At 43.1% G+C, this 72,089-nt stretch overlaps 1 protein-coding gene, 1 long non-coding RNA gene and 2 other non-coding genes across 15 annotated transcripts; 1 reads left to right on the top strand and 3 right to left on the bottom strand.

Moving 5' to 3' along the window:
* Positions 1-507: 507 nt before the first annotated feature.
* On the bottom strand, positions 508-614 carry LOC120671678. The gene has a single exon (XR_005673777.1). It is a non-coding gene; the product is annotated as a small nucleolar RNA R71 (small nucleolar RNA).
* A 17,520-nt stretch (positions 615-18,134) lies between these two features.
* Positions 18,135-41,129, top strand: LOC120669935 (achilleol B synthase-like). 12 transcript variants are annotated; one of them, XM_039949853.1, is made up of 20 exons: positions 18,136-18,401; positions 18,781-18,969; positions 19,060-19,149; positions 19,313-19,507; positions 19,890-19,974; positions 23,592-23,758; positions 24,887-25,075; positions 27,556-27,669; positions 28,618-28,740; positions 28,815-28,937; positions 29,027-29,122; positions 29,435-29,491; positions 29,754-29,800; positions 29,890-30,033; positions 30,130-30,307; positions 30,792-30,866; positions 31,174-31,257; positions 31,538-31,596; positions 32,625-32,918; positions 33,009-33,544. In XM_039949853.1, exons 1-19 carry the CDS (start codon positions 18,204-18,206, stop codon positions 32,632-32,634), a joined length of 2,223 nt encoding a protein of 740 aa, XP_039805787.1. In that variant the 5' UTR covers positions 18,136-18,203; the 3' UTR covers positions 32,635-32,918; positions 33,009-33,544. The 12 variants fall into 12 exon arrangements, with proteins under 12 accessions (XP_039805785.1, XP_039805788.1, XP_039805787.1 ...); XM_039949852.1 differs by having other exon boundaries at positions 18,157-18,401; positions 33,005-33,544; XM_039949849.1 differs by lacking the exon at positions 33,009-33,544 and adding an exon at positions 41,096-41,129 and having other exon boundaries at positions 29,890-30,307; positions 32,688-32,693.
* Positions 36,862-36,968, bottom strand: LOC120671748. Its single transcript, XR_005673838.1, has one exon. It is a non-coding gene; the product is annotated as a small nucleolar RNA R71 (small nucleolar RNA).
* A 7,764-nt stretch (positions 41,130-48,893) lies between the features above and the next one.
* LOC120670281 lies at positions 48,894-49,920 on the bottom strand. The gene is made up of 2 exons (XR_005673181.1): positions 49,301-49,920; positions 48,894-49,172 (listed from the first exon to the last, which is right to left on the bottom strand). It is a non-coding gene; the product is annotated as an uncharacterized LOC120670281 (long non-coding RNA).
* Between the last annotated feature and the right edge of the window lie 22,169 nt (positions 49,921-72,089).

Below are 72,089 nucleotides of genomic sequence, written 5' to 3'. Positions count from 1 at the left end.
GCAGTGCAGGACCAAATTCGATCTACCATACCACTTCAACTCAAATCCAGAAAAAAATTTGGTGAATTATTTGATGCATAGTCATCCTATCAGAAGAAAGTTTCTTAGGAGCAAGGTTTGACAGCACGAGCTTCAATACCCATGGCTCAGAAGACACTTCGTCAATTCTCAGCCCCGTCCAATAGCCATATCCCTACTGGACTGAACAATGACCAAGGCACTGATGGCTTTGAGATAAAGAATGGGCTTGTCAACATGATTCAAGCAAGTCCCTTCTGCGGAAAGGCATCAGAGGATGCCCACGCTCATCTATAGAATTTTCTGGAAGTGAGCAGCATAATCAACCCAAAAGGCACTACGATGGATAATGTTCGTCTTCGACTGTTCCCATTCTCTTTGCTTGGAAAAGCAAAGATGTGGTTCTACACCTACAAGGAAGCATTCAACACTTGGGATGCGTGTTCCAATGCTTTTCTGGTCAAGTACTTTCCGGTGGGCAAGACCAATGCCCTTCGGAATAGGATTTCCAGTTTTGAACAACTCTAGGACGAGACAGTCCCGGAAGCCTGGGAACATCTTCAAGAATACATTGCAGCATGCCCACACCACGGCATGGAAGAGTGGCAGTTTTGGATGAGTTGTGCTTTCAGGATATAATATACCAAAAATGAGCCAAAATTGGAAAAAACTCAGGCCGGCCGGCCTCACCTAGGCCGGCCGGCCTAGCACCTCCACTAACTGTGCCATGTCTTTGGTCCAGGAGTGAAGTGACATGCTCACATTACCTCTAAACCATGGATTGCAAGTTGGTTTGATCAAATGGACCGAAAGGCCTAGCACGTGGATTGAAAGGCCCACCTGCAGCACTTACCGAGATCATTTGGCCCAGAGCACCACTATGGACTTCATGCACCCTTATCAAGATGTCGGAGAAACGGGAGGCCGGCCTACAAATTTCAGCTTCAAACCGACGCAACCATCCATTGCCATCTAGAGAAGATCAGGAGCGTCCACGAGAAGGGCGGTTGCAAACGGAGGAAATCCTAGGCCAGCCGGCCTAGGGGAGGCCGGCCGGCCCCACTTTGTAGACTCTCGGCCTCAACTTTGGCATGGAAGTTAAGCACACTGACTACAACTGCGTACAACTGACGCTAGGCCAAATACTGACCTTGGAGCACTATAAATAGAGAGCAACACCCTTACTCTCAAGACACGCCAAAGGAGTTCTCTCTTCTCATTCTTAGTTTCTAGAGTAGGTCATTGGAAGTCGGGTATAAGCTCTTGTATCTTTTCCTTTGACATTTATCAATATAAGTTATCATCTTTATCTTTTCGAGTCAGCTTTACTTTTCACATTTATTTATCTTTCCAAGTTATCTTGCTTGTGTGCGGAAGTGATTCTCTAGCTTAGGCTTTGTACCTATCTTGTTTATCGGGATCTTACCTTACGGGTTTTCTCGCCCGGACTAGGGAGGCTCAAGTTAGTTCCCTAGGTTGAGGGGGATTTCTCTTGTTAGCTACAAGAGAAATCCTAACACCGAGAGCAGACGTGGTGTCTGAGCTCAGTGTTAGCTAGAAAGCGTGTTCCACCCCACGGTACCGTTGTGGTAGGCAGCAGGTGGTGACAGCCCTGTCCATCCCTTGTAGTCCACCACATCCATTGGACTCCCCTCTCACCCCTTTCTGAAGTCCTTCCTCTTCCAGCCGCCGAAGTAGGCTCTAGGTTCCTGATAACTAGTTGGAAGCAAGGTTTAGTCTAGAGAGGCTAGCTCGATAGTTTAGAAGTGTTTTAGGAGTCTTTCTCGCTCATTTTCCTCCCAGTTGCTTACCTCTCTAAGGATTAGAGTCTCATGTGTCAATCGGTCATTGTTGGCCATTATCTTATCTATTATATCAGGCTTACCCCCACTAAGTTAGTCGGTTGATATCTCTAGTAAAGTTTGTTATTCAATTCTTCGATACTCTTTATCCATAGTGCTTCCATGAGGAAATATATGATACCCTAGAATACTCCAAGGTGAAGTGCTACAGTGGTGATTCAGTGCGCTTCCGGAATCCATATTCTATTGAGCGTAGGAAACGCCAACAGAGATATGGCAAATGGATGTCAAAACGGCTTTCCTGAACGGAAACCTTAGTGAGGATGTGTATATGATACAAGATGAAGGTTTTGTCGATCCTACAAATGCTAGAAAAATATGCAAGCTTCGGAAGTCCATTTATGGACTGAAGCAAGCATCTCGGAGTTGGAATCTTCGTTTTGATGAAGTAGTCAAAGGGTTTGGCTTCATCAAGAATGAAGAAGAGGCTTGTGTTTGCAAGAAGGCTAGTGGGAGCGCACTTGTATTTCTGGTTCTATATGTTGATGACATATTACTGATCAAAAATAATATTCAAATGCTTGAGACTGTTAAATCTTCATTAAGAAAGAGTTTCTCAATGAAAGATTTAGTAGAGGCAACATATATTTTGGGCATAAAGATCTATAGGGATAGATCGAAAAGGCTAATTGGATTAAGCCAAGATACATATATTGACAAAGTATTGAAAATGTTCAATATGCAGGATTCCAAAAAGGGTTTTCTGCCGATGTCACATGGTGTTAGTCTCTGCAAGAGTCAGTGTCACTCAACACCTGATGAGCAAGAGAAGATGAATGCGATTCCATATGCCTCGTCTATTGGATCCATCATGTACACCATATTTTGTACATGCCTGATGTAGCCTATGCTCTAACTGTTGCAAGCAGATACCCAGGAGAGGCTCACCGGGTTGCAGCTAAGAATATCCTTAAATACTTTAGAAGAACTAAGGATAAGTTTCTTGTCTATGGAGGTGAGGAGGAGCTCGTTGTAAATGGTTACACCGATGCTAGCTTCCAAACTGACAAGGACGACTTCAGATCGCAATCTGGATTTGTATTTTGTCTTAATGGTGGAGCGGTGAGCTGGAAAAGTTCCAAGCAAGAAACAGTGGCAGATTCTACGACAGAGGCCGAGTACATAGCAGCTTCGGAAGATGCAAAGGAGGCTGTTTGGATCAAAAAGTTTTTTTCCTGAGTTGGGGGTTGTACCTAGTGCGTCCAGTCCAATGGATCTCTATTGTGATAATAGTGGTGCCATTGCACAAGCCAAGGAGCCTAGATCACACCAAAAATCCAAGCATATACTGCGGCGTTATCACCTGATTCGAGAGATAATAGATAGAGGTGATGTGAGGATATGCAAGGTGCACATGGATCTAAACATTGCGCATCCGTTGACGAAGCCCCTCTCACAGCAGAAGCATGAGGCACATATGAGTTCCATGGGTATTAGATACTTGCATGATTGACTCTAGAGTGAGTGGGAGATTATTGTGATCATGTCTAAGTTTGTATTTTAATAAAATGTTATTCGTTCCTTGAGCAACTACTTTACATTGATTGTCAAGTATGTGACTTGTCCGTGAAACTCTTTGTACATTGTGATGTAGTTCTAAATGGTCTCTAGTCTACATCATTACGTGGACGATAATGATACAATGACTAGCACATGGATTAATTGATGATTACATTTCACGAATCATGGATATAGAGATATCAAATTAATGATGTGGACACATGTTAGTGAACATGGTGTTAGATTGACTCACTCCGAGGCACTGCTGGGATTATTATTTTATATGTGCCATCAGTTGGTCTCGAGCGATACACCTACTAGATCCTTAGACCTGAGGTTGTCATTGTTTCTCACTATGCATAGTGGTGCGCTTTGGGACTGCCAAACACTACTCCGTAACTAGGTAGCTATAAAAGCAGTTTTCGGGTGTATCATGAAACATGAAATGGGATGTGTGCGGATCAAGATGGAATTTGCCCCTCCTAATAATGGGAGAGATATCTCTGGGCCCCTCGAGATAGTTGGATTGGGAAGTGCATGGCCATGCCAATGTGATTAATGAGTTAATCACGGTGACTAAAAGTTAGTTATATTGAATCCGCTATTTGATCGATGAATGGTTGAGCTATCACAAGGGTGGCACAAATCTCACCTTAAGCATGACTGATATCGTGTGACAAAAGGACTAGTGTGTATATATATATATCTAGGTTCAGCCGATATAATCTTCATGTGCATTTGGGAGTCAGTATGCCCTGCTAGGTGCCGCTATTGACTTGTGGTTTGGAAACGGTTTCTGCCCACGGCCGTCTACACATGAACCTAACGGGTCACACACTTAAGGGGTTGGAATGTTGGAAAGCTTGGCTAGATGATTGTCTCTAGTGCAAGTGGGAGATTGTTGGTGATATGCCCAAGAGGCAATCATAACAATATGGATTAAAGGGCCACATGGATATTGATCCATGAGCGATTAGGGTTACTAATGGGCCTACATGGTCGATGGCCCATTAGCACGCTCTATATATATGTGGGAGGGGGCTAGGGGTGCCACACCCTTGCCGCGCCTCAAACCCTAGCCGCCCTCCCTCCTCTTGGCCGCCGCTCTCCCAGCCTTGCGCGCGGCGCACGGCGTTCCTTCTCCCGCACGTGTGGATTCCATGGAGGCGCTGCTGCTGTTGCGTTGCTGATCGGCAAGGAGGAGACAATCCATTCGTGACGTGATCGACTACTTCCTCTACCTTGACGAGCGACTACGTTGGACAAGTCTACTCCAACACATCTTCCGCTGCACTGTGCGTCGAGGGGTAACGCTCCATGATCATCTGATTGCATGAGATCCTTATCGCTAGCGTAGCGTTTCCTAACAGCTCCAACGTGGACTAGGGAGAGCGTCAACTCCTCGACACCACGGGAAAAAATCAAGTTGTCTCGTGTGCTCACTCTTTTCATTCAAGCACTTATTTAAGTTTGATCTTCTTGTTGCTCTTTACTTGTTTGTTTGAAAACTATAACTTGTTCTTGCTAGTGTGTGTGTTCTTTGGCTAGTGCTGTGCTTGTTAGTGTCATCTCAACTAGGATGATGGACATGCTAGTGTGTTTTCCTACCTAGGATCTATTTGTTAGTGTGCTCTAGATGATAGGTTTTGAATTTTGGATTTAGGCATCACTGGAAGTAGGTTAAGGATCGGCTAGAATTTGAAAAATTCCAAATTCAACCTCCTTCTTGGGCCACAATCTTTACAGGCTGGGTGAGTATCAACTGTTGGAAAAATAGACAACTGTAAGTTTAAATTCCGAACTAGATTTATCATGATGAGAATTAAACCTAGCATGCATGACTCTAACATACTAGACAGTATGTATATCATAAACGCGATCTCAGAAAACATGATATGAAACAGATCTGATAACAAAATACGTACTGTGCGGGAGCCGCCGGGAAGACGAAAGGCACAGACGAGACGAAGACGGTCTTTCGAACGGAGCGCAGCAACCGGCGTTGCAGATGACGGTACGCCGCAGCTCCTAACTTGGATGGAGGACGAGCCGTGGCGAAGAAGATGAGCAGTCGCGCTTAGCGCTTCCCAAAAACCTTATTCGCCCTCTCCCGGTGCAGGATCACAAGAGCGAGCGGTTCCGGAGACCTGCTCTCCCGTTCGCCAGTGCACGCCAGCCCTCGGGATGGAGAAGACTACGGTGGCAGCGCAGCAACGAGAGGAGGCAAAACCCTAACTCAGATTAGATCTTCTTATGAATTTCCAAACCTTGGGGACTCCACGTATAACGATCTATGGTGCGCTTTTTCCATGAGGGAGGTGGTCCGTATTTAAATCGAGAAAAACCCCTTACACCCTCGTCCATTAGCAATACGGGACTAATAGATGGTGTACCTCCTATTAGCGCTAATGGGCCTTTGAGATTTATTAGGATTATTTATATGGGCCAAGCCCATAAATCTAACATCAACATGGATGTCGACAGCTTAACTGGTGATGGAGGCATCAGTGGTGTGGCCATCAGGAACAGCTAGCATGGGGACGAATTACAAATCTATTAAAATTAAAGATAGTCTCCATTTTTAACTTCCCGAAAAAGGGTGATTTTCTGGTTAGTATGATAAGATCTCACAACATAATGGAGATAGGGACATATACAAAAATGAAAACAAAATAAAAGCAGTCAACCTAATCGTTGCAACTTATGTGTCATGCATTCATCCAATACCAGTAATGGTGACAGGGACAAAGCAACATATAGTTAAACAAAAATAAAAGCAGTCAACCAAGTTTGGTTGTACGTATGTATCATGCAGCATATTGCTGCACTAATAATCGTTTTCACCTAGCTAGTGTAGGTCCTTCTTTATATATATTATATATAGACCTGATGATATTACGGCCGGCCGTAATATAGGCTTTCCGTACGGCCTTTCTATTTTGGGATAATTAGATCTATGCCATTGCAATTGTCACATTTCCGAGATATATCATTACTATTCGTGAAATCAGAAGTGTGTCATTACAATTATACACTTCTTAGAGATATACCATTACATACCATCTCAAATACTCATTTATAGATTTTGCCTGTTTCTCACTACTGTTTGATATACTAGTGTTTTAGTGAGGACTGTTAAGTTGAACTCTCACCCAGAGCTCCAAGCTACACTTATCCACAACTTGAACAATAGACTACGCCTTGAATTGCAAGTTTGGTGCGAACAAGTTTCACTCAAAGTCATAACCAGTACATGGCTGCCAGTAGCCTTCTCCGCGGGTGGAGCATATATGTCGTACTCCCTGGTCTCTTCATGAGTTTACTAGAGATCACCCAAATCTCACAGACTGCGACGTTAGACAGTCAGACTCATATATGTGTGTGTTCTTTCAAGAATGCTCTGTAGGACAGCACCTTTGCTCATTAGAGCCAACAGAAACACATTAAGGCAAATAGCCAACCTGCCTTACAAGCAACTGAGAGTATTGCATCTTTTCTTAGAGAGGGTTTAACCATTGCTCTCCTCAGTTCACCATCAGCTTGTTCTCCCCAAGTCCTAATTCACGGGATCTCCGATCACATAGGTTGGGTTACCACTGTGTCAAGTTATATGGGTCTCATACCCATCTCCATTGATGCACTATCTATCACATTCCGTGATAATCCTTTTGTAAAGGGATCTGCCAGGTTTTTGTCTGTTTGAATATAAGTCACACTTATCACTCCGGAGTTTCTCAACTTCCTGACAGACTTCAGTCGTCTTTTAACATGTCTTGATGACTTTGCATTATCCTTAGCACTGTTCACTTTGACTATCACCGTTTGATTGTCACAGTTCATAAGGATGGCCGGCACTGGTTTCTCAACCACAGGCAAGTCCATCAAGAGCTCACGAAGCCACTCTGCCTCAACAGTGGCTGTGTCCAAAGCAGTAAGTTCTGCTTCCATGGTTGACCGCGTCAAAATGGTCTATTTGCAAGACCTCCATGATATCGCACCACCTCCAAGGGTAAACACATACCCACTCGTGGCATATAACTCATCAGCGTCAGATATTCAGTTTGAATCACTAAATCCCTCAAGCACAGCAGGGTGCCCAAAATAGTGAATCCCATAACACATAGTACCTGCTAGATAGCGCATAACCCTTTCAAGTGCATGCCAATGATCAGTACCCGAGTTTGACATGAACCTGCTCAATTTGCTCACAGCAAAAGATATGTCGGGTCTCGTAGCGCTAGCTAAGTACATGAGTGAACCAATAATCTGCGAATATCTTAGTTGATCTTTGGCAATTTTCCTGTTCTTTCTCAACATCACACTAGGGTCATAAGGTGTTGGAGAAGACTTGCTGTCGATATAGTCAAAACGGCTCAAGACCTTTTCCACATAATGGGATTGTGAAAGAGTAATCCCATTCTCAACCTTAATAAGCTTGATGTTAAGGATAATATCAGCTTCTCCTAGATCCTTCATATCAAAGCTCTTTGAAATAAAGGACTTGACCTCATTGATCACATCAATGTTTGTGCCAAAGAACAGTATGTCGTCCACATACAAGCATAATATCACTCCTCCACCCCCACCATAGCGATAGTACACACATCTATCAGTCTCATTAATGACAAAGCCCGCAGAAGTTAAAGTTCTGTCGAACTTCTCATGCCATTGCTTAGGTGCTTGTTTCAACCCATACAAAGACTTCAAAAGCTTACACACCTTGTTTTCTTGATCTTTCATTACAAATCCATCAGGCTGATCCATGTAGATCTCCTCATCCAACTCTCCATTTAGAAAAGCTGTCTTAACATCCATCTAATGAATGATAAGACCATATGAGGCAGCCAAGGAAATTGATGCTCGAATAGTGGTCAATCTAGCGACAGGTGAATAAGTATCAAAGAAGTCTTCGCCTTCCTTTTGTGTGTACCATTTAGCAACAAGCCGAGCCTTGTACTTGTCAATAGTACCGTCAGGCTTAATCTTCTTCTTGAATATCCACTTACATCCTACTGGCTTGCAACCATAGGGTCGTTCAGTGAGCTCCCATGTTCCATTAGAAAGAATTGAGTTCATCTCACTTTGGACTGCTTCTTTCCAATCATCTGCATCTGAAGATGCATATGCCTCTGCAATGGACGTGGGAGTATTGTCCACAAGATACACAGTGAAATCATCACCAAAGGATTTTGTCTCTTGCTCCTTCTAGGAGCTTCACTGTCATCCTTCTCTAGGACATGCTCATGTTCATCGGATTGTTCAGAAGACTCGATAGGTACTGCAGGTTGAGGAGTTATCTCTGTCGAAAATCTACAATTTCTATGCATATCTTTCATAGGAAAAATATTCTCAAAAAATGTTGCATCACGAGATTCCATAATAGTATCAACATGCACATCTGGTATCTCAGATTTAACCACTAAGAATCTATAAGCAATGCTCCTCTGAGCATATCCTAGAAAAACACAATCCACTGTCTTAGGTCCCAACTTGCGCTTCTTTGGAATATGCACATTAACTTTCGCTAAGCACCCCCACGTGCGCAGATAAGAAAGTGATGGTTTTCTCCCATTCCACATCTCATATGGAGTTTGATCTTGATTCTTGTTTGGAACTTTATTCAAGACATGACACGAAGTCAATACAGCCGCCCCCACCATGCCTTAGAAAGACCAGCTGTGTCTAACATGGAGTTAACCAAGTCAGTCACCGTGCGGTTTTTCCTCTCGGCAATCCCGTTTGATTCGGGAGAATAGGGAGGCGTCCTCTCATGAATAATTCCATGCTCCTCACAGAATTCATCAAATATTTTGGAAAAATACTCACCACCACGATCTGACCTTAGACGTTTGATCTTTCTCTCTAGTTGATTCTCAACTTCAGCTTTATAGATTTTAAAGTAGTCTAACGCTTCGTCCTTAATTCACAACAAATAAACATAGCAAAATCTAGTCGCATCATCAATTAACGTCATGAAGTATCTTTTCCCACCTTTTGTCAACACACCATTCATCTCACATAGATCAGAATATATGAGTTCTAGAGGTGCCAAGTGTCTCTCCTCAGCAGTCTTGTGAGGCTTCCGAGGTTGCTTTGATTGCACACAACTATGGCACTTAGAACCTTTAGCAATGGTGAATTTCGGAATTAAACACATGCTGGAAAGCCGAGACATCAAACCAAAATTAACATGATATAAACGTGAATGCCAAACACTCGCATCATCGCTAACGTTGCCACAAATATGGTTCACCGACTTATTACAAAATTCAGCAAGAGAAAAGCGGAACAAGCCTCGCAATCATAGCCTTTACCAACGAATTGTCCATGTTTCGACACGACAAATTTATTGGACTCTAACACTACCTTAAACCCGTCCTTGCATAGGACTGACCCGCTGACCAGATTCTTGTTGATAGTGGGCACATGCTGCACGTTCCTCAGCTGCACGATCTTCCCCGAAGTAAACTTCAGATCTACCATGCCAACACCATGAACAGAAGAATGTGAACCATTCCCCATCAGCACGGAGAAGTCCTGGACGATCTGGTAAGAAGAAAACATAGAGATGTCAGCACACACATGAACATTAGCACCCATATCAAGCCACTAACTCGTGGATTGAAAAACTGAAAGAACTATAGGTAAATTACCGTACCCATCTCCAGTGTTGCTTATGGTCACCATGTTGACATCCTTGGACTCATTTGCTTTCTTGGCCCTGCGGTCTGCCCGATCTGGGCACTCCTTAGAGAAGTGTCCAAGCTTACCACAAGCATAGCACTTTTCCAAAGCCTTATTCTTCTTCTTCTTGAAGGTAGTGGTCTTATTAGGCTTGTTGTTCCCTTTGTTCTTGCCATGTGGGAACTTTTGGACCAGGTTGGCGCTGGACTGGTCTTAATCTCCTTTCTCAGGCACATCCTTCTTCCGAGCCTTCTCCTCAACATCAAGAGTCGCTATCAGATTTTCAACTGATATCTCCTGTCTCTTGTGTTTCAGAGTTGTGGCGAAGTTCCTCCACTGGGAATGCAACTTTGCAATAATGCATCCAGCCACAAACTTGTCGGGAATAGGACACTTAAGGAGATCAAGATCCTTGACAATGCACTGCACCTCATACGCCTGTTCCACCAAAGAACGGTTATTCACCATCCTGTAGTCATGGAAACTCTCCATGAGGTACAGTTCATTGCCCGCATCTGTTGCATCATATTTTGCAACTAGAGCATCCCACAACGTCTTCGCCTCTGTCTCATCAATGTACACACGGACTAATCCGTCTGACAGATTGCTAATGATACATCCGACAAAGAGATTATTGGTCTCATCGTACTTCTTCTGCTCTTCAGCAGTAAGTACGCCCTCAGGCTTGCCAAGTCTCATGTCCCAGATGTGCATAGCAGTAAACCAGAGGCGAACCTTGGACTTCCAGATCTTAAAGTTCACGCCAGTAAACTTTTCTGGCCTCAGTGACTCAGCGAAACCAGCCATTGTTAAATCAACAGATTGCCTATAATAAGGTTTTTGGATTGTTGGAAAAATAGACAACTGTAAGTTTAAATTCCGAACTAGATTTATCATGACGAGAATACAACCTAGCATGCATGACTCTAACATACTAGACAATACGTATATCATAAACATGATCTCAGAAAACATGATTATGAAACAGATCTGATCACAAAATACGTACTGTGCGGGAGCCGCCGGGAAGACGAAAGGCGCAGACGAGACGAAGACGGTCCTTCGAACGGAGCGCAGCTAGCGGCGTTGCAGACGACGGTATGCCGCAGCTCCTGGCTTGGACGATGGACGAGCCGTGGCGAAGAAGATGAGCAGTCGCGCTTAGCGATTCCCAAAAACCTTATTCGCCCTCTCCCGGTGCAGGATCACAAGAGCGAGCGGTTCCGGAGACCTGCTCTCCCGTTCGCCGGTGCACGCCGGCGCTCGGGATGGAGAAGACTACGGTGGCGGCGTAGCAACGAGAGGAGGCAAAACCCTAACTCAGATTAGATCTTCTTATGAATTTCCAAACCTTGGGGACTCCACGTATAACGATCTATGGTGCACTTTTTCCATGAGGGAGGTGGTCCGTATTTAAATCGAGAAAAACCCCTTACACCCTCGTCCATTAGCAATACGGGACTAATAGATGGTGTACCTCCTCTTAGCGCTAATAGGTCTTTGAGATTTATTAGAATTATTTATATGGGCCAAGCCCATAAATCTAACATCAACATGGATGTCGACAGCTTAACCGGTGATGGAGGCATCAGTGGTGTGGCCATCAGGAACAGCTAGCATGGGGACGAATTACAAATCTATTAAAATTAAAGATAGTCTCCGTTTTTAACTTCCCGAAAAAGGGTGATTTTCTGGTTAGTATGATAAGATCACACAACATAATGGAGATAGGGACATATACAAAAATGAAAACAAAATAAAAGCAGTCAACCTAATCGTTGCAACATATAGTTAAACAAAAATAAAAGCAGTCAATCAAGTTTGGTTGTACGTATGTATCATGCAGCATATTGCTGCACCAATAATCGTTTTCACCTAGCTAGTGTAGGTCCTTCTTTATATATATTATATATAGATCTGACTATATTACGGCCGGCCGTAACATAGGCTTTCTGTACGACTTTTCTATTTTGGATTAATTAGATCTATGCCATTGCAATTGTCACATTTCCGAGATATATCATTACTATTCACGAAATCAGAAGTGTACCATTACAATTATACACTTCTTGGAGATATATCATTACATACCTTTTCAATATATTTATAAAAATATTTGAACCAAAATACCCTCATCTTCCACCTCCGGCCCCAATCTTGTCCCCCCCCTCCCCCCCACCCCAATCCTCTACCGTCGGAGTGCCCGCCGGCCGCAGCAGCCCCGCTGCTCGGCTCCTACCTGGCAGCCGCGCGCGCCTCGCCGGCTCCCGTGCACGCCGCGCCCTGCTGCGCCACTGCTGCCCGCCCGTGCACGCCGCGCCTGGCAACACCCAGATCCTCTATTGGCCTGCGCCACCACGCCCCGCGCGTCGCACCGCCGCGCCGCCGCGTCTTGATTTGGAGGCGCGTCTTCTTCTTGCAGGCTCACAGTTCTTTCCCTTTGCCCCAACTGCCTTATCCGGCCAAATTGCAGCAACACCACCACCAGCAAGCCACGAACCCATTTGAGCATGCGCTGCCGCGGAACTCCCTGCTCTGGCCACCCAGGAGCCTGGCTTGGAGGTGAATCATGCTCAGGAGGGCATGGTGGTGCTGTTGGCATTGCAGATTGGCGTGAAGACGAGTTAGCAAGGTGGGTCGCCATGACCAGCACTTTGGTTGGCCGCCAGTGATGGTGTGCACGGGGTTAGAACTTAGGTCTTAGCGAGGGTGAGGAGTGGCCTAGGAGATTCAGCGAAGTGCGGTGGAGCTCCCTGGCATGCTTGTTGGGGTCGAGACACCATGGCCGCCGTGCCGTGCCGTAGGGCAGCTTGGAGGGGATCCGCGAGCTCCTCGACGGCGGCGCCGACCCCAACTTCCGCGACTCTGATGGCCGCACGACGCTGCACATCGCCGCGTGGGAGGGATTCGCCGAGGTCGTCGAGCTCCTCCTCCAGCGCAGCGCGGAGGACGCCGTCGGCACCCGCAGCGGTGGCTGGGCATTGTGGACGCGCACCTGGCGTCGGGGTGAGCAGGGAGAAGATAGGGGCAATTTGGTTACAAAATGTTTATAAACATATCGAATGAGTGCAATTTCGAATAAATGTGAAATTATAATCGCATACTCCTGATTTCGCGAATAGTAATGATATATATCAGAAATGTAACAATTGCAATGAAATAGATCTAATTAATCCTTCTATTTTTGAAAGTACTAGCAAAACAGAATCATGTGCAACCTTCTGCGGTTCTGCCGCCCACCAGCGCACCAAAAAAATGAGGCTCGCTGGCCCAGGCGGACCCACTTCCACCCTCCAAGACCACAAGCAAATCTGGCTTCCCCAGCCGCACAGATTCAACAACTGGGCAGCAACCAAATTGTTCAGCCGAAAAATCACAGCACAGGGGCAAAAAAAAAAAAGATTGATGCAATAGCCAAGGTTTGTACATACAAAAATCCACTGTATTTCCCCACAGTTTGAAGGCATGATCTAGGATTTCCAACAAGATCTACCCAGCCTTCTTTTGTCCAGTGCTTTACATACACATGCACATATGCCTGAAGTTCCTTGAGCTATACTACAAGCATGACTGCACATAAGATATTTACTTTGCCAGCTTTGTCTACGTAATCTGCTTCAAATCTGCACATACTGTTCTCTTCATCCCCAGTCCTTCCTCCTATGCTGCTGGAAACATGCAAAATAATTCTTTGATTAGAGAAGTTGTAGCAGTGCAAAAAACAGTGAAGCATGAGATGAAATTGCCTAAAAGAATTGTATTATTCTACCTTGTTCTTGACACATTGTTGCCGGAATACATGTACTGAGTTGCATATATGGGGACTCAGAAGAATTGCCTAGCTAAACGAACTGGTTTGCCATGTTCTTAACACATTATTGCCTAGGTAAATGCACTTAATTTCTGAGATAAAATGCACTGAGTTGACTACTTTGATGCATTCTCATACTTCCTAATCATATTTTATTGCTACTTTGGATGGCAGGAGGTGAAAAAAAAAAGAAACAGTCAAGCAAAATAATATGGATTTGAATGAGTTTCCCCCGAAATATGATTATGATTTCTTAGATGGAACCGATGAAGAACATTTGAAGCAAATCCTTTTTTTGCACTCAACCAGCACCCCCCCCCCACCCCCACCCCCAAGTAGATTGATGGTGCCATTTCTAAAATCAGGCTATCCCTTGAACATACTAGATCAGAACACAATGAGCAAGTTTCTAAGTCATCAAAACCAAGATAACATTGCATCGTAAACCTTGTGCACAACATCGTAAACCCCCCTGCTTATTCTATGGGATTAGCACCACCATCTGCTATTCAAGAGAGATTCATATGAAAATATAGAGTCAGACAGTTAGAAGGTAAGACTGAGAAAATGACTCATCGTAACGATGTATTAATTTCAACATAGGCATGAGGGAGCCGTAAACCTCCATCCTGATCACAAGCTGAGTACCCACTAAGCCGCAGGTTCCCCTTGACAGGTTCAACAGCTAGAGCTTTTTTAAACCACACTACTATTTGTCCTAGTGCTTGTCAAATGGCTCAAATAGCATGCAAAATAGAAGTCAACAACACATGAGGATAGCGAAGTTCCATCTTCTATAACAGTCATCAAGTCAGTTTGGATTGTTTTTAACTAAAACTATAGTGAGAGACAAGAAAAGGCACAAGAATTGCACCTTCCAGAGCCGTTGCTTCTTGTCCTCCCCAGCTATGTGCTCAAGGTTGCAATTGTACCAGCAATCTCCCACTAGTGGTGGATCGCCATGAGGATCACATATAGGTGTTCATGGTGGTGCTTACAGTATAGGAGGCTCACCAAGCTACCAAACAGAAACATCAAAATTGAAGCTACAGTTTATAAGCAGCTACTGACGCAATTCTTGTGAAATTGTACTGTTATGCCTAGGTAGAGCAATATTGTTGCTTACTAGAACAAATATTATTGCCTCTCTAGAATATTAAAATGCCTATAATATTCTTGTGAACCAACATTAAAATTCCTATATGAGATTTTGAAAGGACATTAGTAATCCAATTAAAATGCTTATGAGTTTTACCAAAATGCTAGTTGATTTAGCATAAGTTGCCAAAAAATGCTATCACAAAGCAGTACGACTGTGAGTAGAAACAGAAGATAAGTTGCTTACGCTTGCAGGTTGAAGCTCACTGCTGGACAGTTGCTTGTGCTTGTTGTCGGGCGATGGTTCAGAGCCGCTGCTGCGGCTCACCAGTGCAGCCTTGATGACCGCACCCGAATCCATAGCCTTGATGGGCTCCGACTTAGCGAAGCCGCGGAGGCGCTTGATGGAGAGCTCCTCAAGATGGAGGCAGGAGTGGAGGACAGCCTCGATTCCCTTGGCCCTGAAGTAGCAGGAGTTGACGACAAGCTAAAATCAGAAAGAAGAAAATTGCAGATAATCAAAAAAAAATGATAACTCAAATCTAAAGTGCACAATTTCAGGAATGGAAAAAAAATATGTTGCTAATATACCAAACAAAGAACTGCACCATAAATATTCTGATATATGATCTTACAGTATCAATAGAGATGCAACTCAAAGTAAAAAAAAAATTGTCCCAATTAAGACATCACGGATATGCCTCCCAGTTAAGCAATTTACAGTTTGAATATTGTTAAGCGATTTACATTAAAAAAAAAGCAAACTGTGTCCATTTTACTATTGCTCGACACAACCTATATGAAGTTGATCTCCCATTCGCCACAACCAAAGCAAATAAAAAAAATACATCAAGCCAAAAAGAAATACCTTATCTGCAAACACAACCTTCATTGACGTCGGATCAGCAGAATCTAAGCCATAAGTTATCCTTGCTGCACATGATAAAAGGGGTGTACAAGAACATCAGATGCAACAAAGAATTTCTGATGGAAGCACTTCAACAGAATTATTAATGTAACATGAGAAATTTCTACGAAGACCAAGGAGTTTTGTATTTCCTAGAGAAAAGATCAGTTAAGTAGTAGTACCAAAATATAACTAAGTTGCATGGTGTCATGTATGGCTAGTAAAAACTTGCTTATGGATTCACAGAAAATCCACCATAAATCCTAGGACCAGTTAAACTCCACAAAAATGGGTTTTCTCCCTAGCATGAGGCATGCTAGGGGAAGTGCCATTGACATGTTCAGGACAAAGATTATCTGAATGAAAAAAAGCTAATAACTAGACTCAGAATTCGTAGATCTAACTACACAAGTTCATAGAAATAACTAGAAATAACTGAATATGTACTTGTGAAAAATGCGTCTGATGACTATCAAATGACAATATCAACCATTTTTTAACACACAAAAAGCTAATGTACAATGAGTCAAGGGCGCTAAAACCTAAGTAGCTCATCACATATATATGGTGAACTACCGTCAGCATAAAAACACAAAGCAAATGCAGCTTGGTGGTGGGGGGGGGGGCATCGAGTTTTAACTCACCTTCTACGCTTTTTCCTGGGTGTGAGCCTTCCTCTTATCAGCAAAACTTCGCTTCCAATAAAAATCACAGTTGTAAAAAATCCAGTCATAGGAGCGAGGGGGCTGGGAGGTCACCTAATTCTAACCAAAACAAAGCTTCCACCACACCGGATCGAAGGAGAGCTGCGAGCTGATGTTGATATGTGCTTCATCGCACTGGTCGTCCTCGAATTCTGGATGTGCCTGCCGATGAGTTCCACTTCCACCAAACAAAATGCAGATAAAACAGAATAAAAAGCGACTCGCAGATTCTGGGTTGGGGGGCAAAACATCCCTCGCCTGATCTCCACACCAGGATCATGAGAGAGTCCCCACTAACTGTTACTAGGTGGTAACAAATCACCTCCACACACAGAACACCCCAAACAATTGAAACAAAAACTCACGCGGGCGAAGGGGGAGCAGCAGGGATTTGGGGGTGTGCAGGCATGGACTCACCTAATCTGATCTGTGCTTCCTTTCATCCCCGATTCCAAATGTCCTCGCCGATGACCTCCACCAAAACACCCAAAAGCCCCAGAAATCAATCGCTCTGTGGAGGGGAAAATGGACGCGGCAAACGGAAGCAAAGGGGAGAACACTTACCTGAGGTGGATTTGCACTTCAAGCCCCCAAAAAATTTCAAAGCAAAATTTTGAAGAGACAAAAAAATTTAAGGAAAAATCTGGAGAGAGAAAATTTCAAGAATTTAGAGAGATAGAAAAAAATTGACAAAAGATAATTTGAAAGATAAAGTTTTACTAAATAGATTGAAAAAGTTTGAAGAGAAAATTTTCTACATCCAAAATAAAAAAACTCAGATAATTTTTTGAAAAAATATTAAATAAAAAATAAAAGAAAAAAAATTACCAGGGAGCTCACCAGCCGTGCCGCCCGCTTCACCTCCGCTCCTCACTGTCGCCGCCGCCACCGGCCTGCCGCAACACCTCCCCACCGCATGCTCGGCAGTGCCACGCGGCGCCTCCCCGTCGCCGCCCCGCCGCCGGCCCACCGCGCAGCTGCCAAGAAAGAGAGAGGAAGAGGACGGCGGGAGCTCCGGAGCTACCAAGAAAGAAGCCGCTGGAGCCTGGAGTCCTGGACTCAGGCTGGGAGGTGATAAAGGCGCGCGTGGGACCCGCCACGTGAATGGGCGGTGCCTCTCTGCAGACTCGGTCGCTCGGGCGGTCGAATCGACAGCCGGTCACCCACAGAAACAGCTTTGGGCTTTATTATTCATCCAATTCCAGTAATGGGGACAAGGACAAAGCAACAAAATTAAAAACAGTCAACCAAGTTTGGTTGTGCGTATATATCATGCAGCATATTATTGCTGCACCAATCGTTTTCACCTAGTTATTGTAGTCTTTTTTTTTTTTGCCCCGATCGGTTCGCTGGTGGCTTGGAGCACTGTAGCGGCTGACTGTACCATCTGGGCACTGCAGCAAATAGTTGCGGTAGACGACCAACGGGCAAAGCACGCCATGATGTATGGTCGCTGTACAACAGTGTTACTGTTGCTACAGTAACTCCAGCCCATCCAAGCCAGCGAAGCGAAGAGGCTGTTTGTTGCTATATATGTATATATATATAGTAGTATGGTAGTGTGATGGCCCTCCAATTTGAAGCAGCTTCAGAAGCAATCTATATTGAACTGGTCGACCATGTGGAGGCTAAAGGTCTCAGAGGGAGGAGGGGCATGGCTGCAGACGGTGAGCAACTTTCATGGGCGGCAGGTGTGGGAGTTCGACCCCGACGCCGGCACGGACCAGGAGCGCGCCAAGGTGGAGCAGCTTCGCCGGGAGTTCTGGGAGAACCGCTTCCGAAGGAGGGAATCGCAGGACCTCCTCATGCGCATCCAGGTGTGTCTCTGTATATATAATATATTACATGCCTCCGCATCAGAGCAAGCTCGATTTTGTGGCCGTGTTACATTTCGTGATGTATAGCTTTCTCCTTTTATGAAGTTTTTATTAAGCACAGCACAGGGACGAATCCTGATGCCACTGATGTATCAATCAAGATTTTAAATCGCCGGCTAAGACGTTTAGCGGCAGGGCTTCCGTTACAATGTTTAGCATGCTATAGCCGGCATTTAGCCGGCTAAATGCTAAAGCGGCTGCTTTTTCTAACATCTATAGCCATTTATAGCGGAAGCTATAGCCAGCTATTTAAAACTTTGGCATCAATCCGGTACTGTTGTGGTAGGCTGTTGAGTTCTCGTTTGTTTAATGCAAGCAGTTCACGGGACTATATCATCTGCGGGCGGATATGCCCGCGGCCGCGAAACTGGAAGACGGTGACGAGGTAACGGAAGAAATTCTGAAGGAGTCGCTCACACGAGCGCTCGGTTGGATGTCAGACCTCCAAGCTGAAGATGGCCACTGGCCAGGTGATTTAAGTGGGATCATGTACCTGCTGCCTTTCTGGGTGAGCGGTTCACAGGCACTTTGCTAAATTGTTGGGCTCTCTACATCTACATGCCACCTAAGAGTAATTTCCTTCTCGTTTTGCTTTCAGATTTTCGCGCTGCACATCACAGGATCAATCGATGATGTACTATCCAAAGAGCACATTCGTGAGATATGCCGCCATATCTACAACCATCAGGTGCATGGCATGACGACTAGCATGTAACAGGATATCTTCAATAACCACTCGAACGAGTCCAGAAGGAACATATAAAAGAGTTTAATTATATATTACTTCATCTAATTAAGCAACCTGATCCTGATTTATTACCATTAACCACACAATTCTTTGCTCATAATAGAACGAGGACGGCGGCTGGGGCTTCAACGTTTTGGACGAGAGTGCCATGTTTGGCACATGCTTAAACTACGTCACATTGAGGCTGCTCGGACAAGTGCAAAAGGATGAGAATGATGGACTAGCAAAAGGTCGCGCATGGATCTTGTCCCATGGCACTGCAACTGCAGCGCCACAATGGGCAAAGATATTACTCTCGGTAGTAAACTTATTCTCCTTTCTAAAACTGATTGGTAAAGCTCGCCTTTTCGAGAGAAAGCATTGCAAATTTAAGTTATGGACGCTTCTCGGTACTGTTACTACACTGTTGTGTGACCAACCATAATCATGTCGGTGTCATGCACTTTTTTCCTGTGCTGCTTATACTCATCATCACCTTCTAATATATATATATATATATATATATATATATATATATATATATATATATATATATATATATATATATATATTAGAATAGTAGAAGAGCTATTTTGTATTAATTGTTTTTCTAATATTGAACATCCTAATCAATGCGTGATAGATACATGTATCTACTTGTTCTGGAATTGTGATAAGTCATCTGTTCTACGTAACTGAAGGTCCTTGGTGTATATGATTGGTCCGGAAATCGCCCAGTGATCCCTGAACTTTGGTTGGTCCCACGGTTTCTCCCAATTCATCCAGGTACTTATCTTACATAGTTCCTTCGAGTGTCAATAGAAGTATACACAACTAAACAATTGGCCAATTTCTAAGATTAAGTCAACAGTGAGAGTCGGATAATGCTTATATATGCTGACGAAATATAATCATTGGATTCTAATATCCCTTCATTGCAAGCATGAAATGCATTTTCGTTACAAAGAAAGCACAGTGTTTAAGAGAAAGAACATCTAGAATATTCATAAGCATGTCATCATTTCTTCATCGTTCCAAATTGGCATTGACTTCGCTCTATACTTCTCCCTTCTTATTTCATTCCATCACTTCAGTCTCAAGCATTTTGATTACATTGCACCAACCTGCCAACCATATTGCACCTCTTTGGCTTCTCCTCTAAGCAAGAGGAACGAGACCACACACACACGAACAGAAGATATTACGCTAGTTCCGATGGGAGATTTCATCTCTTTGTTCTAAAATGGCCGTACGTAACTTATTTACTTTCATCATGCAACATCTAGAAAAATAGATGATACTACAAACCACGGTGCGGCCGCGCCCATGTTGGAGCATACCAATATTTAGTAGGTTGATAATCAAGAATTATCTATTAGTATTTAAAAAAGATGGCTTACTATAGCCATGACAGTATTTTCTTTAAGAAAGTAGGGGTAATATTAAAATATGATGCATTATTGTAGATGTAGCATGAAAGAATAGCGGTATTTTTGTATCAAAAGGTTTATTGTTTGAGACATCGTGCAACTTTTGTTTTGAATTGTATCTTCTATTGAAATGTAGAAACATTGCGCATTTGTAGTACGAAAGAGCTTTAAATTTTAAAATTTGCTCTAGCGAAGCTCTAATTTTGAATTTTCGAGCAGCTACCATATATATTGAGCACTTTTTAATTTGAAGATGTTTCGGTATCCAAATTGTAGATGTATCAGATCACATATAAACATTTATGGGAAAGGATTACGAAAGACTTTTTACTTTTGAATTTAAAATTTTATTCTATAGCAAAGCTTGGTTTTTAAACTTTGAGCAATTTTCTTAATCAAAATTTTTTGATGTAAACATGTTTCATTGTTAGGTACAATGAATTCTACGTAAACATTTATGCAGAGGAATTGTAAAGCCGCTTTGAATTTGAATTTTACTATATAATAAATCTATAGATTTGAAATTCTGAGTAACTTTTGTATTGAACACTTCTTAATATGAAGACGTTATGGTGTCCAAATTGTAGGTAATATGGATCGCATGTAAGTATTTGTGCAAACGAATTGCGAAAGCGTTTTGAATTTTAAAATTTGCTCCATGATAAAGTTGTAGTTTTCAAATTTTGATTAAATTTTATATTGAACAACTTTTGATTTCAATCTGTGTTTGTGTTCAAATAGTACTATAATATTGCTCATGTAGAGGTAACGAGATGGAACGGGTTGTGACTTGATTTATTAAAATTCAGGTTTTTCGGACAAGGATGGCTTGTTGATTTTATGAAAACTTGAGGTTTCCTTTATGAATTTCCATAAATCGGGAAGGCCGGACTGGGTTGATTTTGAGAAAAACTGTGGGCTTTTCGCAAAAAAATTGAAAAAGGAACCTGTACTGCGGGTTGATGATTTTGGTTAAGGATAAGAATTTTTTATTTAAAATGATCGGGACTCGCACAATCAGAACCGTCGGCACACCCGATCCAACCGCTGGAAAAAGACAGCTGACGTGGCCACACTCGGCGGCCAGAGCTTGGTCCAGTTTTAGATACTAGTCTGTCAATCCGTGCTCCGCACGGGCTAATTAGAATTAATATAAAACTAAGATTAATAATTATAATTATCCATCTCATGCCCTTTTCATCTATTAAATATTTTAATACATACTTTAAAATATATATTTTCATTATTTAGTTAAAATATATTTCATTTTGTGCACCTCCATATGTATACAATATATGTTTAGTTGAACTATTTGTTAGTGAATTGGTGTTCTTATCTCTTTCATGATACATGAATATATCATTGATAGTATTTTTATTTAAATAATAATATAAATAATATATTAATAAAGATAGAATAGTAATTTTAGAATTTTATATTGGTGCACTTTAATATATTATTGTAATTATATAATTTAGATTCAGATTTATGAGTAATTTAACTTGTAATAATAATGACATAATTGGATAATTTATATGTAAATTTAGGGGGGTATTTGTATTATTTTTATAATGGCATATGTGGATAATTTACACAAAGATTAAGGGGTTACTTTAGATTTTTTTTATAATGGCAGAGGTGGGTAATTTAGATACATATTTAGGGGGTTACTTACTCTATTTTCATAATGACAGAAGTGGGTAATTTATTAGGAAAAATAATTCGATGGTTATTATAATTAGAGTTGTTGGATTGATGGCTAGATGTTTCTGATTTTTGTGAGAATTATAGGATTTCTCTATTTTTTCAGAGTGTCCACCCAAGATCCTAGGTGGTTTGACATAAAGACTCCAAATAAGCCTCCAATTAGTAACAGTAAGATAAAATACTGGATTGTTTCGATCCACCAGCTTGGCAGCTAATTAGTCCAAACAGGGCTAGCAAATGCGCAGCTAAAGTCCTTAACTAGTTGGATATTAACTATCCAATTAGCTGGTACAACCCATTACCCAACTAACGGATTAGCTAGGTGGATCAAAATAGGACCATATATAAAGTTAATGTTACTCTATCCATCCCTGAATAATATAGCTAGCTTTTAACTTTTTCATACTAAGGGAACAAAGTAAAAGAAGAATTTTACCTTGATTAACTTGTCCCGCTACAGAAGGCAGGGGACTTCGACTGCCATACATGTTTGTTTGCATGCATCTCTTGTAGCCAACATTGGTGCTGAATTTGCTGGCTTGCACGCACGCAAATTAAAAATCAAAATGAATTTATAATTATCATGGGTATTTAAGCAGAACGCTGGTTGCAATCCACCTTAGAACTCAGAAATAGTCACCACTAGAGAAAAGTCCATAGGTGCCGGTTCAAAATGGCCTTAGGTACCAATTTTGGAACCGGTACTACCAAATCGAGACCAAATGTGGGTGACTAATACACCAGGTATTTTAACCGGTGGCTAAAGCCTCCTTTGGTACCATGTCAAGGTTCCACCTGGTACCAAAATATTCACGCAAAATATTCTTTGGCTAGGATTCGAACCCATGCCTTTTGCCTGACGCGTTTCTATTTTACCATCTCACCTACACAACAGCTATGATTGAGAAGAAAATATTTTTCTTTTGAAGTAACTCATAGATGAGTCTAAGGTACCGGTTGATATTGCTATGATTGAGAAGAAAATATTTTTCTTTTGAAGTAACTCATAGATGAGCCTAAGGTACCGGTTGGTAATACCAACCGGTGGTAATTGAAGAGCTACCTATTGGGGCTATAGTTATATTTTTGGATAGAGAGAGTATTATTTAACGGTCATGACTTTTAGTTTGCTAAAAAAGAAAGGTCAATACTTTAAGAAGCATGCATGGGTAGATGGTTTAACAAACATTTTGTATATTAAACTAGTTGAGGAACTTCCAAGTATTTCCATTCGTATAGTGCCTAACTGAGCTTTCCTTTGCACAGGACGATTCTGGTGCTTCACAAGGGTTACCTACATGTCAATAGCTTTCCTATATGCTAAGAGAGTTGTTGGTCCAGTTACACCGATCATCTTAGCATTGAGGAACGAACTCTACAGTTCCCCTTATGGTGAGATTGATTGGGATGAGGCTCGTAGTTCTTGTGCCAAGGTTTGTCATTATCCTTCCTGTTTTCAGGAACATTCTTGCCACTCTATTTAACATCTATGTAAAATATGCAGTAGATACAAAACCTTTTTTTGTATATACTTTTAGTATCATGCGTCAAATAATGTGTAAACATTTTGAGCACTCAGATCAGAACAAAATACAGAAACAATAGTGGATTAATGTTCAATGGCAGGATAGAATTTAATGTCGAAATTAGATCGAGAGGTAAGAACAGAAAAAAAATATATTCTGACCAAAGAGTAGATATCGCAATGTAGAGAAACAATACAGATACACATTTTTTATACCTCCTAGCACCATTTGATAATGTGTGATGTATAATTTATTATTAGCTCCAATCCGACAGTTTTTAGCATCAATGTTATAGAACCAGGGCACAATGAAAGCAACTGACTTACTGAAAGTTGTCATGTCTGTTTAAATTAGCATACATATACATCAATATTGAATAAGTTTATAACTTGCAGGATACTGAAATCTTCATTTATTCATCTCATGAACATTCATGACCACATTGATATCAAATTTCGAGGGAAGTTTAACTTGATTTAACCAAAAAATCAGGTCTGAGTTTACACGTTAGTGACGTGTTCAGCCCATGCACGGTTCTAGTGATAGAATATACTTTTTGGCCCATGTCAGCCCACCTATTTTTTTTATAGAAGTTTTTTATTTAGTCCAGATCTATTTTTATTTCACTTTGATGAGAAGTCGAACCTAGGCCAGTTGAATGCTATTCAAGTGATTTAACCACTACGCCAAAGGTCCTTTCGCAGTGACAGAATATTTTCATCGGTGACATATGTTTTTATTGAGGCGCATCATTATTAGTATTTCCCCCAATTGGTATATTTTGTTGGAGGTGGAGACATAGGTGACGCGTTGTAATTTTGTCCATCTCTAATCTCAATCAGAGACGTGTTTTCAGGTCACTAATTTGGGTGTTTCCTATGTGCATTTTTTTACGTGATGAAAGATGCATGGATGCAATAGTCGCTCGCGTTTTCATCACATTAATTCTTTGTTCAACTGTCTGACTATGGAGCACTCCGTTGAGATATAAAACAACAGTATTACTTTTAGTCTATGGTTTGTATTTTGATATAGGAGGACATGCGCTACCGTCCCTCAGCAGTGTACAAAGCTATTTCAAATTGTTTGCACACGTTTGTGGAGCCAGTCTTGAACAGTTGGCCGATGAACAAGCTAAGAGAGAGAGCTTTGAGTCACATATTGCAACATATCCATTACGAAGATGAAACTACTCAATACGTTGGCTTATGTCCTGTTACAAAGGTATTTTTCTAGTTATCTGATTCTCTCGCTCATAGTTACACTCAAGTATAATGCAGCTAGATTTTCGTTTACTAGAATTTTTCTAGTCATAACCCTATGGAAATCATGAATTGAGACGCGTCCGTGTATGCATGATGAATCAGTTCTTCGCGTGCCATCCAATAGACCAGCACGCTCAGCCTCAGCCTACCAATCCAAAGTAAGCCACTGCATGTCAGAGAGTCGGCAATTTGGAGGATCGAAATTGCTAATTGAGGTTACCCTATTAAGATTATCTGAGACTTAATATTGGTTTTGTTTGCGCCCGTGCGTGCCGCTTTACCAACGCATTGGCTAGCCAAAACATTGGGATAGGATTTTAATTTGTTGCCTGCGATTCGCCAGCGATTGGTGAGAAAATACACGTACTCCACGCTGTCAGACATTGGCACGCGGGACATGATATGGCATTACAAATGGGCGAGTGGGCTAGTGTAAATTAACAATGATGCAAACCAACATTTTTCTACAAACCGCGCAAAAACTTCAATCTAGGCCACCGGATTAATATCCAAGAGGCATGGAGGATTGAGTAATTTTACAATTAACTGCCCACCTCTAATCACACTTTTGCAAATCCCCCTCCCACTCCTCCTATGTTGCCACTTGAATGTTGATCTGGTGGCACAGATTGAAGTTTGCACGGTTTGCACGAAGATGTTGGTTTGCACCTGATATGTTCCCAATTAACAATATCTTCATCATACGGCCCCCTTAATCTTTCAATTCCTATTCCTTCCCAATATGGCATCACTTCGTGGTGTTGCACCGTGCAATATCTAAGGATGGAATCGGATCGGATACGTATGGAATCGGATTCGGATAGTACTTTTTACCACATTTTAACTCGGATACGGATACGGATTCAGATGTTGTCGGATACAATGCAAAACGGATGTCTCGAATTCGGATACGAATTCGAATATTTACTTGATTTGGAACATAGTTATATTCGTTTGTTTTATTCATTATAAATATATTTCGAAGGTATCACTAAGTCATTATACAATAAGGATTAAAGTATGTAATTGTTGTAGTTAAGAAAAAGACATCTCATCAAAACATATTTATCCATAAATATTTAAATAGTTAATAATATAAAGATATAAATGTAAATAAATAAATATTTAATGGAAATATAGATAGTTATAAAGAATAAATGGAATAAAGTATATTTATAATTTTATCAATAAGTGGATAAACCAAAGTAAATTAAAATCAATATGATTATCCATATAAAAACACAGTTAATTAAATTGAAATTAATTAAACTTAATCTTTATATATCATTAGTAATATTAAACCTAGTAGCACATGTCATTTATTCATGATCACTCTTAAATAGTTCCACTAAATACATTATTATTAATACTAAAACTAATATATCACTAATCATTAGTTATATATATAATTTTTAATAGTTTCCTATGTGCTCATTCTTATTCGAATACGGATGTTGCGGATATTGTCGAATACGGATGTGGAATCGGATAGAGAAAAATGAGGGAAAACGAATTCGGATATATCCACTTTAGTACCACATTACAATCGGATACGAATACAGATATCCATATTAGGTGCGGATACGGATACGGATGCAAAAAATTCGGATAACCATTTCCACATTCCCACCCTTAGCAATATCCATATCTTTTGGGTTATGTTGGGTTAACTGAATATTTGGTAAAAATGAACTAAACAATAGCATGCCACCTAATTAATTTAGGGTACAAAAATGAATTAAAATGGCAAGTTGCCAACCTAGCTTGAAAGGATCGGATCATTGAGTACCCACTTGCATCCCGCTGCTTCACTGTTGTGCTGCATGTGCACAAGATGACATTGTCAGCATATATAGCAGTTCCCGTCTTTCTCCTTAGGGCATCCGCAATGTATGAAAAAAGGGGTAAGAAGCAATAAATGCAGCCTTTCTACCAGACAACAAACATTGGGAGGGTTGGTAAGAGTTACAACCAGGTCATACGTCTACTGCCAGTAGCAAGGAATGATTAAACAACAATGTGTATACAATGTTTCTCACGGAAGGTATGGAGGTTGGGGATGCTTTTATTTTTATTTTAAGCGGGCCCCATCTTATTCTCCACCGTACCGGTAAACATTGTATCACAGTAGGATCATTATTGGCATCCAATCATGGGGCCCATGCTAATGCCAACTTCAACAAAATACATTGTGCCTGTCCTTACCTCCTCTTTAGATTGCATGCATGTGGCCACTATTGTGCTGCATGTGTAATGAGATTGTTAGTAAGATAAGAATATTAGTAAGCACATTAGTAACTTCAGAATATTAGTAAGCATAATTGATTACCTCCGAATTGTGTTACTCTCCAAGAGTTGCATATGCTAGCAGGTTTTATGTTCGTCCTGATCATAGTAGTTAATAAGAACTAACATATCTACAAACTCATTGATGATCAGGCATTGAACATGATTTGTTGTTGGGTGGAAAATCCAAATTCAGATGTACTCAAGCGGCATCTTCCAAGGATACATGATTATTTGTGGATTGCTGAAGATGGCATGAAGACCAAAGTACAATTTTGTTCTGCTCCCGATATACTTGTCCCTTCATGTATTTTCAAGCATTTGCATTCAGTAGTTATTTTCACTTTAAGAATGAAATAAGAATACTTCAAGTAGCATGCCAATGATAAGACCGCCCATAAAATGATAACAATATACTTGCTCTAATGTGAAGGTGCATATGTCCACCTTGGTTCATTGGGAAGCACTACTAGAAAACAGATAATTAGTACCAGTTGGGAACTGCTATTACTACCAGATTCCAAACCAATACTAAGGAATCAAGACTACTAGATAACTGGTAATTGTACCGGTTGGGAACTCCTATTAGTACCTGATTCCAAACTAACCCATAGAGAAGGATCCCTTAGTACCATGTGGTAATACCAACCGGTACTAAAGGATCCACATTAGTCGAATCAATACTAATATGAGTGTAGACTTTATTTAGTACCAGGTCCAATTCCGGTCCAATTCCATATTTCATAAGACAGTGGCGTCAGAGAAAGCATACAAGTACGTGACAACACATAAATAACTAAACTGTTAGTGCAAATTAAATAAGCAGAAAAAAATCCCATACAAGGATGGGTTAATAATAAGGTGACAAATTCCAAATAATCAAGAGAGAGTGGGCAAATAAGGGGAATTTTAGGGCCTAAGTACATAGGTGATGATGGCATACCATCACCACCAGCTCCATTGTTTTATGTCTTATGGATATTCCTATTGTGGGTGTGCCAACTAAATGTGCATATGTGGTTTTGAAGGGTACTTTATGTTGGATGATGTAAGAATGTACTCTATAATTTTTTATTGATTATTGTAGGCCTTTCATGTACTTCTTTTTTCAGGAACTAGTGCGTCGATCACTATGAAACATTAATATTATTTATTTTCTTCTATAGAATCAAATTTAAGAGAAAAATTATAATAACTTTCATATTCTCAATGTAGATATATGATGGGACCCAGAACTGGGATATAGCACTTATAGTTCAGGCCTTCTTATCAACAGAGCTTATAGATGAATGTGGGCCAACAATTGATAAGGCCCTCAGATATATTAAGAAAGCACAAGTATGTTGCTAGTCCTCTTCAATAATATGAAATCATGTTGATGAACAAATTTAACTGAATTTTATGATAACAAGGTGACTCAAAATCCTCCTGGCAACCCAAAGTATTGGTTTCGGCATAGATCAAAAGGTTCGTGGACACTTTCAACTGTAGATAACAGCTGGGCTTCAACTGACGTTTCTGCTGAAGTAATTAAGGTTAGCACCAGTTTATTTTTTCCATAATTTTGTTTTTTCAAGATAATAGTTTTCCTACTACATGTAAATCAACAATTGTTTTCCTTTAGGCTGTATTGTTGCTATCCAAGCTGTCCCCTAACCTTGTTGGGAACGTAACAGAAGAATGGATATATGATGCTATTGATTGCCTTCTTACCTTCAAGGTATGCTTTTCTTAAGTTCAAATTTATTTTTGAAACAAGTTAACTGAAAGTAGCAGAAGGATTTTGGAGAAATAAGTATTATTTTGCGCCACATATCCCTATATATGATTGCTCATACTTATTAGCTACTTCGGTTTTCTGTTCCACGTATTTGAAATATTCAGTTAGATGCATAAGTCCTTTTTTTAACATGACTCTTGTTATTATGTTATTGATGATCTTCATTGGCTTCTATATTTGCAATGGTTTCTCCATAATATTACTTTATTGCACATTATACAATTAATTAACAGCAGTTTTTCTCTTCTAAAGAATAAAGACGGTTCATTCTCTACACTTGAGTGCCAAAGAACTTATTCCTGGCTAGAGGTAAGTAGCTGTAATTAATTAAGATACCATGTATGTGATAAATATATAGCATGTGACTTTAGGAGGTAGTCGGCATGTGTTTTCTCTTTTAAGTTGACATTCTGCAATCATTAATTTGAGAAGAAACTAATTGCAAGGAAATGGCAGGCATTATTGTAAATGATAGAATCAAATAATATAACAATTTTTTTGATAAGCTTTACCGAATTCAAAGTAATTAGTTGCATTTGCACTGACATTATTGTTTTGTTGAACAACCTAGATTTTGAATCCATTGGAGAGTTTCCGGAATCTTATCGTCGATCACCCGTAAGAACTTGGACAACATTTTTCCTACTGAACTTGGTCCGAAATCGTATGATTCCATAACACGACAATATTTTTATACTCAATGACAGGACAGTTGAATGTACTTCGTCAATAGTGCAGGCTCTGGTAATGTTTGGGGAGAGTTATCCAAGATACCGCAGTGAACAGATAAGAGAATGTGTCAACAAAGCTGCTATATATATTGAGAATAATCAAAAGAATGACGGATCCTGGTTTGCAAAAAGATATCATCTCTTTTCTGTACAAAATGTTGTCTTCATACAAAATGTTGTCTTTTATTCTGCAACTAATAATTACATCGATTCTAGGTATGGCACATGGGGCATATGTTTCATCTATGGGACACTCTTTGCAATAAAAGGCTTAGTGGCTGCTGGAAGAACTTATGAGAACAGTGTTTGCATCAGGAAAGCATGCAACTTTCTGCTGTCAACACAGCTGAAAACAGGGGGCTGGGGGGAAAGCTATCTTTCTTGTGAACGCGACGTGAGTAATTGTACTTTTTCCTTCTCATATACAAATTAGTTAATTAATAGTCCTATACTGTAAGAACCATGTCAAAAATTACATAACATAATATTTACTCAAAATCTTAGACTTATTTTGCTATACTAATTAATAACAGAGTAAATCCTGCAAATGTTAGGCTAGATTTATGGAGTATCTTAGATGCGAGCAAAATTATATGGAAAAAGAGATAACAAGAAAGTAAAATACAATTCAAATACCGACCATATATAAAGTGCATGCTCCACATAAAGAACAATGGAAGAAGACAAAGTATCAAGATTAAAAGTGATCAAGTGCCTAATGCCACGTGAAGAACTAAGTTTCTTACCTCCCCTTCCAACACAATTCCATCAACTTTAATTAGTTTGTACTGATGACTTATTTATTTTGAATGTTCAAAGTCACTATGAAAATTATCAATTTTTATTAACTTTTATTAACTTTTGTGATCCCTGAGCAGGTCTATGTAGAGGGTAATCATACCAATGCTGTGAGCACCGCTTGGGCAATGCTAGGATTGATTTCTGCTCGGCAGGTTTGATTTGTTCATCATGTGTAGCACTGCAAAAAAAAATGAAAAAATGTTCCCTTCAACCAAAATAAGTGATGTTCTAGAATAATATCTGCAATGCATAGATAAATTTTCTAATATTATTATTGTACTGACTAGGGTTCAGTAGAAAATATATTCTAGAGCATTCTAGCATAATATAAGTGTAACTTGTAGTTGAAGACATTTTAGTGTCCAACATGTAACTTATCTATGGTTGAAGGGAATATCATTTATAAAACAGCACCGTACTTACCAATCTAGAGTTGTTCTAACTGGGTGATATAAATAGATGGAACGTGATCAAACACCATTACATCGTGCCGCGAAGGTATTAATTAATATGCAGTTGGAGACTGGTGATTATCCTCAACAAGTGAGTTTCTATTGTCTTGTATATGAATAGTTTATTTACATGCGGATACTCTGACTTGTATCTAAATCATCCTCACTTCTCCTTGCATTCTACTTGGCATGTAAACTAAAATGGGCTGTCATTTTGTTTGATCCACAATACTTCGCATATATACACATAACCAAGATAGCAAGGAGCTCAAGATCATTAATACTTAAATTTTCATAGACTATCCATGATTAAAAAACATACTGCTGCATTTAAGGCTAAGATTTTCTCTCTTTTTGCATTTTTATGATAGGAACATATGGGAAACACCAATTCTTCTGTCTACTTCAACTATCCAAACTACCGCAATTTGTATCCTATTTGGGCTCTTGGAGAGTACCGTCGGGGGCTGCGAGCAAAGAAGAATTGAAATATTAGACTAATGTAATGCAAATATATGTCAGACACAACAAATGGGTGCGCCATGCTGGAGCAAAAACAATAAAATGGATATTTAATGAGTAATTAATGTCTACCCGCAAAAAATAAATGTTAACATAATAATCGTTTGTATTTCTCTCTAAACAATATTCAGTTGTAAGTGCTGGTTTCATTATCCTGTTTTAGTTGCATGCAAGTGGATGATTAGTATTGATCATAGTAATAAGTGGAGGTTGAGATCTCAAGGAATGCTAAAGATGTACTAGTGATTGGCGTGAGCCATGCTGCTCCAAGTAAATGATGGTGATTGAAATGCATGCTAAATGTGATTGTACATATATTACAACATGGCGATTGGAGCAAGCAGGTAGTTGTGATAGATTTAAGCATACTACCACACCCATATTGTTAGAAAATGTGCTCTGATTCTAGCGAAAAAAGAAGGAAAGCATAGGTTGGACCTGAACAAAAATAATTTGGGAAGAACAGACCTCGGCCAGCAGCTGCAGCCATCCAAGCTGCTGGTTGCATCTGTGCCCTGTAGCCGAGCGGCTGCTGCAGCGGCAGTCACATCCGCTGCAGCCAAGCATGCATCAATTGGAGAGTTCGATCCAAGGGCAAGGGACTTGATGTGGGCTGGGGGAGTTTGATCCGATTTGGGCTGGGATTGGAAACGAGCAGCACCACCGTTTATCTGTGTGAAGGTGTCGTGTTTCTCCGACATGTCGTGTGCCCCAATCTCTCTGCCCAGCAATTCTGTCTACTCGCTTCATTGTGCCTGTGTATAATAGAAGCAAGCAGGCGTAAAAGAAAAAAAAGGAAGACTACTAAAAGAATTCAGAACTTAAAAACCCGAAGAAGAGAACCAAATGAACTATAGTTGTCGCCCCCTTCCTATATCTCACGGCGCCACCACCATGTCCCCAGCAAGTGTTGACATTTCTTAACGCAATCACTAGGAACGGTTAAGTCCCTAGTAACGATGCCAGAAATACCAAGGGGGTATGTCTTAACGATTACAGAAAGTGATGAGGACATGACATCTTCAGACATGATCATTGATTATAAGGTGAGCTCGTTCCGATATGTGCATGGTAATTTATGATATACTTCACTTGGTTCCACATGTACATGTCATTATTTGATTGTAGGTACAAATGCATCTCAAAGTGCAAGTCCATCGAAATTGAACATTTGGTTCGCCAGCAGCCCGATAGTACTTCATTGGGAAGGGGATAACTCTTTCATCCGGAGTGAGTTTGAAGTCAATGAGGACTTGATGGAAAGATTATTTTACAAGATTTCCAATGCATCTGATATCATCTCAATACCATGTCAGGAAGGCCTCCAAATCATCAAGATATGTTGTTGTTGTTTCTAGTGGGTGCTACGACATCGTCGCGGGCATGTTATTCACACTTGGGACCCTGGCCCAAGTTGGAGAACGCCCCAAAGATGTGGAGAGGAGTTTGAAGATGCCCAAGAACGTCCTCCTCCATGGCCACCACATTAGCAGTCCTGCAAGGCGGTCCAACTCAAGTTGGAGGCCCAAACCAAAGTCGACTTCGAGTCCGTTTCGGAGTCTAGGAGCAGTCTGCACTAAAATGGGCGCCACAGTCGCATACGGGCTCGGATTTGGGTGCACTTTATATTGTCGGAAAGATAATTCTAAGAAGCTTCCAATAGTCCACCGCCATATTTGTTTCCTACCTAAAACCATCCGCACCATAGCCTTTGCATAATTCAGTTTTAGAGTTCGTAGTGTTGAGTTTTTGTCCTAGGTCAAGGTCTTGTTGCTGGTTTAGATTGTATTTCAGACTAATTTGTGTGATCGCCTTTATTTTTCATCAACCCTTGCCATCACCATCCATTAGATCCACATCTTTTGTCCATATAACATTCTGACTCGAATGCCTTCCATAAAATAGTCATAACTTTTGCGTCCGAACTCGAAAAGGTGCAAACTTTATATCTACGGAGAACTACAAAATTTTAGATATGTTTCATCCTAGCACTTCTAGGTTCGCAAAAATTAGAATTGCAAAATTTGATAAGGAAAACTGAGTTTCAGGCCCGACAAGTTTGGCATTCTTTTGAGAGCACAATTTGGATTTTGTATAGACCACATCTTTTATCCAAGTGAGCTCACATTTTTTGTGGTTTGTTTTTGTGTGCTCCTTGCTGGAAAAAAATATATAAAAAGTATAAGAGAAAAAAAAGGTTGAGAAAAAATAAAAATAGTGAATGAAAAGGCAAGAAAAGAGGAACACATAACCAACAACTAATAGCTCTATTTGTTTGTGGTGACTTTTGCCTTGTCCTTGTTCGTTGCTACTTTTCATACTTGTTTCCCTCTCTTGTTATCATAAATTGGTGCTAGGAACACATAGGCTAGCAACTAGGACAAGTGCTTTGGATATTTATTCAATATTGCTATCTGTGACTGACTTGTGTAACACATATAAATATTTTTGTTCCTTTGTGTGCCTTCCAAGCTCCACATATACACTTCAGATAATATAGCAAATGACCCTTGAAACTTGGTTCCACTCCGTCTTGGTAAGTATCCCGAACCATCCACCCGTTGTACCATCTCTTGCTTTGTGTTGGTAAGAACCTTGTAAGAGCTTTGTAAGACCCTTGAGAGTGTGTGCCTTTTGCATAACAACATCCTAGTAGATTATAGGAAAATATACATTTGTTTGTTTTCTTGTTTTCCACTAACAATGGCAGGTTACACAATTTATGGAGATGGAAGAATGATGATGACTCAAGGCCCTTCAAACATTGCAGCACCAAACCATGTAAAATGAGGTACAATTCATATTTCTATTCCTTCTTTTGATGGTGATTGCAATTACTCTGAATATGCTAAGTGGGAGCTTGAGGTAGAGAAGGAATTGTTTTCAATAATGTTTCTGAACAAACGAATTAGAGCTGTCACTAGTTCTTTCACAAGATATGCTTTAACATAGTGGCAGTTTCGTTGTGAAAATTATGAGACAGCTGTTGATGGTCGTTAAGTGCGAAATATGACCGTCAAGCATACTCATAAAGGAAGGAAAACCATACCACTTACTAGCATATTTGTATCACTAACCTAGCTCCATAGTTGTTTTCGAAGATTTATGTTTTCAGGAGCATAAGTCCAGAATAAGAAGAAAATATGAAGAATATGCAGACAAAGTCGCAGAAGATCACGTCCTGCGAAACACATGCAAAAGAGGCCCACTTGACAGACCGAACCGACCAACGAGGCCCCGGCACCGACGTACCAACATCAGGGCCCACCAGGCAGCGTACCAGAGAAAGGCAGTGGCCAGAGGCGGCAAGGTGGGGCCGGCCGAACCAGGGGTTCGGCCAAACCCCCCCTGAAGCTTGTCTAGGTGCATTTTGGCAGGAAGGCTGATCTTATCCTCCTAATGGCGGTTTGGCATGTTTCCATGTATGAATATGGCGGCAACCGATCTCCACAAACTATATAAGGGGCCTCTCATACCACTCAACATACACACCACTTGAAGGCCTCTCTCTCACACTCTCTTGTGACTTGTACTCCTTAGGGTAGTGGAGCTAGGCTAGTACTTCATCTCCTTAGCAAATCCAGTCGGCGAGCAATCCTCAGCCTCTGGTATGGCTTTGTATTCTGACTTCCGTTATGCTATTCATCCTGAGTTCATTCTTGGTTATCTATCTATGTTCGTAGCTTGTTTAGCCTTGATCTGTGCTTTATCAAGTTATACTAGTTGCTTGCTTAGAACAAATGATCTGGGTAAGGATATCGGTTCGTTGTGCTTTCGGGCTTGTCTTAGCATCTTACCTGTCCATCCGAAGGGTGGGGGACCCCGGGGTGCTATGGTAGTGACCTCATATGCGGGCATGGTGCCCGGATATGCGGGATCCTTCGGATATGACGGTGCTCCACGGTGTGACTGGGGTAGACCGCAGGTGGTGACAGCCCTGTCGGTCTGCTGGGAAGCTGCTTCTCGATTAGCGTACTCCCCGACGTTCGGGTATCGCGTAGGAGTTCATGCAAAGATGAAATGAGACTGGTTGTTCTCCAGTGCGGGTCATTCTCTCCGATGTCCCTAATTTCCCGGCACCTGCAGCTCTAAGGATGTGGCTAACGTAACTTATCTGCTAACATGAATAGTATGCTAGGATCTGTGCCTATACTCCAACTAACCTTAGGTGTGCTTGTTTATTATTTATTCATGAGAGTTGGCTGTTCTGTGTGTGTCACATTACCCCTAATTATCCTTTATTTATCACTTACCCCTGCATAATCAGTAGTCTGCACCTTATTTCATAAAGTCATGGTTATGGAACTAGTAAATATCTTTACACAACCTAGCCATCCCTTGGGAAAATATAAATAACGATACCATGAATATTTCTGGGTGAAATGCTATAACGGTATATCCGTACGCTTGCGGATCTTTCTGTAAACATCAAGACATACCAACACGGCATTTCTGGCGCCGTTTCTAGGGACACCCCCGTTCCTAGTGATTGCGCTAAGAAATGTCAACAAGCATTTCTGGCGCTGTTGCCGGGGATGGCACTAGGTGTAAAGATTTTACTAAGCACATAAACATGGCAATATGAGTAAGAGGTAGCTACTGCTTATACAAGCTATTGTGTATCTTTTTGTTTTCTCCTGATTGGATGAAAATAGAGTAGTGTATGTCTGGTTTCTCCTTGCCGATAAACTTTGTTGAAAATCTCGAGAAGCTCGTGAGAAGGGTCCGACCTCGCGTCGTCCCTTCTCCGCTCTCATAGTCGACAAGCGAGCCAGCTTTCCAAGCACCATCAACAATCACCGAACCCATGGCTGAGAAGACTCTCCGCGACTTCTCCGTCCCCTCAGCTGCCAATGTGGCAACTGGACTCAACATTGATGTTGGGGACGTGAACTTTGAGTTGAAGTCCAGCCTCATAAATATGGTGTAGGCTAGCCCATTCTGTGGCAAGCTAAATGAGGACGCCAACGCCCATCTCCAGAACTTCCTAGAGTTGTGCAAGACAGTAACCATACGGGGCGTTACGGCTGAAGCCATCAGGCTCCGCCTGTTTCCCTTCTCCTTCCTGGGGAAGGCGAAACAGTGGTTTTATCAGAATAAAGAAGCCATCAGCACGTGGGACAAATGCTCCACGACGTTCCTCGCCAAATTCTTCCTGTTGGGCAAAACAAATGCCCTACGTGGAAGAATTTCAAGTTTCTAGCAGACAGGGATGGAATCCATCCCAGAAGCTTGGGAGAGACTCTAAGAATACATACTCGCCTGTCCTCATCATGGGATGGACGAGTGGCTCGTACTCCAAAGCTTCTACAACGGGCTAACGACAACATTCAGAGCCCATCTTGATGCCGCTGCTGGAGGAGCCTATCTGTACCTTACAATTGCCAAGGCCACGACCTTGATTGAAAAGATGGTCTCCAACTAGGGCTGGAACGAGGAGCGTTCCCAGCCCAGAACCAAGGGCGGAATGCATACCGTCAAGGAGACGGACATGCTCGTCGCCAAGCTGGATCTCCTACTGAAGAAAATTGATGAAGGGAACCAGCCACAGATGCATGTTCCCGTTCATGCCATGAACTCGTACTTAACATGCGAGGTTTGTGGTGACGGTGGACACTCGGGAAATGACTGCCCCAAGACCCGAGAAGATGTAGCTTACATCATCATCAACAACAACAACACCGGGTTCCGTCCACAAGGAGGTCAGGGGTGGGGTCAATCACGCCCACCATTCCAAGGAGGAGGTAACAATTTAAACTCAAATTTCAATTTGAATTTCAATTCGAACCAACCCTCCTTGAGAGATCTAGTCTTTGGCCAAGCTAAAATAAACGAATCTTTAAACAAAAAGCTTGCTGCCAATGATAAAATTTTGGAAGGTATAAATGCAAAAGTTGAAACTCTTTCTTCTGCACTTAAAAACCAACTAAGTTTCAACAAAATGATAGAAACACAATTGGCACGAGGGGTGGTAAGTCCACTCGTGATCCACCACATCCTAACCATGTAGAAAAAGCAGCAAGGCCACAAGCAGTGGAGGAAGAATCTACAGAACATGATGACTCTGAAGAACCCAAGGAAGAAAAAATCCATGAAAAACTTTTGATACAAGCTTCCTCCCATTTGCCTCCCGGAAACAAAAGATCACCGTGGACGAGCAGTTCACTCGTTTTATTGAGATGATCCAGAAGATACATGTCAACGTCCCATTGCTGGATGTGATGCATGTACCAACTTACGCTCGCTACATCAAGGACATCATCAACAACAAGCGACCGCTGTCCACAATGGAGGTTGTCAAGCTTACGAAAAAATGTAGCACTGCTATACTCAACCAACCTCCAAAGAAGAAAGAAGACCCGGGATGCCCAACGATCAATTATTCGATTGGCACTCAACACTTCGGCAATGCCTTGTGTGATCTTGGGGCTAGCGTCAGCGTAATGCCCAAGGTCATCTTCGACAAACTCAACTTCATGCATCTGACGCCAACACCGATGCACCTCCAGCTAGCAGACTCTTCAGTCCGCTATCCAGAGGGAATCGATGAAGACGTTCCAGTCAGAGTTTGAGACTACTTTATCCCAGTTGACTTTGTAGTGCTCGACATGGAAATAGCAAAAGAAACACCGCTCATCCTTGGGCGCCCATTCCTGAGCACTGCTGGAGCACACATCGATGTAGGGGCTGGAGAAATTCGTTTCAACATCAATGGGAAAGAAGAGAAATTCCTATTCCGGCCCAAGAAGGAACAATGCTCAATGATCACCATCAAATCTGGGCCAAGAACACAAAAAGTGGTCGAAGTGACCACTCCCAATCAAGATCCTACGACCACACAATCCACAAAGATAATCAAGAAGAGGTGGCATAAGGTCACAAGTTCGTCCTCTTCCAATTCTCCAGGATGAGCCGAACAGTGATAATCACAGCAGGAGAAAGGCCCCACTCGTCAGACTCTAAACGACGAGCCCTTGACGAAGGTAAATCGGTACGTATCCCATATTCACTCTCTACCATTTTTCTTTTCTCGACTTTTTCGATTTTTCCCACTGCATATTTTGAATTTTCAAAACACCCATGCATGCTAGAAACTTTTCTAGCACTTTTTTTGTTTTCACAAAAATCAAAAAATATTTCTGAGCATGAAATTCTTTGGAAAATAAATTTGAACATCTTTTCGAAGTAAAGTTTGGCTGGCACCAAAGTTTAAAAAGTTTATGACCGTTAGAAGGGCAGTGGGCCCTGGCTGTCAGCATGGGGCCCTCCTAGGGTTCGACCGAACCCTAGGGTTGGCCGGCCCCCTGCCAACGGCTAGTGGGCCCACCCTTCTCCAACGGTCACTAGCCGTTGAGCCTTGTCTCCTCCAACGGTGCCCGGCCATTCTCTCTTTAAATAGAGGCCGAGGGGTGAGTTTTGAGCTCTCACACTCAACTCTCATTCACTCACTCCCTCTCAAACTCTCTCAAACTTTGCTCTCGGGTTTTCATTGGATTTTTACTCAAGAATTGATTTCAAGAGACATCTCTCTCTCTCATTTCTTTGCTGCAAGAAAGAAGGAGCAACTCACGGGTAAGAATGTTCATTTTGGTTTCACTAATGTAACCCGTTTTGAGTTGCACATGTTTTATTCCATCATGAAAGGCTTAGGGCGGAAGGTCTCCGGTGCATTCAAGAAGATGACGGGTGGAAGTTCATACCGTTCTCGGGGTGGCTCAAGCTCGTACACACCCGTACCTACACCTACACCAAGCATGATGGACTATGAGGAAGAAGAACAATACGAAGAGATTCAAGCCGAATCGCAAGCCGAGATCATAGAGATTGATGCAGAAGATGCCCCCTACCTCGACTTGCGGGATGATCGTGAATGACAAGGCTACGCCATTCTCTAGAACAGAAGCTTCGTCCACACCCGAGCATTCGATCCGGACCTCCTCATCAAGACAGGTATGTACGAAGACTTCTCTAATGTTCGGCATGCAATTGGATGGGATAACTTCGTTCCCGTTGAGGAGTATGGTTCTCGACTCCTCACCATCCAATTTCTTTGCACTCTTCGGGAGGTGAAAAATGGGGTTTATTTTTGACTTTTAGGGAAAGAGTATTTGCTTTCTTGGAAAATTTTTGCTAGCCAGCTCGATTTCAACAAACGCTGGCCAATTTCTCTCATGCAAGCTTGCCGCAGTTTTAATCGTCATGAATTTTGGGGCCAGATTTCGGGTCAAGTTGTCCATGGCAAGTTTGCATATCGGTGTGGTGACATTCATAATCTAACTCTTCAGTTGATGCACAAATGGTTAACCATCACTCTCACACTCTCTTGTGACTTATACTTCTTAGGGTAGTGGAGCTAGGCTAGCACTTCATCTCCTTAGCGAATCCAGTCATCCTCGGGGTCGGCGAGCAATCCTCGGCCTCTGGTATGGCTTTGCATTCCGACTTCCATTATGCTATTCATTCTGAGTTCGTTCTTGGTTATCTTGCTATGTTCGTAGCTTGCTTAGCCTTGATCTATGCTTTATCAAGTTATACTAGTTGCTTGCTTAGACCAGATGATCTGGGTAACGATATCGGTTCGTTGTGCTTTCGGGCTTGCCTTAGCATCTTACCTGTCCATCCGAAGGGTGGGGGACCCGGGGGTGCTAGGGTAGTGACCTCATATGCGGGCATGGTGCCCGGGTATGCGGGATCCTTCGGATATGATGGTGCTCCACGGTGTGACTGGGGTAGACCGCAGGTGGTGACAGCCCTATCGGCCTGCTGGGAAGCTGCTTCTCGGTTAGCGTACTCCCCGATGTTCGGTTATCGTGTAAGAGTTCATGCAAAGATGAAATGGGACTGGATGTTCTCCAGTACGGGTCATTCTCCACGATGTCCCTAATTTCTCGGCACCTGCAGCTCTAAGCATGTGGCTAACGTAACTTATCTGCTAACATAAATAGTATACTAGGATCTGTGCCTATACTCCCACTAACCTTAGGTGTGCTTGTTTATTCTTTATTCATGAGAGTTGGCTGTTCTGTGTGTGTCACATTACCCCTGATTATCTTTTATTTATCACTTACCCCTGCATAATCAGTAGTCTGCACCTTATTTCATAAAGTTATGGTTATGGAACTAGTAAATATATTTACACAGTCTAGCCATCCCTTGGAAAAATATTAATAACGATACCCTGAATACTTCCAGGTGAAATGCTACAACGGTATATCCGTGCGCTTGCGGATCTTTCTATAAACATCAAGACATACCAACACGGCATTTCTGGCGCCGTTGCTAGGGACACCCCCATTCCTAGTGATTGCGCTAAGAGATGTCTGCAATAGTTAAAACATGGATGATGCTGAAACAACTTTTAAGATATGACTATGTGCCTATATACCATTCTATATACCACTTTTAAGATGAGGACATGACATCTTCGGACATTACCATTGACTATAAGGTGAGCTCATTCCTACATGTGCATGATAATTCTGGTATACTTCACTTGGTTTCACATGTACATGTCATTATTTGATTGTAAGTACAAATGTATCTCAAAGTGCAAGACCATTGAAATTGAACATTTGGTTCACCGGCAACCAGATAGTACTTTATTGGGAAGGGGATAACTCTTTCATTCGGAGTGAGTTTGAGGTCAATGAGGACTTGAAGGACATATTATTTTACAAGCTTTCCTATGCATCTGATATCATCTCGATATCACATCAAGAAGGCCTCCAAATCATCAAGATATGTTGTTGTTGTTTCTGGTGGGTGCTACGACATCACCGCGGGCATGTTATTCACACTTGGGACCCTAACCCAAGTTGGAGAATGCCCCAAAGACATGGAGAGGAGTTTGAAGATGCCAAAGAACGTCCACCTCCATGGCCACCACCTTAGGATACCTACAAGGCGGTCCAAGTCAAGTTGGAGGCCCAAACCAAGTCGACTTCAAGTCCGTTTCGGAGTCTAGGAGCAGTCTACACTAAAACGGGCGCCACGGTCGCATACAGGCTCGGATTTGGGTGAACTTTATATGGTTAGGAAGATAATTCTAAGGAGCTTCCAATGGATCTAGGACCATGTCAAAATGCATATGGAGTCATCGAAAATTGTCTGAACAAATCGACGTCCAGAATCTATCCCGGTGATGCGTCACTGTTTTTGGGCTGATGGTCCGTGTATTGTGTTAGAGCACAATAGGGGCATGTCCAGGGGTCCCTCCACGACCCTAGGGTCTTCATTAACTACCACCACCACATTGTTAGGGCTTGGGTTTTGCTTTAGATCAACCTGTCAAGTACAGTTCTGTTGACGCCTTTCGGGATCAACACACGGACGCACTCGAACGTGCGGTGCGAGGAAGAGCTCACTGTAGTGCTTCCTGCATAGACCGGTCAGACCGGTTATACTGAGTGGTCAGACCTGTCACCGCCGGTGAGAACGGTACGAACCTACGAACGTTAGCCCGGGAAGACCGATCGGTGCAGGCGCACGTAGGGTTGTTCTAGGGTCGGCGGGCCACCTAGAACGCCCTCAATCGACGTAGAGACGAAGGAGGATCATCAAATAGTAGATTGGAAAAGCTAGGGTAAGAGAAAATAAAAAGGTAAAAGTTGTATTGATTTGATCGATTGGATACCCTCAATCGGCTGTGACCCTTTATATTTTATAGGGTGGGGTGGACTTATCCCGCAAGGAATCCTATTACATATTTAAATCTACAAAGAGTCCTAGTTGTACTCGGATTCCAGGTAGACCGGTCCCACCGGTCAGACCGGTCGGCGCTTTGCCGGACTTGAAATAGGTTCGACCGGTCGGTACGTTTACGGGCACCGGTCAGACTGGTCTGCCAATTTTGGTCGTCAACATATGCCCCCCTATTTTTTGGTAATGCTTGAAAGCCAAAAAAACAAGCTTCTGGACCAAAATTGTCTCAGGACGATGATAAACACACATCGGCCATTTTTTGTTCTAAGGACGATAAATTCTATCGGCCATATCTTGCTTCTTCTTCAAGCTGATGACGAAACAACTTGCTTAGGCCTCCATACCTGCTTCATGGTCGCCAACCTTGCTAGTACAACCTCCGCTTGCTGTTCCATGGACTTCTTCTTGTGCATCCGTTGCAGCCTCCTCTTTTGGGTGTGAGATAAGCCTGAGGGACACCACCTCGGCTGTAAATACTGATTGTCTTGCTTCACATCTATCTCACTCTCCTTGCTGCAATCAAGTTTGCTTTTGACCAGATTATTGCTAGCAACAATCGGTCTTTGAGAGGCACCATAACTTGGATATGTAGAAGAATATTGAATAAAGTATGAATGCATATACATTCTACTATAATCCAAAGGTGTGTAATAATAAGGATACGAACAGAACCATGGAGCAACCGGCCCACCAAATGAATATGGTGCAAAAGTCTTATTACCTTGTTGCACATGAGAAGCCGATTGCTCACAATGCTCTGATGATGGATTTGTACCTCTAGCTTGATCTGGTCGCTTCTTCTGTTTCTGAGTAGCTCCTTTTTCCTCATAGATGGCCAAGAGTTGCTTGAAACTCGGCCTTTTCTTTTTGGCGTTTCTTGAATTTTTTCTAGTGCTCTCAGAATGACCGGTCAGACCGGTCTGCGCAGACCCGTCCTTTTTTCGCTGCCCGTGCCCCCCGAGCACTCAACCTCCAGATGGACCGGTTAGACCGGTCACCAGACCGGTCAGACCGGTCTGTATAGACCTGGCGCCCTTCTTCTGATCTTGCCCCCCGAGTGTTGAACTGTTTGATGAAGCTTCAAGGGATTTCTTCTTCTGTTCAGATCTTGGTTCGCCAATGACCATATTCTTCCCCTTTGTTGATTCGGCTTGATTTGGCCGAATTAAAATCTTGGGATTCTGAAATTCAACAGTATGCACAGGGAAAGGATTGATATCAATTTGTATTTGTGGAACAACCAATCGTTCTTCATTAATGGCCGATTGAATTTGCCTTCTAAACACATTGCAATCATTGGTTGCATGAGAGAACAAATTATGCCATTTTCAATAAGCATGCCGCTTTAATTCTTCAAGCGGCGGAATAGCACGAGACAATTTAATGTATCCTAATTTATTTAACTCATCAAATATGCGATCACATTTGGATACATCAAAAGTAAACTTAATATTATCTTGCCGATTTTTCTGAATCGGCGGCTTGAGAGAACCGCAAGTGCAAGATTTATATTAGAAGGCCAAGCAAATTCAACAGCATAAACATTATTGTCTTTATCGTCCGAATAATTTGATTCACAACCAATAACATAAACAGGACGATTAGACTTTCCATTGGATTTTTGCAAAGCTTTTTTAGCTCGGCTTTCATTAGCCAGAGCCTTTTGCAGAACTTGACTAACATCTAGAAATTCCTGACCATCTAGCTTTTCTTTATGAAAATCGAGTAAAGCAGCAAAAGCTAGATCAGCCAAGTCTCTATCAAAAATTGTCAAACTATAGCATCGGTTTCTAATGTCTCTAAATCTTCTAATATATTCGGCAACACCTTCATGTATCTTTTGCTTAACCGATGTAAGATGTGACAATTTCAATTCATTTTCACCATTAAAGAAATAATCATGGAATTTCTGCTCTAAATCGGCCCATGTGCGAACTGAATTGTGTGACAATGAAATAAACCAAGTAAATGCAGCACCCGATAGAGACAAAGGAAATAATCTTAATTTGTAAATATCACTAGTAGTACTAGCATCACCACATTGTATAATAAATTGGCCGATATGCTCTAATGTAGTTCTACTATCATCACCAGTGAATTTAACAAATTCAGGAATTTTAAAATCTGTGGATATGCAACATGCTCATATTTTTCAGGGTATGGTCTCTTATAGGATCGGCATCTTCCTTTTGGATCTACACCAAAAGTTTGTCTAAAGATTTTAATCACTTCATCTTTAATGCTGTCGGGTCCAAAATCATCGGCCATAGGCCGATTAGGTGTGCCATAATGTTGAGCAACATTCGGCGGCGTAGAATGCTACAACGAACTTGCTGCCCCATGTGATACATTTGCATGAGGTGCTGAATTATAATTAATTCGGTTACGCTGGTTTGCCAAATTAATTACTAAAGCATTATTAGTTGGACTTTTGCAATTGGCCGAATTATTAATTGCCTTATCGGTATTAGATGCAGATGCATTATTATCACTACCGATAGGCTTCATACCAAGATGTGATTCTATTCGGCTAAAGCGATCATTAAATATATTATGAATATTTTGACCAATAAATTCCAACTTATTATTAACATGAGAAGAAACAACATCATCTATAGCATTAGCTATTTCTGAAGTAAGAGCAGGCTATTCGTTCTCATCGAATTGTACCTCAAACTGCGAAGCATCAAAGGCGGCATCCGGTGTGATCTTCCCTTAACGGTCGATGGAGAAGTGCGAGATGTATTGCTTCATGGCTTCTTCCTCCAACTTCTGGATCTCCTTCTCCTTCTCTTCTCTGATCTTCATTTGGATGTCATCAAGAGCCTTCTGATGTTCGGCCGAAAGTTGCTGGACAGTCGGCCTTTTGATGTTGGAGGCACCAACATCACTAGGTTTAGGAATTTTACCGGCCATGGCAGCCGATTGATTCTATCCCTAGCGGAGTTGCCAAAAAGTATGTTGAAGCCTTTCGGGATCAACACACTGTTGGCGGTCGATTTCAATGATTTTTACCGCCAACATTCCTTCGGATTTCATGCTTTAGGGACCATATTACTATGATTTTTACTAACATTAACAAGTTCCACAAGTTTGGGCCAAAATGGGGCAAACCCCAGGCCGGCAGGCCGGCCTACCCCTGCCACACTTTGCCATGAAACTTCATGGAGGGTGTCCTGAGCCCAAGGCAAAGTCACACCGAGGTGGGTTTGACAAAATTCACAAGATAGAGCCGAAAGGCCTGAACCAAGTTAAGTTGAGGTCAAAACCAGTGACAACCCAAAGAATCATAGCCCAATTCAACTTGTGAAGCAATGTGGGCCTAGAAAACAACAAGTCAGTGCAACACAAGCCTGAGCCGAGCCAGAGCTAGGCTGGCCGGCCTAGGAGAAGCCGGCCGGCCTCTAACCATCACCGTTGAGGCTACGCAACTGCTACCGACCTAAAGAGAAGATCCAGAGCGTCCCTGCAAAGGCGGTGGCCACGCGGCCACATCCCAAGGCCGGCCGGCCCTACCTGGTGGCCTCTGAAGCTCTCCCTTGGTGTGAAAGACAAGCATAACCATCTTACCTGCGTGCAACTGACGCTCAGCTCAATACCGACCTTGGAGTAGTATAAATAGGGTCCAAACCCCCTCTTGTAACACACACTATTCCATAGAGAAGATAGTCTCTTGTACACTTGTGTTGAGTAGGAGGAGAGTGAGGTGAGTGCTCTGGTGAAAGCCGAGCTGAAGGAGCGGACTCGAGTTATCTCGGTCTTACTCCACTTGTATCCGCCTCGGAGGAATTTATTTGAGTAAGTTCCGTGTCTCAACTTCAGTTTCTCGCTAGCTTTACTTTCTATCTTAGTTACTTGTTAAGTACTTACTTTGATCTGCGGGATCCTGAGTCTGCATAAGTAGCAAGTTCTGCTTATTTGAGGTTGCTTTCAATCTAAGTACACGGTAGGAGCAAGTAGCTCGAGAGTTGTGGGCGTGATGCCCAGGCTTGGTAGTTACCTTAGGTTGTGTTCCACCCCACGGAACCGTTGTGGTAGTCGGTAGGTGGTGAAAGCCCTATCCATCCTTTGTAGTCCACCACGTTCGGGTATTTTCATAGCAGTAGTGCAGGTTGCCGTTGGACTCCCCTCTCATCCCTTTCTGAAGTCCTTCCTCTTCCAGCCGCCGAAGCAGATCGAGTCAGTAGTTAGCTTGCTAACTAGTCAGAGTAGTAGGTTATCTGGAGTTAGGCCCTCTTCCCATTATCTTCTTCTCGCTGGTTGTGTCCGGTTGAAGATCTTTAAGTTTGGTCGAAGCTTTACCGTTCCTTAGATTTGATATCCCAGGTATACTCCCTGGTGAAAGCTACAATCGGTCTCTGTGCGCTTACAGAGTAATTCGTTAGGCTAAGGAGTGCCAACACACACGAACGCACTCGAACATGCGATGTGAGGAAGAGCTCGCTGCAGCGCTTCCTGCATAGTCCGGTCAGACCGGTTATACCGAGCGGTCAGACCTGTCACCGCCGGCGAGAATTGTTCGAACCTACGAACGTTAGCCCGGGAAGACCCGTCGGGGCAGGTGCATGTAGGGTTGTTCTAGGGTCGGCAGGCCACCTAGAACGCACTTAATCGACGTAGAGACGAAGGAGAAACAACAAATAGTAGATTGGAAAAGCTAGGGCAAGAGAAAATAAAAAGGTAAAAGTTGTATTGATTTGATCGATTGGATACCCTCAATTGGCCGTGACCCTTTATATTTATAGGGTGGGGTGGACTTATCCCGCAAGGAATCCTATTACAGATCTAAATCTACAAAGAGTCCTAGTTGTACTCGGATTCTAGGTAGACCGGTCCCACCGGTCAGACCGGTCGGCGCTTTGCCGGACTTGAAATAGGTTCGACCGGTCAGACCGCTTACGGGCACCGGTCAGACCGGTCTGCCAATTTTGGTCGTCAACAAGTTCGCCGTTCGTCGGTTTGTGAAACCCCAAATTCGAGTGCTTAATCATACATCCACAATTGTCACATTATTTGAGTTGTGTTTTATCTTGTTCTTGCTTGTGTTCTTCGATTCGCAGGCAGGGATTAACCTTCTTGGCGAGGTCAACCGGATTGTGACACGGTTGATAACCAGAGGAGACGTGGTACTAAGGTTGCAGGGTTCGGATTGTGTGATCTGAAGCCGGATCGTTGTGTCTCTCTCTGCCCAAATCGTTGTTTATCTTGAACCTAATGGAAGATCGGACCCCCTATTCCCACCAGTAAGGATCCGTAAGCGCATGGATATACCATTGTAGCATTTCACCCGAAAGTATTTAGGGTATCATTATTTATATTTTCCCAAGGGATGGTGTGGTGTGTAAAGGTGTTTACTAGATATAAAAGCATGACAGTATGAAATAAATTGTAGACTACAGATCATACAGGTTTAAGTCAAAATAAATGGATAACGAGGGTAATGTGACACACACATATCAGTCATCTCTCAAGATAAAGAATAAACGAATACATGTAAGGTTAGCGGGAGCATAGGCATATAACAAGAGTCCTAGTACGACTATTCATACAAAAGCAAGGGTTATATTAGTCACATGCTTAGAGCTGCAGGTGCTAGGAAATTAGGGATATCGGGAAGAATGTCCCGCACTAGAGTACATCCAGTCCCGTTATATCTTTGCATGAACTCCTACACAGTATCCGAACGTCGGGGATCACTAACCACCAAGCAGCTTCGTGGCGGACCAAACGGGACTGTCACCACTTGCGGTCTACCCCAGTCAATCCGTGGAACACCACGCCCGTGTATGAGGTCACTACCCTAGCTACCCCGGGTCTCCTACCCTTCGGATGGACAAGTAAAACGCTAAGGCAAGCCCAAAAGCACAATGAACCTACATCCTTACCCAGAATATCTGGTCTAAGCATGCAACCAAGATCATTTATGAATAAACAGAACATTTTCAGTGTAACGACAGTCGGAATACATAGCCATTCTGGAGGCTGATGACACTGCAAGAAATCATTTATTCTATGACAAAACAAATTCGTTACAGATTGCTGAAAAAACATCATAAAACAGCATCTATGACGATTTCGTGACGACTTCAGATAACGTCATGTATTGAGCGTCACAGATTAAATCGAGCGATGTTTTTTCTATAATCGTCACAGATTGGCACGATCTATGACGTTTCTAAACCGTCACAAAATGACCCGAAGCCCACTTAACCCAACCCAAGCCCAATATCTATGACAAAAATAAACGTCACAAATATTGTCACAGATAATGCCATGTGGCAACCAACGTGGCAGCTGACATAGCGCCCGACGTGGCTTTTTTTGGCTGCTTACGTGGCACTTTTCTAGCTACTAATATGACAATTTCTTTTTTGTTTGCTGACATGGACAATGACGTCACCAACTCACCATTACAGCCTATTTTATTAATGGGCCGGTATCAAAAGCAGGACACTAATTTAGCACAAACATTTTCCAGCCCACTGAATTCAACCAAAATTAGACTATTTCAGACCATTTCCAAAATTACCATTGCAACCCAAAACAATATACAAAGCTTATTTTTAAAGAAATATACAGTACCAATCATCCAATACTCAAGCCTACTGTATCGATCATAACAATATAAAGGCTATTTCAACAAAAATACAACAAAAACAGACAAATACATGAGTTCATCTTATGATCCGAACAAGTAGACAAATTATATCATTGTCCTGACACATGCAATGGTCCTCCTTTTGACATGTCCACATACATCCAATGAATCTTCTCGTCAATAAGCTGTAACAACCAAAATATATGCAAATCTTAATAAAGAGAACTACAATATCCAATAGGAACCACTGATTCTTTCAGCATACATGCTAACATGCACATAATAATGAAAGGCAAGAAGAATCCAAGCATACCAGATGCACCCTGCAATAGACTGAATGCTTGCAAAAGAAGTTAGAGGACGTCAACAGCACCCTGCGATAGACACTCTTTTTAGTTATCATCAAGTGAGCTAAAGATTTGTGGGAAAACTATATTAGTTAGAAGCAAAGAATAGTTTAAATAGAAGGTAAAGGCAAAGAATAATTGAAGCACTATTATTAGTGAAAAGAAGCTTAAACAAATAGTCAAATAGATATAGTTCCATGAAAGCAATAGACACACATCCACGTGTAAGGATATACATCTCCCTGAGAATGTTAGTAGATAAGTCAAATAAAGGCTTCCCACTTAATCCACTAGTCACCTGAGCCAATGGATGTGTATCTGCAGGTGGTGGCCTAGAAACTATGGTGTTTGATATAATCTGTGTGGTCAACAACATCGATATAAATTAGCACCAAATATAAGTGAGAAGTACAGATTGCCGGAGTGGTTAAGAATGTTAATCTTAAACGTAATTTACTTGGAGAAGGCTTCTATCTTCAATTAACTAAGATTTGACACAATGCTAACATAGTTTACTTGGAGAAGGCTAGGACATAATGCTACCATGATAGCACGTTCTCTATTGGCATAAAAATAGATTTGTTTACAAAGGAATATTATACAACATATGCTAGTTCAAGATTTCACATATCCAATTGGCGTACATAACACAAAAACATTTGCATCGGATAAAAGGAAATTGCACCACACATATTAATTATAATAATATTAATTATAGGGACAATTCTAGCTTCTATCTTCCAATTACAACATATTAATTATAATAATATCTACATTTGGTCAGAAAATTTTAAAAATTTACATGACAACATAATAAGAGTTCATAAGCTTGTCATAAAAATTTCAAATGATTTTTGTAAAGTGAAACTATACATTATTCACAGGTGGATACATCTCTCGCATAGTTTCATATAGCTCAAGTCAAACTTTGAAGTTTGTACACCATAAAGTCTTCCCTTGCTCATATACACCTCAGGATTGGATGTAGACTTACATTTACTATCGGAGTAACATTAGTGAATTAAAATTGCCACTTGTTGTGCAAAAAGTTTAGTTTTCTATTTTTTAAATAACTAATTAAGGCACCCCATGAAAAGTAGCTTGCAAAATATAGCAACTAACATACAAACAAAAGCCACTAAGTAAAAGATCATAATTTTAGAAAAAAATAGAGACAAGAACTATCAAATTTGGAGTTCTTATGAGGGAGAAATACCAATTACAAAATTTAATTACGGATTAAAAATAAAAATATAACTTACACATATGTTCTTCACTACAGAGCTAATAAAATACGTTATAAAACGTTTAATTCCTAACAACGTCGCAAGTGAACTCACAGCGTAACTGTTGGGCTCTAGGGTCTTTAACCCCGTGACCTGGGTTCGAAACCCAGTTACTCTCCTCGTGTTTTTTTATCTCCAAATTAAAACAGCAGATGCTTTAGTATAAAAAAAATATCCGGATTCATCAAAAATGAAGGAGCAGTGCAGTAATTCAAAGTTGAACTATGTTTAACTCTAATAAGATTGATTGAAAAAAATACTATATTTAGGTTTATATGTTCTATTCTACCATGCTCCCGAGATAGATGAAAAAACTCAATTATTCTTCTATGGACAATTTAAATTACTGTCTCCAAATTACAACACGGTAATTACAACAATATATAGATTTGCTCAGTGAAATCTACAAATTAACATGGCATAATATTTTTGGTCCACGAACTTGTTAGAAAAAAATTAAATAATTTTAATAAAATAAGACTATATACTGTTCACAAATAGATACATCTCTCAAAGAGTTTCTTATAACTCAAGTCAATTTTTGAGATTAGACAACTTGATAACATTTTCGAACTCGTATGGATCTTATATTTGGACAAAAGCTTATGTTGACCATAATAATAGAAATTATGAAGTTAAATTAGTTATTGTTATGTAAAAAATATGTATTTTCTATTCTATCTTTAAATGAAAGAAAACAAGCTATATGATCAAGAAGGTTCAAGAAATCATAATTGACTTACCAAAAATGCAATTACCCGAAAGAAAATGATTTTAGAAAAATTTAGAAAAATGAACCATCAAATTTGGAGTTAATACGCGGGAGAAATACCAGTTATAAAATTTAATTTCAAATTAAAAAGAGAAATATCAATTATAGTTGTGTTCTTCACATCGTCCACGTGGAAAAACATGAAAAATAATTTTAATGCCCATTAAAGTCGCAAGCTAGTGCTTAGTATGGTGGTAGTGCCCTGCCTTTGACTTAGCCAGGTCTCAGGTTCGATTCCTTTGGAGCACAAAATTTGTTTTTATTTTCTAGAAAATACCGATCATTAAACTAAAGCTGCGCCTTGTTAATATGAGTGCCTTGCCAGCCCACTGGTAAGGCAGCAGTGCTGTAATCTCTGATGGCCTGCGTTCGAGTTCACTTTTAGGCACTTCTTTTTACAAATAAAATTCCGCCCATGAAAGTTTAACTTAACCAAGATAAAACAGCTTAACAAAAACTAGGAGATAGCTTGGTGGAAGTTGAGCTTCACTCTAAGCCTCATTTGCATGGTTCGAAGCCCCCGTCGGCCACAATTTTTTGATGATTTATTTTATGGGCGAGCTGGTGCTATATAAATAAAATTTGTTACCACTGATTGCCACATGCAAGCACTTAGTGTGATGATCGTTTATAAAAGGAGCATGGTGGTCTAAAGTTTGAATCCTTGGGGCCTGCATTATATTTTTACTTGAACATTTCTGCGTCCAGGTTTATTTTGGTCTTCAAAGTCCAATTTTTTTTCTTGTTTTCGACAACATGATGTTTAGATGTTGTTCGTGGCGAATTTGTTTAAACGTCACAATGATTTGGGCCGGACTGTGACGAAACTAATAAATCATCATGATTTTTGGGCTTGGTACCCATATCTGCGAATCTGTGACGTTTTCTGAAAACGTCATAACAATACCGTCATAGATTAAATGATTTTTGTAGTGTGAATACTCTGCTACCTCCAAGATGACTAGATTCGCTATAAAGATGAAGTACTAGCCTAGCTCCACTATCCTAAGGAGTACATGTGACACCTCTGGTGTCAGTATAACCAAAGCCAGGCAATTAATATAACTTCACACACAAATAAGCTAAGAAAAATTAAATAAGAACCCTATATCTAGTTTTTTTATCAAACTTGTGTGTAAATGTATGCGTGCATGTGTTTGAATGAAAAGTGCTTGAAAAACAATATTTGGTACACTTTTAAACTTGACTTGACATATGTGGTAATAAGGCAATAAAATAAATCTTTCATAATGAGCTATAAACTTTCTATACAAATCAAATTCAAACTGGACAACCATCAAATGAAATGACCAATGGAACCATTCATGATTTGTGAAGATCTACTAGTTCAAACAAATAATAAAATAAAGCCACAGATACCCAAACCACAAGTAGTTTTGACATCTTGAAATTTCTTAAAGGAAAAGAAGACATAAAACATAATTACTTTGGAGGTCTAGTAAGAAAAATATTTAGTTCTTTCTTAAATAACAAATTGCTGTTGTAAATAAATTGAAATTTTGAACAAGGGACCATAAACATTCCTTTAGCACATAATAATAATAAATATTTATAGGAAATAATAATGCATCCTTGTATAGGAGTATGTGTGGATATAAAACTTGTTCCTTTAATTTTCGTAAAACCTTCATGCTCAACTTGTCATAACCATGTAGTTTAAAGGCACACTCATATTTTTTGACACATAGTTTATTTTAAAATAATTTTTGCAAACTCAAAATTTAAACAAATCAAATAAACAAGAGTTCAATTTTTAGTGGTAAGGAAATTCAAATAACTTTCAAACCAATGCAAACATGCATATGAAAATAAATAGGCATATTCACCATGTCATGTTAAACAAAAGTTTAGTTGAAGCCTAGGAGCAAAAGTGCCAAAATTCACATGGAATGATAAGTACTTTAAATGCTAGTTTTTGAAATAATTAAATAACTCTCATATCATTGCTCAAATGAAAAAGTGCATAACACAAAGTTGTAGATCTCGAAAAACTGAACAAAAATGGTATTTAAAAGTTTTTCATTTGGAGCCAATAAGAAGGAGAAAAGTTGAAATTACAGAACTGAGTTTTGAACTTCGGATTATTTACGAGACTGCCACTGCGAGCACCTCTCTCTCCTCTCACGCCGTCCGTACTCCGCGACGGAAAACCGCCATGGGAACGGCCAAATGGGCCCGCGCGCCCCTGGTTTTGCTCAGAACCGCGTCGCCCTGGCTCACCCTCTACATGCCACGCGCCACAAGCCACTTGGCCCGGCGCCACGCGCCCCCGCCATGCGCCAGCACGACCGCCGGCGTCGCCGCTTGCCGTCGCCTGGCTCCGCCCCCTGCCCGGCCAAATCGACCGCCCCCAGACGTTATTTGCTTCGCCACGAAGCCTAGCACGCCTATAAAAGGAGCAGAACCCTCCCCTCGCGCCCGGAACCCGCCCTCTGCTCGCCATTGCCGCCGGCGAGCTCGAGCTCGTCGCGGACCAGCCGCTTCCGACCCGCATTGCCCGAGCGAGCCTCGCCACCACCTTCCCAGACCTCCACTGACCCTCCTCGACCCAAATCCCCTACCCCATCGTCACCGGAGCGCCGCCGCGCCGCACCAGAGCCACCGCCGGCCGCCCCTCTCTGCGGACCCGCCTCCTCCGGCCCTCTCCCGACGAGCCAAGACCACCATAAGGTGCGGCTCGACCTCCTCTCCATTTCCCCCCACTTTACCCCTACCTCCGATGACTCTCCTATCAGGGAACCGCCACGCCAAACCTCCCCTGCTTTGTTTCAGTCCATCCAGGGACCTCAAGTTAAAAGAAACAAACATTCCAGAGTCTAATCTGCAAAATATTCATGAACTTCAAAATAGTAAACTTGTAAAATACATAACAATTCATAGAAAATCATAAAAATACAAACTCAACTGTTATGGAATCCTTGAAATAAAATCTACAAGTTTCATTACATGCACATACTCAGATTTTACCTACATTTTAATCTATGAAAAAGATTAGATTAAATAGGCTCTAAATGTTCTAGGAGTTCTGCTCAGTATCTTTTTGTGATTTTTGGTAGGTGAATACTTCATGCCATTCTTAGCTTAGTGTAAACGTTTGAGCACCAGATAAGACTTGTAACTAGATGAAACCCTACTCTTTGTTGGATCTAGCACGATAGTTTACATTTTTGTTCTGGATGTTCTGGATCAGTTCTGTGTATGAAATTATTTCTGTACATTTAAGGTACTACAAGAACAATATGGTAAAAGTTTGAAAGCCATCACAACTCTTTAACTATGGTTTTGGTTTAATCCATGATTAATAGCACTAATTCATGATAAATAGTTCTAGTGTTTGGAAAATTATGAAACTTATATAAGTTGCTACTTTTGAGTACATAAACCTAATAGAAAAGTTTGAGAGTCAAATCTTGCGTAGAATCAGATATATTAACTGCTCATGCAATCATTAAGGTTAACTTGTGTATTTTCTCCTGGTGGTTATGTTGTGTTTTTATTGATGAAACTTGCACAAAATAATGTTGCCAGTATGTAAGTTCTACACAAAAAGTTTGGAATTCTTTACTTAACAAGAACTAGCTCAAACCAAATATGCATATGCTAAATTAAGTAAATGCAATACTAAGTATTCTGCTGTAGAAAAAGGCTGATATTTTTACTGAAACATGATCATGCTTAGAGTAGACTATGGTAAAAATATGAATCCAGTTTGAAATCATTTACTTGCTCAAATAGTAAAGATTCCTAGATCTACTAGTTAACTTCATATATTAATGCTAGTAAACCTAGACATGGTTTAGCTTTGAAACTTTTTCTGGATGAACATGCTACTGAATCCTTGCTGTCATACAAGTTTGAAAAATTTTAGATTTCATTTGCTATATACCATGTTTAGTGCTTGTTTAATCAACTTAATTCATCATATATAGTTGTTATGCTTAGACAAATCTAGATTTATTTCTAGAGCTTTGCTTTAATTCTGGAATCATGACTGCAAAGGTTGGACTATATTTATTGATTATAGTTTCAGTTATAAATCATGCTTAGTATATCATGGCTAGGTTTGTTATTTTTGTTCTGGGTAAACTAGACTATATCTGATCATGAGTTTTGGACATGTTCTTACTTAGAGTAGACTCTTGCTATAATAAAAAGTTCACATGCAGTACTAATCATCTTGAACCTTGAATTAATATGCTAGCTCATGTAAAGTTAAATGCATAATTAATTTATCTTGTAGAAATAATGCTTGATAATTTTTATGGAACATGTTTAGGTCATCTCTAGGTTCTGGTAAAATTTTGAGAACCATATCCCTAGTATAACTCTCTGTGGAATTAATCTTATTCAATAGCTTGTGGATTTTGTTAATTTTATAGCCTATGATGCTTAAGAAAATAAAATCTGAAACTTTTACAGAACTGAGTATATCATATCTAGATGTTACTGTAAAATTTGTAGCTTCAGAAGCCATGTCTAACAACCTGTGAAAATTCATGAAGTCTCTAGATTAATCTATTTACAGGATTTTTCATGATTAGATGCTTTACTGTTAAGGTCTGAAATTTTTACAGTAAATACTAGACTATCTAATATGCTCAACATAAATTCTTGATCATCAGATCATTTGTATATTTTCTTCTCTGAAATTAGGAACTTATGCTTATGTTTAAGATTAGAAAACTAAGCACCCCAACACACTCATTCATGAAGATGGTTAATCATAATTACTACTCCATATACGACTGCCCAGTAAATGAACTCATAAAAATCATCATTAAGTTAATTTTTTGTTGGACTACAACTTTATCATGAAGGAAAGAAATCATTTATCCTATTGTAACCATGAAAATCTTGCATTTCATATAGACGCGGTTATTCTCGCCGACGGTGATTACGAACTGATTCCAGCGGGCACTATTGCTAAGTCGGAGGTTAATCTTAACTGTGCTAACGTAAACCAAGACCTGGGCCAAGCCCCAAAAGACTCTCAGTTTGACAGTGCCCAAGAAGGCAAGCTCCGGTGCATAATCCCATTATTTTTAGAGTTATTATTTATCTAACTATTCATAATGTGTTGTAATAATTTTATTTCTGCATTTAAGTTTTCTAGGCATTGATCGAAAACCTTAGATGCATGATCCCTAGGTACTTATGTTTGATATTCGGTTCTTTTTATCAACTAGTTGCCCCGCTAATTAGGAACGGTAGAAGTCAAGGAGTTTCCTGCCTCTCGTGAGCATATAGGAATTTACTGACTTTAAATTCCTGCTGAAATATAAGGACAACGGGCGGGGTTGTGTAGTTGTGATACCCTGCTGGTGTAGTCAAAATTGGCTAAGGTCGCGGTGTGTGGCTCATTTCATTAAGCGTTTGAAAGTACTAGCCACATACCGAGAAATATGGTAATTTGTAAGCTTAAGTACCTGATTGGACCAGCAAGTGGAACAATCTCGCACCCCCTTGGTAACAGTAGGTTTATTTTTGTCTGGACATATGGGTGCAGAGTGATTGGACTCTGTAGTCGGGGGGGGGGGGGGGGGGTGTTCCGGATCCACGACCTGGAAAGAAAGGGGAAAAGTAGCGTGGGCAGGAGCGAAGTCGATCCCCATGCGTGTGGTCTAGGTTCCTCTGACCAGGTTGAAATTCGATTCAGAATCGTCCGCCTCTCATGGCAAGAGATTGCTTAATGTTTTCGGTCACACAGAGTAACAAGTGGAACAAACATTGGTAATACTATTGTATGATTAAATGGTTGCTCTACCATATTTGAGTAGAGATAGTTGCAAACTTAGAATGGTTAATCCAACTAGAAAGTGGCTAAAATAAAATCTGAAATTAAGGATCAACTCTTAGTGGCATTTTTGGCAAAACAAACCCCACAACCCAAAGAGCCTTGCATGTCTAGTTATCGGACTATGGTATATCCGGTGATAGGTAAGTCTTGCTGAGTCTTAGTATACTCAGCTTTGCTTGTGACACTGTTTTTCAGGTACTAACTTTGAGGATTCGATAGCTGGTTTGACTTGGCCTTGTGCACTGCTTTCGGGTTGGTCTGTGGGATGGGTCATTTCCCCAGCCAACACTAACTCTACTTATTGATGTCTCGTACAGGCTTTATCGAGGCATCACATCTTTCCGCTAGATGTTTTTTACTGCTTCCGCTGAAACTATGACACTTGAATAATTTGAGTAGTTTGGAACTCTGTAGTACTTTACTATTCTGAAAATGGTTTTGTAATAAATTTACTTTCCGCTGCAAACTCTGAGATGTATGAGATGATCTGTGTTGTAATCTCTGGGCTCACCTTTGTGTGAGTGTTGTCTGTGCGATCTTGGAATAGCGTGGCTTTTATCGAGGCTTCACTCGAGGAACTACCGGTGCGTGCCAATTTGGGTCGGAGTTGCCTAGCAACGAAGATCAGTGCACCCGAGCCCAGTTAGTTTGGGTGGATCCACCACAGTACAAGTCAAGAGAGTGTGAGGGAGAGGGGCTTCAAGTGTTGTGTGTGTGAAATGAGAAGCGGAGGGTGAAACGAACCGGGTTCTCGTATAGCGAACCCGACTCCCTGTATCGGTGTGATAGTCCCTGGATCAGACGCTATCACATACATAATCGTCATTTCAGGCAACATCGAAGTCATACCACTTAAAGAGTACAAACATGGGTTTAATTATTACATAATTACTGAGAGTTTCATAGTTTCCTCTCCTTACAAGCTCGTAGGGCTGAATTCATAGTTCAGACAGAAAAGCAGAAGTGGTTCTAATCTTCTGGTCCTTCCTCTTTAGGTCTCCTCTTCCCACAAGCAGACTTGCGCGTACCCCTAGCTTCAGTTGTACCAACCATCATCGTTGGTGTGGAACTCCTCCTCGGATCCTGCATCTTGCCAAGCTATCGCCAAGGATGGGATAGGTTCACGTCACCATCCGTATGCAAGCTTTGTGGATGCAAAGGTATAAAGAGTAGTCAAGGAAAGGCAGGGGTTTCCTATGCAACAATAACTTCAGCAAAAGCACATCTCTCCTCACCTCGGGCTATTCTGGCATCCCGGACTCCCGACCATTCTCCTTCAAACTCTCACTCACTCACTCAATCGGTACGAGAACTCCCTCTCCTCGTACCTCAACTGCACAACTGTAGGAAGACTCGACTAGGAGGAGGTAGAAATATAGTAACCCTACTCTAGTTAGTGAAGCCAGATTGAGAATCATACATATCCGAGTACGCGGCTATACGTATAGTTTTACACCCTGTAGGGGTTGTACACCTAGACCCACTCTAATCGTAGCCGACTGGGAATGATTCTCCCGGATATCGAAACACCGGTCTAAAGTCATGAAACTAATAGCTACGGCCGCCAACCTACTTTCCCCGGGTCTGGGTACGATCTCCCTCGAGAGATCGTCCCGGAACTGTGAAGCCTCTCCTTGCTGTGTTGGAGTTAACGAGGGCCAACACCCCTTCACGCTAGCACTGGCCCTTCCCCTGCACTGATCTCTATCCACTTGCAGGCTTGGCGCCGCGCGTAGCTAGTCTGGACTGGATCCTTCCTCATAAAGGATAAGTGGTATGCACACAGTCAAAGTTCCATCACTAGATCCAGCCAACTCGGTCCTTACTTGCCGAAACGAGCATCTTCGTCACAACACTTTTCCGCTGCAGCGGTCCACAACCGGCACCCATTACAGGTATGGCCCACCATCTCCTTCCTACACTATCTTTGATCCCGGAGGATCCATTCCCGAACTGGGAACTCTCGTATCCACCATAGGTACTGGCAGGGCATGCCCAACACATGCTGGGCCCTAGATTCGAGATCGAGTTTACTTGCTCATTCCTGCGACATCACCCTATCCGTCGTCTCCTCCAAAAATAGCTCATACACCAAGACTAAACCACAACTCCATATACACTCATAATCTCCTAACCATATATTGGCGGAGTAGGTGGTCAAGGGAAATATGAATAAAGGGGCCATGCAGTTTCTCACTCAATAGAAAGTAAAGCGTAGCAGATCTAGCATGCGATGACTATGGGAGTCGAGAAAAGAGATGGGTGTGAACCTGCTGGTCCTTCGTAGAACTCCTGGTCCTCGTCAGCTCCTCGGTGGCCAGTCCTATTTGTAAATACGTATAAGTATAGAGGTCAAAGTGCAAATATGCACAAAACTCACAAATAAGATCCAAATGGCGCCCAAAACCTATTCTAACGTGTAGATCATGTTTTTAGAAAAAATATGAAACTGGTTTCATAATTTTTTTGGAGCTAAAATAGATTTATTATGAATTTTTGAAGTTTAAAAAGGTATTTTTGAAATTAATAAATGATTTTTGAAAAATAAAAAGAAAATCAGACACACATGGCAGCCTCTGGACGTGCCACGTGGCATGCTGACATCAGCATGACGTCATTCGGGGGCGGGGCTCTGCTGATGTCAGGATGGCCATTGCTGACGTCAGCATTGACCGGTGAACGGTCAATTGTCAGTGGGCCCACATGTCGGTCAGCGGCAGTTGCTGACCGGTAGGGCTCGCATGTCAGTGTCGGGAAAAAGAAAGAGAAAATGTGTTGTGCTCTCGGGCTCAAACTAAATTGTGCCGGCTCGTCGGCTTGGCGGGCCGGCTTGGCTCCGGGCCGTCTTCTCATCTGTGCGCGGCTCGGCCTGGTCCGGCGGTGGCTTGTGGGCTGCAGCCGATCTTCTCCTTCTTCTTTTCTTTTTCTTACTTTTCCCTTCTCTCTCACTAATGGGCTGGTCCCACTTGTCGGCGCCCTTCTCCTCCTCTAGCAGATGGGTCCTGGCCGTCAGTGGCTTGGGGATCCTATGTGGCAGTCTTCAGATCCCGTGTGTGTGTGCGCGCGCACGCGCGTGTGTCCGGGCTGGGCGCGATGTTGCGGCGGCGGCTCGCTGGCGGCGAGGCCTGGCTGTGCGTTCTGGCTGGGAAAGACCCAGCCTTTTGCTGCGCAACATGAGGTGTGCGCGTGCGTGAGGCCGACGAAGCGGTCCTGTGGAGGCGACGACAGGAGAACGTAGCTAAGGCTGATCTCGATGTCAGCGGCGACGAGTCCGGCGGTAGAGCGGGGCAAAGGCCTGCCCTTGGGCCTACTCGTGCTCGGGAGAGGCCCAGAGCACGGCGGCAGTTTTAGGTTCGCGAGCTCGCGCACCGGCTTTCGCGGCGAGGGCCTGGCGGAGCATAGCGGCGGTGGTGGCACCCCGCTACAGGGCAGTGGCGGCAGCCTTTAGGTGCCAAGGTGGCCAAGGGCCGGCCTTGGGGTGTTCCCGCGCGCGTACGTGCGCAGCACACGCAGGGTGTGGCCGTGGCGCAGCGGTGGTGCTCGGTCGCCAGCAATGGCGGGGCCAGGCACGACGCCGGCGGGGCTCGGGCGGCGTTAGGGGTTCGCGCAACAATCAAAGAGGGTTGAGGGTTCCTAGGGCAAGCTAGGGCTCGGCCACGACGGCCATGCTCACTGGAGTAGAAGGGAGGGTTCCTAGGGTGCAGCGGTGTTGGCCCACCAGCGGGCTCGTGGGCGGAGGTTGTAACACCCGGTTTATAAAAGAATATAAACCGAGCAATCATATACGTGCCCGGATCAAGTCACACGTATATACAACAGAATGAATAGTATATCACAGCACATATCACGAATAAGATATAATAAAGCGAATACGAATGTTATTTATTACAATAATGACATAAATGTCTGATACAGCGGAAGCGAAGTACAAAATACGATAAAGACTCTCCGAAGCTGAAGCAGGGCGCCACAGGGACGTCGACTGGGAGACGAACACCTAGAAGTCCTCGTAGTCCTGGTAGCGCTGAGCGAACTCCCTCGTGTCGGCAGGAACTGAGCAGCAGTAGCGTAGCCAAGAGGAAAAAGTAGAGAAGAGGCAAGGGTGAGTACACAACTTGTACTCAACAAGTATAACACAAACTATGAGGCTCTAAGGTTGGCTGACTCAACCTGCATTAGCTTTTAAGTGTTGGCAAGATTTTATTAAAGCTATTTACTACTAGTTGATGAATTACCATTAACCCAGTTACATAGTAATTAATCAAGTTTAATCATGTCACTACTGAGAAACCAAACCAAAACCAAGCCACCAAAGTAACCCCGAGAAGCACCTCCCTCGTCGGAAGGAGATAACTCCACTAATCAAAAGGAGGATCTGGGCCGCTCATAACCGTGAGCACGGCAAGTATACCAGTTTTACACTCTGCAGAGGTTGCACATCTTTACCCACAAGTCGTGAGCTACGCCAGTTGTTCATCACACTTCCTTAGGTGAGATGACTAGCGACTCACTACGTGGCCTTTACAAAGAAACTCGTTGGTAGGGAGTAACCACGAGGGTGGATCAGCGACTATGGAGCAGGTCTAGTGGGCGTCAAGACACGAAGCACAGACGAGGCCACTCAGCACGAGGGCCATAGAAGCTTACCGCCCCTGCCCCGCAGGTAAGTTACTCCAAACCAAAAAGATCTAATTATTACGCCAAGTCTATCCCATTCTAGCCTTGTGGTAGCGCTGTTGTCCCAGGTTGTCGCTCTATGAACCGGTCCTTATGGAGAGTGGCCAACCAAGCACTAAGCACCGTGCTGGCCCCCTAAACCATGTTTCTACAAAAACCATATTTTAACGAGACGTGAGCCACTCAAGCACGAAGCACAGAGGGCCACTCTCAGAATTAAGTTCAAGTAAACCATTAATCAAATTAATTAAAAAGGACCAGAGAGTTATAGCGCAGCAACCTAGCACAACTAACCAAAATGCAACCCAAAGGTATATATAAAGGATATAAAGTGGCTAGGAAAGTCCTTATAGGCATACAGTATTAAAATGCAGTATGAAATTGTAATTAAAGGTGATAGGTTGTTCATGTTATACTTGCCTTCCTCGTACTGCTCTGGCTGCTGCTCAAACTGATCCGAAGACGGCTGCTCCGGGTACTGGTACTGGGGCTCCTCAGATGGATCAACGTCTACTCAGGAACACATGGCCAAAACAATGCACAGAAATAAGCATACAAGAAAACACTAACAAAAACTAAGAAACAATACATCAATACATAAAAACAGCGCACAAAACTACTCTAGAACTATTCTACGCATTACAACGATCGCGTGGATATAAAGAACGCCTAAAACGGAGCTAAAACGCATAAACTAGGCCAAAAACAAGTTCTAGGGGCTTATTTGTAAGAAAACTGAAGTTTCAGGGGCTTTTCTTCTAAAACCGAGGACTAAAACGTAAATAAACATTAGCTCCAGGGTCTAACTCACAAAAAGACGAAGCTTGGACGGCGGGTTCAATTTCCAAAGAGCTCAGGGGGCTAAGTGTTAAAACCTGGACCTAAACCTAATTATTTTTCAACGCGCTAGGACTGCGGGTTGATTCTGATAAAACTCAGGGGGTCTTTAACAAAAGAGCCAGGCCGAAGGGGTACGTTTTAATCTGGGCGGTTGGTTTTGGATCTAGTGGTTCAGACCTGATGGAAACTCGATCTAATCTCACGCGTCCATTTTAGATCTAACGGCCTAGGGCCAACGGGCGTGGGAGCGGCGGCGCAAACCGCCGGAGCAGAGCTCCGCGGCGGCGAGCTCGCCGGAGCTGGCCGTTTGGCCGCTACAGGGGCTCGTTTGGGTCAGGGTCTGGTGCAAAAGGACGAGCTCGGCATGGGTAGTCCACTGGGGGACCCAGGGAGGCGGTTCGGGGCTCGGACGGGGTTCCTCGACGGCGAGGGCGGCTCGGCGGCCACGGAGTTCGCCGAAACTCAGTGCCTGGGCGCCTAGAGCGCGCCAGGGCCTACGGGATCTAGCGCAACAGAAAGGGGAAACTAGGAGGAGGCTCACCAGGCTTGGGAACGGGCCGTGGTGCGACACAACGGCGCAGGCGGCGAGATTCGGCGGCGAGGTAGGCGCGGTGTTCGCGGGGGTGGACGTCGAGGTGTGCTCCGGCGTCCTGGTGTCCTCGGATGGGTTCCTGAAGTCCCTGCGAGGGCGAGAAGGAGGTCAGCAGGCTCGGAGCGGCAACGGCGGTGAGTAATTCCGGCGGCGGAGCTTCTCACCGGAGATGCGTCCCTGGCGGAATCTCGGCGTAGGCGCGACTCGGTCCGGGGCCAAGGAGCTCGAGGAGTCTTCTGGTGCCAAGGCGGAGTGGTGGCGAGGTCTGGCCGGGGCTATGGCGTGGCCAAGTTGCTGGACCGCAGCGGCGCAGGGCTATGGCGCGGCGGTGCTCGGTGCGGCTGTGCTCTAGGATTTGTGGTGGCGGTGCGTAGGATAGGGTGGTCGCAGGGGGGTGTCCGCGGGGGTTTAAAGAGGGCGCCGGTGATCCTGGGAGGGCGCGCCCGGTTTGGAAGGCCGGCGAGATCCCAGGCGGGGATCGCGGGCGGGCGTTGCGGGAGGAAGGTGACGATGCTGACGGCTGGGCCCGGGCTGGCAGGGGCGGGGCGCGTGTTCTGCGGCTGCTGCGCGAGCGGGCTCGGGGGAGGAAAAGGAGCTGGGCCAGGAGGAAAGGCTGGGTCGGCCAGGGTTTGCTGCTGCGTGGGTGGGCCGCGTGGGGAGTGTGAGCTGGGCCTGCGCGAGAGAGGGAGGTGGGAGAGCGCTGGGCCACCTTGGGCTGGGCTCGGGAAAAAGGGAAGGGGGAAGTGATGGGCCGGACTGGGTTGGGTTTTGGTTTCGGGTTGGGCTGGGTTTTGGGTTTTGCCTTTTCTATTTCCCTCTTCCTAAATCTAATTCAAACAAAGTTTGAATTCAAATATGAATTTGAATTCAAACCGCACCCAAATAAAAGTATGCACCAACATGAATGCAACACAAAATTTAAACCTATGATAAATTTTAATTACTTATGAAACAAAATTAAATTAAATGCAAGGCTAAACACATTAAACCTTAGAAATTTAAATAAAGCCAATTAAATTTATTAATAAATGCTGAAATTTAAATTAGGGTGTTACATACCCTACCCCCTTAAAGAAATCTCGTCCCCGAGATTTAGCTGGGCTAGCTAGCAAAAGAGATCTGGATATGTCTTCTTTAGCTCGTCTTCTCGCTCCCATGTAGCCTCAGCTTCACTGTGATGACTCCACTGAACTCTGCACATCTTGATACGCTTATTCCGAGTAACCCTCTCTGATGTCTCCAGAATCTTCACCGGATGCTCGGTATAAGTCAGATCTTCCTGGACGTCGACTCCATCCAGGGGTGCCTGCTCCTCAGGTACTCGCAGACACCGCTTCAGCTGAGATATATGGAAGACATCATGAACTCCTGAGAGGCTGAGAGGTAACTCCAGGCAATAAGCAACTTCGCCTTTCCGCTCTAGCACCTTGAATGGCCCCACATACCGAGGTGCTAACTTCCCTTTGACATTGAATCTGCGGATTCCTCTCATCGGAGACACCTTCAGGTACACATAATCACCAACACTGAAGGTCAGGTCTCTCCGCTTGCCATCAGCATAGCTCTTCTGTCTGCTCTGTGCAATCCTCAGATTTTCTCGCACAGCCTGAACCATCTGCTCTGCATCATCTATGATCTCAGGGCCGAAGAGCTGCTTTTCACCAATCTGATCCCAATAGAGAGGAGTCCTGCACTTTCTGCCTTACAATGCCTCAAAGGGAGACTTCTTCAAACTGGCCTGGTAGCTGTTGTTGTATGAGAACTCAGCATATGACAGGCACTTATCCCAACTAGTACCATACTGAATAGCACAAGCTCTCAGCATATCCTCCAATACTTGGTTGGTTCTCTCTGTCTGCCCATCTGTCTGAGGGTGATAAGCCGTACTGAAACACAGCTTCGTATCCAATGAATCATGAAGCTGCTCCCAGAACCGAGAAGTGAACTGAGACCCTCTATCGGATATGATCTTCTTGGGCACACCATGCAAGCAGACAATCCGAGAGATGTACAACTCTGCAAGTCTAGCACCGGAGTAAGTAGTGTTCACTGGAATGAAGTGAGCAACCTTCGTCAATCGATCCACCACTACCCAAATGGAGTTGTACCCTTTCAGAGTACGAGGCAATCCAACAATGAAGTCCATAGTAATTTCCTCCCATTTCCACTCTGGAATCTTCAAAGGCTGTAACAGACCTGCTGGCCTCTGATGCTCAGCCTTGACACGCTGACAAGTGTCACAAATAGCCACGTACTCTGCCACTGAATGCTTCATCCCATACCACCAGAAGCGTTCCTTCAGATCATAATACATCTTCGTGCTGCCCGGATGAATAGAGTAAGCTGTATCATGGGCCTCACTCAGAATCAACTTCCGAAGATCCTTCACATCTGGTACACAGATCCGGTTCTTGTACCACAAGGTACCCTGATCGTCCTCTCTGAAATGTGGGGCCTTGCCCTTCTTGAGCAACTCACGAATCTCCTGCAGCTTCTCATCATCTTTCTGATGCTGCCTGATCTCTGACTCTAGAGTCGGTACTGCCTCAAACGCTGCACTCGAAGTAGGATGCAAGAAACCCAGACTCAACTGCTCAAACTCCTCGCATAACTCTGGAGGCATCTGGAAAGCCACGGCCATGTTGACATAACTTCTTCTGCTCAGAGCATCTGCTACAACATTGGCCTTGCCCGGATGATAGTGAATCTCCAGGTCATAATCCTTGACCAACTCTAGCCATCTTCTCTGCCGCATGTTCAGCTCATTCTGCGTGAAAATGTACTTGAGGCTCTTGTGATCAGTGTAGATATCACACCGCTGCCCATACAAGTAATGCCTCCAAATCTTCAGAGCATGCACAACTGCGGCTAACTCAAGATCATGAGTAGGATAATTCAGCTCATGCCGACGTAACTGCCGTGAAGCATAAGCAATCACTCTGCCCTCCTGCATCAGAACACACCCAAGACCATCCTTCGAAGCATCACAATATACCGTGAACCTCTTCGTCTGGTCCGGCAGAGTCAGGACTGGCGCCGTAGTCAACCTCTTCTTCAGCTCATCAAAGGCCCTCTGACGCTCATCAGTCCATATGAATGCCACATTCTTCTCTAGCAAAGAAGTCAAAGGCTTCGCGATCTTGGAGAAATTCTCAATGAACCTCCGATAATATCCAGCTAAGCCCAAGAAAGACCTGACTTCCTTTACTGTCTGTGGTGTCTCCCACTCGAGTACATCCTTCACCTTACTCGGATCAACAGCAATGCCTCCCTGAGAGATGACATGACCGAGGAATGGAACCTCGTCAATCCAGAACTCGCACTTGCTGAACTTGGCATACAGCTGGTGCTCTCTCAATCTCTGCAATACGAGTCTCAGATGCTCCTCATGCTCTTCTTCTGTCTTGGAGAAGATCAGAATATCATCAATAAAGATCACCACGAAGACATCCAGATAATCCATGAAGACCATGTTCATCAGATGCATGAACATCAGATGCATGAAGTAAGCCGGGGCATTAGTCAAGCCGAAGGACATGACTGTATACTCATATAGCCCATACTTGCATGTGAATGCCGTCTTCGGAATATCCCCAGGATGGATCCTCAGCTGAAAATAGCCCGAACGAAGATCAATCTTCGAGAATATACGAGCACCTCGAAGCAGATCGAAGAGATCCTCAATACGGGGCAGTGGATGCTTGTTCTTGATAGTGACTGCATTCAGCTCCCGATAATCCACACACATCCTCTTCGAGCCATCCTTCTTATCTACCAGCAACAATGGAAAAGCCCAAGGAGAGAAGCTGCGACGGATATAGCCCTTGGCTAGCAACTCATCAATAGTCTTCTTAACTTCTTCATGCTCTATAGGTGCCATACGGTAGGGCCGCTTTGCAATAGGAGCTGTGCCAGGCAAGAGATCAATACAAAACTCAATGGCGCGTTCAGGCGGCATACCTGGCAGATCATCCGGAAAGACATCCGGGAATTCAGACACCACGCGAATACCGTCCGTGGGTCTAGCCTCCATCTGATGAAGAAATCCAGAAGGCTCTGAAGCACTGACTGTCACCTCTTGGCCATCAGATGCCGATAAGTGCACTGTCCGCTGAGCACAATCAATACGGACTCCCCATCTGGTAAGTGTCTCCATGCCCAAGATCACATCTATCCCCGAGGAGTCAATAACTATCAGGCCAGTGCGGAATTCTACCCCCTTTATAACAATACTAACTCTGGAGCATATAGAACATGTACGAATCTGACCCCCAGGTGAGGTAACTACCATAGCTGTCCTCATACAAGAAACCGGTATACCATGCTGCTCGGCAAATGACTTGGAAATGAAAGAATGGGTAGCACCGGTATCGAAAAGCACTGTAGCGGGGTGAGAGTTGACCATGAACGTACCAATAACCACGTTAGGAGCCTCGGCCGCTGACTCGGCCGTCACGTGGTTCACTCGAGCCTGTGCTGGCGCCCTGGGCTGAGCTGGGCGCCCCTGCTGTCCCGCCTGCGCCTTCCGGGGGCAAGTGTTGGCGTAGTGCCCCGGCTGGCCGCAGTGATAGCAGACGCGTGCAAGTGTCGAAGCCTGCTGTCCGGTAGGAGTTGCCGGACGTGGAGCCTGAGGTGCTGGCGGAGCTGGTGGAGCAGCACGAGCCGGAGGTGCCGGTAACCTCGGGCCCTGACCTGCCTGCTGCTGCTGTCGAGGCGGGTACTGCTGCGGGGGCCTCTGCTGGTACTGCTGAAGAGGCCGGTACTGCTGCTGCTGGTACGGCTGAGGCTGCTGGAGGCGTGGACGAGTGTTGCTGCCGGAAGCAACGGGGACAATCTTCCTCTTCTTGTCCTCCATCTCCAAGTGTTTGCGCTCAGTGTTGAGCGCGCTGTCAACCAGATGGTTGAAGTCGTCGAAGCGGAGGTTGAGCAGCGCGTACTGGAGATAGTCCTCAAGACCCTCCATGAAGTGCTCCTGCTTCTTGCGGTCATCTGCAACATCGGCAGGGGCGTAGCGAGCCAGCTGAAGAAAACGATCACGATACTCCGTGACCGACATAGTCCCCTGAATTGACAAAGACAGATAGATATCGAAAGATTGACTCAAGATTCATAAGGATAGAACAAGGGGCATTAGCTCAAAAGAAACCGCTGAATGATTATATTTAAGGTTACCTGCTTCAGTGCAAGGAACTCCTTCTGCTTCATCTTCATAACGCCCGCGGGGACGTTGTGGCTGCGGAAACGCTCCCTGAACTGGAGCCAAGTGAGAGACTCGCGGTCATGAACTGGGTGGGACTCCCACCAGTCCAATGCTGCCCCTCGCAGCTGTCCTGCTGCGTACAGAACTCTCTCCCGATCATCGCACTGGGCGATGTCCAGCTGACGTTACACTGCACGGAGCCAGTCGTCCGCCTGAAGGGGGTCGGACGTGTGAGAGAACGTCGGCGGGTGACCCCTCAGGAACTCAGCACGCCTGTCGCGAGGCTGCGGCGGTGGAGGAGGCGGAGGCTGAGTGTGGGCCTGCTGAAGAGCCTGAACAGTGTTGTTCAGGGTAGCCATCATCTGCATCTGGAGCTGGAAGTACTGCTCCGGAGTCAAAGGCGGAGGCATCGGGATCCCGGTACCCTGGTTGTTCTGACCCTGCTGCTGGCCAGAACCGGAATCGGTGCTCCTGGTGTTCACCATCTGATTTGAACAAAAGATTTCACGAGTAAGGATATTGTAGGAATAAATTCAGATGATAACTCTTTGCGGAAAAAGACTCAGCCATGATAAAGTAGACAGGATAGAGTGGTCTGTTTTACCCCCAACGATCTAACTCATTTTATTAATTAGTTAACTTTAACATCTGAGTGACTTTCTTTAAACAAATCTAAACTACTAAGCTATGCAATCAGTCAAAAATCCAAATCAAACATGTAGCATAATAACAAGCAGACAATTTTTCACAACTTAGCCGAGTTTAGCAAAAGACTCGACTAACACAACGCGTCGCAGAACGTGCTATCGTATTATTATAAAAGGGTCACCTAGCTAACTCATGGTGGTCAGATGACTGATTCAGGCCAATTCTACGAAAACTATTCTTCAGATAAAGAAATCAAGGCAAGACGGGTAAAAAGTCATAGAAGTCAAGGGGTATAATAGTAAAATAGTTTCAGCAGACAAGGATTGGAGAGAAGAAGTCCTAAAACTCGACCAGTTCTATCTAGGCTTCGTCCTACAGTCGATACGGCTCTGATACCACTCTGTAACACCCGGTTTATAAAAGAATATAAACCGAGCAATCATATACGTGCCCGGATCAAGTCACACGTATATACAACAGAATGAACAGTATATCACAGCACATATCACGAATAAGATATAATAAAGCGAATACGAATGTTATTTATTACAATAATGACATAAATGTCTGATACAGCGGAAGCGAAATACAAAATACGATAAAGACTCTCCGAAGCTGAAGCAGGGCGCCACAGGGACGTCGACTGGGAGACGAACACCTAGAAGTCCTCATAGTCCTGGTAGCGCTGAGCGAATTCCCTCGTGTCGGCAGGAACTGAGCAGCAGTAGCGTAGCCAAGAGGAAAAAGTAGAGAAGAGGCAAGGGTGAGTACACAACTTGTACTCAACAAGTATAACACAAACTATGAGGCTCTAAGGTTGGCTGACTCAACCTGCATTAGCTTTTAAGTGTTGGCAAGATTTTATTAAAGCTATTTACTACGAGTTGATGAATTACCATTAACCCAGTTACATAGTAATTAATCAAGTTTAATCATGTCACTACTGAGAAACCAAACCAAAACCAAGCCACCAAAGTAACCCCGAGAAGCACCTCCCTCGTCGGAAGGAGATAACTCCACTAATCAAAAGGAGGATCTGGGCCGCTCATAACCGTGAGCACGGCTAGTATACCAGTTTTACACTCTGCAGAGGTTGCACATCTTTACCCACAAGTCGTGAGCTACGCCAGTTGTTCATCACACTTCCTTAGGTGAGATGACTAGCGACTCACTACGAGGCCTTTACAAAGAAACTCGTTGGTAGGGAGTAACCGCGAGGGTGGAGCAGCGACTATGGAGCAGGTCTAGTGGGCGTCAAGACACGAAGCACAGACGAGGCCACTCAGCACGAGGGCCATAGAAGCTTACCGCCCCTGCCCCGCAGGTAAGTTACTCCAAACCAAAAAGATCTAATTATTACGCCAAGTCTATCCCATTCTAGCCTTGTGGTAGCGCTGTTGTCCCAGGTTGTCGCTCTATGAACCGGTCCTTATGGAGAGTGGCCAACCAAGCACTAAGCACCGTGCTGGCCCCCTAAACCATGTTTCTACAAAAACCATATTTTAACGAGACGTGAGCCACTCAAGCACGAAGCACAGAGGGCCACTCTCAGAATTAAGTTCAAGTAAACCATTAATCAAATTAATTAAAAAGGACTAGAGAGTTATAGCGCAGCAACCTAGCACAACTAACCAAAATGCAACCCAAAGGTATATATAAAGGATATAAAGTGGCTAGGAAAGTCCTTATAGGCATACAATATTAAAATGCAGTATGAAATTGTAATTAAAGGTGATTGGTTGTTCATGTTATACTTGCCTTGCTCGTACTGCTCTGGCTGCTGCTCAAACTGATCCGAAGACGGCTGCTCCGGGTACTGGTACTGGGGCTCCTCAGATGGATCAACGTCTACTCACGAACACATGGCCAAAACAATGCACAGAAATAAGCATACAAGCAAACACTAACAAAAACTAAGAAACAATACATCAATACATAAAAACAGCGCACAAAACTACTCTAGAACTATTCTACGCGTTACAACGATCGCGTGGATATAAAGAACGCCTAAAACGGAGCTAAAACGCATAAACTAGGCCAAAAACAAGTTCTAGGGGCTTATTTGTAAGAAAACTGAAGTTTCAAGGGCTTTTCTGCTAAAACCGAGGACTAAAACGTAAATAAACATTAGCTCCAGGGTCTAACTCGCAAAAAGACGAAGCTTGGACGGCGGGTTCAATTTCCAAAGAGCTCAGGGGGCTAAGTGTTAAAACCTGGACCAAAACCTAATTATTTTTCAACGCGCTAGGACTGCGGGTTGATTCTGATAAAACTCAGGGGGTCTTTAACAAAAGAGCCAGGCCGAAGGGGTACGTTTTAATCTGGGCGGTTGGTTTTGGATCTAGTGGTTCAGACCTGATGGAAACTCGATCTAATCTCACGCGTCCATTTTAGATCTAACGGCCTAGGGCCAACGGGCGTGGGAGCGGCGGCGCAAACCGCCGGAGCAGAGCTCCGCGGCGGCGAGCTCGCCGGAGCTGGCCGTTTGGCCGCTACAGGGGCTCGTTTGGGTCGGGGTCTGGTGCAAAAGGACGAGCTCGGCATGGATAGTCCACTGGGGGACCCAGGGAGGCGGTTCGGGGCTCGGACGGGGTTCCTCGACGGCGAGGGCGGCTCGGCGGCCACGGAGTTCACCGGAACTCGGTGCCTGGGCGCCTAGAGCGCGCCAGGGCCTACGGGATCTAGCGCAACAGAAAGGGGAAACTAGGAGGAGGCTCACCAGGCTTGGGAACGGGCCGTGGCGCGACACAACGGCGCAGGCGGCGAGATTCGGCGGCGAGGTAGGCGCGGTGTTCGCGGGGGTGGACGTCGAGGTGTGCTCCGGCGTCCTGGTGTCCTCGGATGGGTTCCTGAAGTCCCTGCGAGGGCGAGAAGGAGGTCAGCAGGCTCGGAGCGGCAACGGCGGTGAGTAATTCCGGCGGC

The sequence above is a fragment of the Panicum virgatum genome, chromosome 4N, assembly GCF_016808335.1.
Source record: "Panicum virgatum strain AP13 chromosome 4N, P.virgatum_v5, whole genome shotgun sequence".
Lineage (NCBI taxonomy): Eukaryota > Viridiplantae > Streptophyta > Magnoliopsida > Poales > Poaceae > Panicum > Panicum virgatum.
This window is presented reverse-complemented; position numbering and strand designations above follow the sequence as displayed.

Coding starts and splice junctions, on each gene's coding strand:
- LOC120669935 (XM_039949843.1), top strand. CDS start 18,204: ATGTGGAGGCTAAAGGTCTCAGAGGGAGGAGGGGCATGGCTGCAGACG. Junction 28,741..28,814: donor GATATATTAAGAAAGCACAA/GTATGTTGCTAG, acceptor TATGATAACAAG/GTGACTCAAAATCCTCCTGG. Junction 30,867..31,173: donor GATTGATTTCTGCTCGGCAG/GTTTGATTTGTT, acceptor TGATATAAATAG/ATGGAACGTGATCAAACACC.